Genomic DNA, 72089 nt, shown 5'->3' on the forward strand with positions numbered 1-72089 from the left:
CTCTCATGTTCCAGAACCTGTAAGCCCATGCACATGGGTATCCAAGCCTGATGCGATGTAAGTGTACTTCTGTTGCTCTACTGCTCCCTTTCCTCAAACTAAGTGGTTCGTAGTTGGTTGAATTCTTGTACCAACCAACCCGCATATCCTGATGTTGCAACTGCTGTGTTGTGGTCACTGTACATCTTTTGCATTGCTCTGTTTCTAATTACTTTCTTAATCTGTGATAGACTCTGTGGTTTGTAAATGTCTACATTTCTTCTCTTAGTTGCAAGTTTTGCAGCTTCGTCTGCAATGTCATTTCCTATTATTCCTACATGACTTGGCACCCAGTTGATAAGTACCCGTCGGCCTTGTCGATTGAGTGTTTGCATTAATGATATGACATTTGTGATCAGACGTATGTTATCACATATGTGTTCTTGTTGCAAGGTTTCAATGGCGGTTCTCGATTCTATATGCATGATAACATAGTGTCGGTGTTCAGCAAGAGCATGTTCCAAAGCCTTTTGAATGGCTAGCATCTCTGTTTGTAAAGTCGAACACCCATTTGAGAGTCTCCAGCTATTTACAGAGTTTCCTGCTTTAACTGCAGCTCCGGTTTCTTGTCCCTGTTGGTCTACTGATCCATCTGTGAAGTAAGTGAAGCTGTCGGATGCCATGTTTGCTTCTATATGCATCTGTGCAATGTTACGTAGCAGATGAGGATTTGCCTGGTTCTTTTTTCCTTCAATAATCATAATCTTAAAGTCTGCTGGCGGAGATTCCCAAGGGGCTTGCATAAGAAAGTCTGCATGTATTTCGTCGACACCCTTCTCAGTGACTGTGTTTGTTATATCGAATGTATTGATGGTGTTTATCGCACAATAGGTCCACCTGTTGCTATTGGAGGCTCTTCTGTCCAGAGTTAGTGCTCCAGTGATTATATCTTTAAGTGAACTGATTCTAGGTCTAGTCAATATCTTGGTCAGCATGCACACAGCAATCCCTTTTATCCTTATTTCAATCGACGTTAGCTTGGTTTTTAGTCTTAGGTTCAGTATTTTATTCCATCTGGGAGCTCCAGTTATGATTCGCAATGCATCGTTTTGAATAACCTCAACGTTTGCCCACTGACCAGGAGAAAGAGTGAGTAAGGTAGGCGCTGCATAATCAACCAGGGAACGAACGGCGAGTATGTAAAACATTCTTAACACTTTGTGTCCCGCTCCTAGATAGGGCCCTGTGATTGCTCTCATTATATTTAGTCGTTATTTAGCTTTCTCATTTAGTACAACTGCCTCCACACGTCACCTCTGTGAACATAAAACGTCAACAGTTAAATGAACGGTACACTGGGGAAATCATGAGGTAAACCCTCATATACCTGGGAGTTGACATTATGCTCTGTAGCACAATCTAGGTGGAGCTGGTCTTGATACGCCCACCACCAGAGGTCGTCCACAACGACCTCTCTGTCTGACTACGACATCAAAGCAGAGCCATTTGCCAATGTCATGCCACCACCTATAGATGGAGTTGTCCATGTAGCGTCCAATATCAGGGGAATTTGAGTGCAGACTCATAGATGGCGCTGGAATTGCCACTCTACACTCCGACGAGGGTGACGAGACCGTAACACCAACCCACCAAAAATAATTTGGTTTGGATTCTAAAAAGAAAATAAACTAAATTAGTATGTTGAAATACAACCAATCAGACTTACGGTTAGGCAATGGACCAATGTTGACAGGAAATCCTGCTTGAAGAACTGCATTAACAAAGAGGCCTTGACCAGAATGTACTCTTGAACATGGAAAACCTTGGACAATGATTCCGATTGATGTGTCTGTCAGAATCCGTCACCTTACGAGTCTTGATTCTTGTCAGCATCGAGGTTCTGCGGAGAATTGAAAAGCTGGGGCGAACAGACAACATCACCCTGAACCGTGGTACCGCTGGTGGCTGCATACAAAAGACATTTCTTGTTCTGATCTGGTGGTCCCTCAGGGAGATAGGAATCTGGAATTCAGGAGACTGATGATTTTGGGCAACAGATACAGTCTGGAAATACGTACTTACGGCGTGACTGATGGCAAGGTCTGCGCATATTCCCACAGTGACTGCCTGTACACCAATGAGGAGTGCGTTAGCTCTTACAACGTCAGGTCGACCAACGTTCCGCATAATGTTGGATCTATGCCCACCAGTTACACGAGGGGTGTCAACCTGCCGAGAACGGTCACTCATTAAAACATTTTGTATACTATCAAAATCTTCAGTCACCTCTCTGTCCCTTCTTCCATCCACAACACTCATGGGGCGAATATCCTGCCCCAGATGTCGCTCCACGATGCTCGCTGGAGATATCATCTGCTGGACGTTGGTCACTTTGCCTAGAGCAAACACGAGAGCAATACAAAATACCGTTTAGACACATTTGGCCAAATGAGGAACAACTTTCACGAGCCTTCAATATCTATAACTGGTTGTTTCCATTAGCCTGGTTTGGAACATGGAGGGCACGAGAACCTGTGCACTTACCTCACATACCTCTACACATACCGTTGGGGGAGTTCTGGGCCGGTTCCATGAACACAGTTCCTTGCCATATTGCAAGTACTGGGTGTCGGCCGTCGCTCCAGACTTTGGAGTGTCTGTGGGTACTTGCACTCGAAGTTCCTCCTCTGGTTAGTTATCTCAGTCACTGTAACCCAATGCCTCTGTTCGGGAGTGGAGTCAGGAGAATCTGTTGGAGTGCTTACAACAGTCTGTTGGGTAGAGGGAAGATTAAACAAACCATGCGGTTCCAACTCTGTCTGTATCTGGGATCGAGTGTGTTCTGCTACTACTACTGGTGTTACTACTGCATCAGCCGGATCGTCCACAATCTTTGGATGGTTGCTGTCTAAACCTACTGCCAGGTCGTTGGCCAGTATGACCTCTACCCCTTCTATAAGTAGATGATCAACTACTGCCAATGTACACATACCACTGAAATACTGTGATTCCAAGTGTACCTCTGCTAAAGGGGGCAACATACCGCGACGAGAGAAATCCAAATAAAATGACCCCTTTGTTTCCCATCAGTACACACTCCAACGGGTAACGAGTTTCTCACGATCAGGGACTGGGCTGCTCCACTATCTCTGAGCACTACAACAAATCTACCAGTCTGATCACTCGCTATATACCCTCTTGAAGTGAAAGGGCAAACAATCCTGGTCTCTCTCTACTCCTCACTAGAGATTGGGTTCCTACTGGTGGTGTCACACACCCCACCAGCATTACTTCCCTATGCGGGTCGTTACCTGCCCTTCTTCGACACTTAGCAGCAATGTGCCCTCTCTGCCCGCAGGTCCAACACGCTAGGTTCCTCCTAGGGCTCATTCGTTTTGGACTATTAGGACTAGTCCGTCGTGAACTACCTGGGGGCGTCTTGAAGGCACTATGTGGGACGGTTCTTTCTTCTTCCGGTTGAGGCTTGCCAAATAATCTTGGGTAGCTTTTCTGACAGAAGGCCGATGCGTCAGAATATATTCCTCAGCCATGGTGGGTGCCACACTCAGGGTTTCTACCTGCTGCTTCTCTAGGTATGTCTTTAGATCTCCAGACAGACATTCCTTGAAATCTTCCAATAGGTTGAGCTGTTCAAGCTGCTCCTTTGTCTCTACTTTCCGAGAAGCGCACCATTCATGGAACAGCCATTTCTTGAAAGCATACTACCGACTTGGGGTCGGATAAACTAAACGAGGTTACTCCATCAAGAACCCTGTTACTGGTCCATAGTGACCGTAACATAATTGGCTCTATATAGACATTCAACACCCTGTTTGAAACTCATATTGTATGCATGTATTTATTATATTAATTTATTATAATTGTTAGAATTAGGACCTGCCCAAAATGCTCTGCGTGTTAGCGGTTTTACAAGAATGTAAAAACATCAATGCTATGTACTCTCATAAACCTAATGTACCTTCTTGTATATATAAAAATAAATAAATAAATAAATAAATCATTGTTGATGTGTTGATTTAGGGGCGACGACGATCGTGGGATCGGATGCGCCACGGCTGCCCGATACCGGGAAATAACGAAGGGATGGGGTCCCTATAGTCTCTTCAGGCCATAGACCTTACAATCTTCTCAGGCCACATATTTTACAGTCTCTTCAGGCCACGGACATGACGGATGAAGCGGAAAGTATGGTGAAGGATGTCATGATGGACGTTTTTATCTCTCGCACCTGCCCCATCAAGGAGAACGGGAACTGTGAGGCGGGGAATATTCAGCCTACGAACGGCACTCTGTAGTCTGATACGAGCGCTATGAAATCGAGGGCAGTGAAGAAGAAGGTGTTCCACTGTATCCTCCTGTGTAGGACACCACTGGCAGTATGGGGAATCTACCAGCATATACGATGGAGATGTGCGGCCAGGCAGGTGTGCCCAATCCGGAGACGAGTGATGGCAGTGTCGAGGAGTCGAGAATGATGACGAGTCCATGGACGAGGGGAGGAGCCCTCCCGGAGACCCGCCAGAGAGAAGGACCTGAGTGCTGGCTCCATCATTGCCTCCCCACTCGCGAGGCAAGCCGCCTGGAGTTGCGGGAGAATTTCGGAAAGGTCCAGAAGCACATTTGTAGTCATGGAGAGCATGCACCATCCCTGCTGCTGTGTCGGCCACCTCATTGCCATTAATACCGACATGTGATGGAATTCATTGGAGATAGATCGACCAACCCGGAGTACCAGAGTATGACAGCAGTTCTCCACGGATCTGTGAAACAGATTGACAATGGACTCGTGGACGCCGAGATGATATCAGATGTAGGGCTGTAACTGAGTCCACACAAAAAACGACCACAGAGGGCCCTGAAACTTGTCGAAGTAGCCGTAAGGCTAGTGAGATTGCAAACATTTCCCCGGCCAGGCACAAATGAGCAGGAGAGAGTTTCTATGTCTGACAGAAAGAAAAAGGAGTAAAGTATGCTGCCGCAGATGTGGATGGTGGCTGATCTTTGCGGAACCCATCCGTGTAAACCTCCAAGTTTCCAGAGTATAAGGAGTCTCATAGGTCTGCAAAAATTAAAGGGGCAAGACCCTCTAAATCCCTTTTCCAACGAGGAGGCTTGGAAATGTCCACAGAAACCCGGATGAGCTCTTCTGCCCACGGAGGCACCGGTGAGATGTTCGGCCCAAGGGTGAGTACAGGGACGGGAAGGGAAAACTGTGAATATTCATCCAAGGCCCGGACGACGAAAGGCAACTGACGGCGTCAGGAGTGTCCAGCTTGCACATTCCACCAGTTAGCCTCAAGCTGCAGGCGAGAAAGTGGATGGGTAGTAGGGAGACGCACTATCCGTTGAAGCCACAGACAAAGGCTTTGGAGACGTTCAATATGCAAGGACCATAACCCCGACTCGACATGAAGAGAGAGGACTAGCGAGGAGGGCATATAGCTCCTAGCGCTGAGCGAAGGGCACCATTTTGAATGGGATCCAGCCTTGCCAAGACCGATAATGCTGCTGAGCCATAGACTTCACTCGCATACATGATCTTGTTACGAATGAAGGCTTATAGAGAGCTAGGAGCGACTCCCGTGAAGCCCCACATGCCACACCAGAGAGCCGTTTCATGATGTTCACGCAACGAAGGCATGAGGCCCGAAGGTAATCCACATGATGCCTCCATGTCAGCCGAGGGCCATCTAGAACGATCCCCAGCAATCTGTGTTCCGTAGCGATCGGGAGACGACGGCCCCTGACGGTCACCACTGGCTGTTCTGGCCAGCGGGTTCAGGAGACGCTCATGATGTAACTTTTCCCTGGGTTAATGGTGAGTCCCTTTCCCAGCACAATTGCAGAGAACACAGTCACGGCGTTTTGCAGGGAGCCTTGTGCCTCCAGGAGAGTGGCACCATGCGCCATGATAATAATAAGTGGGAATAATTAGAAAGAAAGAAGCAAAGGGCATAGCAAAAAAAAAAAGTGGAAAGAGTGATCACAAAAAAAAAAAGCTGGAAAAGGTGACACCAAGAAAGAGAATGGTGAAGGCAGCAAGCAGGAGGAAAGCAGAGAGGGATCTTTTAGCTAAAAATATAGAGGAAGGACTGGACGATATATATGATCATCAGTGTGTTGTGTGCAAGGAGGAGTTTATAAACTCGGTTGAGTTGTACAGTCACTTGCGAACTCATGGCATGGCTTTCCTCAAATTGGGACGCAAAGCCAGACCTTTGGGGATGGCAAAATCACCGGATTGATGGGATAATGATTGCCTTTCTCATAGGCCTTTCTTTAGCCTATGCCGGTTACGTCATTGGCATAGGCTAAAACCTGGACCCCCCAGAATACCGAGAGTTCAGACAGAAGAATAGAGAATAACAGCGGGCTGAGTATTGCTACCTGGTGGACACCACGTGAGAGAGGGCGGGACGTGGAGACGACTCCACCAACCACCACTTTGAATGACCGGCCCTGTAGATAGTTTTGGAACCACCTCAGCGCCGTACCCGAGAGACCTAGTCGAGCCAGACTCTGGAGGGCAGCAGAATGAGACGCAGAGTCAAATGCACTCTTGATGTCGAAGAATGCTACAAGGAGCACTCTTCTCCAGAGATAAGAGTCCATTATTCGATGATCCAAGGAGAGGAAACAGTCTAATCGTGCTTCTTCCCGGCCAAAATCCTCTGATACCCTCAGGTAGGAGACCTGAGGTTTCCACCACCCACTGTAGCCGGGTGTGAAAAAAGACGTTCCATCAGTTTCGCGAGACATGGAAGCAGTCTTATGGGCCGATATGAACTCTGGACAGACGGATTCTTCCCTGACTTGGCCAATGGTAGAAGAATGGCGTGTTTCCACGGGTCAGGGAAGACACAAGAGGACCAGAAGGCGTTATAGAATTGAAGGAGGTGGGACTGAAGGATCCTAGGCACCCTCCGAACAAATTCATATAGAACGTTGTCTATCCCTGGCATAGTGCCCAACCTAGAGAGTGACAGTGCGTCCTTCAGTTCAACAGATAAAAATGGACGATCCAGGTCTTGAGCTAGTCCTATACCCTGTCAGGAGCCCCGTCCTATGGAACTCACAGAAAAAAACGGGGAACGGTAAACATCCTCAAAGTGGTCAGCCAAAAGTTCGGCTATTTGTACTTCCCCCAGGCCCCCATTATCACTGGGGTCTCTGAGTAGGATGGAAGGCTGGGAGTACCTACCTGTCATCTTGTGAACAAAGGCCCAGGCTCCTGCAGAGGAGGAGTCAAATCAGAGAGAGGCACAGTAATCAGCCCAGGCCTTGCATTTGGCAAGGAGGACTGTTCGTCTACACCTGGCGTCCGCTCTGCGGAAGGACTGCTATCTGCAATGAAGAAGGGTGGCGCCACCACGAATTCCATGCACGTTGCCAGTTCAGTACTGCCTGCCGACATTCAGGGGTCCACCACGGTGCCCCACGGTGGGAAGGATGGTGATCTGGCCACTAGTCTTTCTGACATGCCGCGAGCCTACACTGAAGAGGGACTTGGAGAGAGCATCCGCTGACCCATGCAGATCTGCAGTAACTGGGGAAAGGGTCGACAAGTCATCCACCTCATAGCCAAGCCACCCCCCTCCTCTGAGAAGATCCACTTGGGTCTTCGGGTGGTCAGAGCAGGAAGAACAGTGCCCCCGAAGGAGATGACGATGGGCAGGTGATCACTACCCAGGTACGGCCCGGTCCATATCTGCGCCATCGTGAAGGGGTCTCTTCTAATACAAAGATCGAGCGTTGAAGTATGGCCATTGAGGGGGTCTGTCTGCATTCCCAAACCTGGGGGCGTCAGTATAGAGAGGTCTGGGGAGTCAAGGAGAAACTGAAACAGGGCTTGGCCAGCCGTGTTGTGGTGGCGACCCGATAGCATAGGTTGCCATGATGAGTGCCGAGTGTTAAAGTTACCCATGCCGAGGCAGGAGTCTGTGATCTGACCAAATTAGTGTTCTAGCTCCTTCTTCGTAACTGATAGACAGGGGTTATACAGTACTTCAAAGGTGCCCCACCCATGGAAGAGGGCCACCTTCACTGCCATGAACTCTAAATGCCCACCTGGGTAGGAGTGAATCCGGAGCAAGGAGCTCGAAACTGAGTCCCTGACCAAGAGGGCAAGTCCCCCTCCACCCCATACTGGCCGATCTTGTCTATAGACCGAATACCCCGGCACCATGAAGGAAAGGTCGTCAGAAAGCCAAATCTCACAGAGTCCAACGATCAACGATAGTGTGCTGGCGATAAAATTCCGTAGAATTTGCGTCTTCTTAAAAAGGGAGCGGGCATTCCAAAACACCACAGTATTCTCAGGATGGGGTACCATTATCCCTGAAATACAACAGCTAATTTTTTGACCACCTGTGCACAGACATCTCCAAAAGAGGAACCACTAGAAAAAGCCATAAAACCCTCATACAAAGTAAGTAAAATGTGTGGTATCAATGTCAGCCAGTCCAAGGGCTGTTGAGCTTGAAACTGCTTCTCTCTGCCTGACGGAAGCGGTGATCGACTCGCGAACTCTGTTGACGGGGTCTGCGACTGGTGGGTGCTTCGCTCTGGGCCTCATGTTTCACCGGTGCCACAATCCCCTGGGAAAGCACCTGGGGGACCAGAGGATCATCAGGGCTATCTGTTGCTACCTCCTGAACGATGGGTGTGTCGACGACGCCGATGTTGGCTTCTTTGAGGAGAGGCTGGAGGGTGACAAGTGCTAGGCTCTGGCCGAGACTGAACGTCCATGTCTGTATCCGTGGATGAGTTTCCGTCCATGTCAAGGCTACCCAGGAGGGAAAATCGATTAGCAACCTGGGCGTATGAGGCATGTGACTGGGACAGGCAAGAGCGTCTGCTAGTACCTACTTGTGAAGAGGCCCGACCAGAGGACACCTGGAGGCGAGAAGAAGCAATAGGCTGATTGAGAGCACCCAACCTCTGGAACAGATCATTTCGAGGAGTCCCCACTGTTTTATGATCAATGTCCAACTGGAGGGCCTCAAGATATACCGGGCAACTCTTGGACATAACCTTGTGATGGCCATGGCATAAAAGGCAGCGAGGTCCGTCTGTCTGGGTTGAGGGAGGGGGAAAGACCTATCGTGCGCGCTCCATTAAAATCGTGACATTTACCGGGATTTCTTACGACTGCAGCTATGGATTACTGATTACAGACATCACAAAGTGCATAGTGACCCGTTGGAAAGTTGAATACAGTCATTAAAAATGGAACTTTGTGTTAAACAGAGAATAAACGGGAGACCACGTGGAAGCAGTGCCACGAGGCTCTGTGTACATGCGTGTAGGCGATATAAGGAAAAAATAGTGAACAATGATTCATGGAACAGTGAAGTGGAACGGGTATCACAACACACATATAAGTTGGAAGTGTAGGAGAAACGTGCATAGAATATTATAAATATAGAACAACACACATATAAGTTGGAAGTGCAGGATTAACGTGCATAGAATATTATAAATATAGAATAGTGGCAAGAGACAGCATCAGATAGGCTGTGTTTACACAAGCCACGAGGCCTACCCCAGGACATGTCCCTCAGTAATAATATACAGACAATATATAGTGTAATATGGAAATGTGGACTAGGAATTAGTAATAAAGTGAGTGAATACCATTGCAAGCCGGGAATTAGGCAGAAAATTCCTTGTAATAATACAAGCAATAATAAAGCAGAGTTATAAATCGAGTAATAGGAAACTGGTGGCATCATCCTGGGACAACAGGGGGGTCAACTGTACTACTCCGGGAACCATCGTCGCTATCCTACGCTGAGTACCTGCCATAAAGTTTGAACAAAATAACATACATAATTTTACAAATATACGGTATACATATAATATTATAAATATATACATATTTTTTGAGATATATACAAGAGTTGTTACATTCTTGTACAGCCACTAGTACGCGTAGCGTTTCGGGCAGGTCCCTAGAATATAATATTATAATATATAATATTATAAAGAGTAAAATTACAGAAATCAACAAGTGATCCATATAGTGAAGCACTGCATATACAATACAATACATCAGACAATGGAGATGTGTGGCGAGTGTTCAGAAGTATTGGGAAGGCATACTGTAGGCATCAAGTGTTGCATCTGTAACATAAGATTTCACCTGGTCTGTGCAGAATTATCTTCAGGATGCACAAACAGACAAGGAATTTACTGTGTTTGCAAAGATGACAGGTTAATGTGGGAGAACATAACTAAACTGATGAAAAACATTCCCAAGTCACAGAGTCATTCCATTCACAGAAAAGCTTCCAGTAATGTATGCGGACTGGGAAAAGAAAACACTGGATAACGACCAATACTCAAGAACAGGTAGTTTAGAGAACCACAGCAGTAGTGTGGAGGAAGAGGGCATTGTGGCACAAAACAACAGCAATATTGCAGAGCCAGGTAATATAAACAATGAAAGCAACAGTGAGGGAGTGCATAAATGAAGGAATTGGGACGAAAGACGGAGATGGCTCCAATAAAGAGGTAGACAAGACAGGCACAGGTATAAATACCCTGAAAAACGTAAAAACTGAAAATATTTGCAAATTCTACGCTCAAGGAATGTGCAAATATGGAAAATTAGGAGCAAAATGCAATTTTCTGCATCCTCGAAGATGCAAGAACATGTTGGCGAGGGGTACATGCCGTTCTGGAACAGGGGGTAGATACTTCCACCCTAAATTGTGTCAATTTTCAATTAGGGACAAAAAATGCTACAATCTTCAGTGTCCGGAATTCCATGTGAGAGGTACACAGCGTTATGGACGGGAAGATCAATATGACACTGCTGGAAATTTTTTAGAGGAAGGCAGAAACAGAGTAGTAAATATAAGAGAGAGGAACAGTCAGATGGAACCACTACAGGATTACAGAGGGGAACGGAGATACCCACAAGACTAGAATACAAATTATCAACAAGCACACAGCTACTACACCACACAACACCCGTCCTACTACCAAAACTGGACGAACCACTTCCAAAACAACACACCCTGGACCTGGGTAGAGTGGGGGGGGGGGAAGACCTACCAACGCCCACCAGAAGTGACACGCAATGTGGGAAATCATTCATATTTACAAACATACAAGGCTTGAAATCAAAATCAAGAAATAACGTTAAGTTCATAAATGGCCACCTAATAGAATCGAACTCAATATTTGGTGCATTTACAGAAACCCACACAAAAGATCACATGGATAGTGAAATTTGGAATCCGAATTATAATCTATATAGATGTGACAGTAATTAGGTCAAGTGGAGGAGTAGGTCTGTATATTAAAGAGGAGCTGGCATGCACAAAGCTCCTGAACTCGTCCAATGAGGTGGTAGAGGTACTTGGAATCAAGGTACAAAATATTAATCTACTTATTATTTTAATATACAAACCGCCAGATGCAACAGTTGAGGAATTCACTGAACAGATCCACAAAATAGAGAACATCCTTGATAACCTAGCAAACCCAGTACCAGATATTATCTTCCTTGGAGACTTCAATCTACCCAGTTTAAAATGGAGAATAGTAAACAGTAACTTTATAGCAGGAAATCAACCTGGAAATAACCAACCACAGGCCAGAGAACTACTGAGATTCTGTGACAAATTCTCGCTCAGTCAACAGATTACAGAACCAACTAGGAACGAAAACACGCTGGACTTCATATTCACGAACACTGATGAGCTAATCAGAGATATTACTGTCTCAGACACTACGTACTCGGACTACAAGCTCATTGAAGTGCAAACTAACATTAATAACGGTAGTAGGCCCAAGAGAAACAACAAGCGAGAAGGATTATTCAATAAATTCAATTTTAATAATAAAAGGATAGACTGGAAGAAAATAAACAGGGAACTTACAAACATTCAATGGGAAAATGTTCTAAGAAATAAAAATATTACACAAGGAATAGAAAAACTGACTTCTGAAGCATGTTCCTTTGAGGAAAGCCAGAAAGAGGTCAACTGTAGAAAGAGAACGCAGACGACATTACAAAAGAACGGAAATGCTTAAGCAGACATGACTCTCTATACAAAGAAGAAATAATTTAAACAGAGAGATTGAAGAAATCGAACAGAGACTGAAGCATTCCTATCAGACTGAAGAAAGGCAACTAGAACAGAAAGCAATTCAAGAAATAAAGAAAACCCCAAAATATTTCTTCACATATGCTAAATCAAAGCAAAAACAACTGCCAGTATTGGACCTATTCGTATTAGTGAAGGTTCATACACTGAGGATGGCAAAGAAATTAATAAAATCCTAAAAAAGCAGTATTAGGATATGTTTAGTACTCCGATACACAGCATGAAAGTGGAAGATTCGGACAATTTCTTTATGATTGATATCCAAACACCTGTAAATATAACTGATATCAACACGAGCGTAGCAAATTTTGAAAAAGAAATTGACAATATGCCCATGCACTCAGTCCCAGGTCAAGACTCAGGCAATTCAATATTTATAAAGAAATGCAAAGTACCAGTAGCACAGGCACTCAGTATAGTGTGGAGGAAGAGCTTGGACACGGGGGAGATACCAGATGCGCTGAAAGCAGCAGACATAGCCCCTCTACACAAGGGAGGTAGCAAAGCATTGTCAAAGAATTATAGACCAGTTGCACAAACGTCCCACATAATAAAAGTAATTGAGAAAGTGATCAGGAATCAGGTCACTAGATTCATGGAAACCAATGACCTCCACAATGCATTCCAACATTGATTTAGAGCAGGAAGATCATGCCTCTCACAGCTACTTGACCATTATGACAAAATCACTGAGGCATTAGAAGAAAAACAGAATGCAGATGTTGTATACACAGACTTTGCAAAGGCATTCGACAAATGTGACCATGGAGTGATTGCACACAAAATAATGTCAATGGGTATAACTGGTAAAGTAGGACGCTGGATACTCAATTTTCTATCGAACAGAACACAAAGAGTAACAGTCAATCAAGTAAAATCGAGTGCGAGCGCAGTTAAAAGCTCTGTACCTCAAGGTACAGTCCTTGCACCACTGCTGTTCCTTATTCTCATATCAGATATAGACAAAAACACAAGTCACAACTTCGTGTCATCCTTTGCAGATGATACAAAAATCAGCATGAAAATTACCTCTGCTGAAGACATTGAAAAACTACAAACAGACATTAACAAAGTTTTCGATTGGGCAGCAGAAAATAACATGATGTTTAACGGTGATAAATTAAAGGTACTCAGATACGGCAAAAATGAGGCTCTGAAACAAAATACAAGGTTCATGTGAGATTTTTCTCTACGCCTACCTCCCTTAGGAGGTGGACTACAAGTTTAAAGTCTGCACACGGCAGTTAAGCATGAGTCCAGTAGAAAAAGGAAAAGCGGGAGCAAACCGCCAGGCCTCCAACACCAGGGGTGAAAACCTGTCCACAATAGGCCGCTGGCTCCTCCTAGTTAAACAGGACGTTAAACTAATAAAGGGTAACCGACGGGTTCTCACAATCAAATATTTATATTTGATGTGGCGCTATGAATTGGAATTCGAATTCCCAAGAACAGCCGCCTTATCAAGATCACATCAACATTTAATAATATGCAGAAATATGATGGAATAATATGGTTGAAGGGTTGACATCAAAGACCGTTTTCTATAACATAACAATTTATTAATAACAAGAGACTAACTACTACATTACCGAGTTTACGTTACGTTAATGTCCATCCAGTGGCACGATAACAAACAGCTAAATAGCAACCCTTGCTGTGAGGCTGCATACTGAACTAACCTGAACACAGGTGTGCCCACTGATGACGCAATATTGCAAATCAAAGAAAAATATCACAGACTAAGTTACACCACAGCGAATGGTTACGTTATTGTACATCAAGTGGCATTTGCAACACAGCTATTCAACAGCCCCTCGAGAAGTGACAGCAGGCTCCATCTTGCTGACACTTCGGGCTGACAACATGAACTAACTGAACAAATGAAGGATATCCACTGAAGACAAAGACACAAGCAGGCAATCAATAGTGTCACGGTTTCCCTGACAGCTACTATAATCACAAACTTAGGGGTCCTCCCGCCCCCCAGGAGAGACCCACGTAACTAGGCGGGTAGTCCAACAGTGACCCCCCCTATCACAACCCAGTGTGAATAATCTTTGCAACTCCCTACAAGAAGTTGCCCTGTTGTAAACAGTAACAAAGACAGGCAAGGCGGGATTCTGGGACACAGCTCCACAGATCCCTAGATGACTCTACTCTCATCACCAGACGACAACCAAAAGAAATTGCCTTAAGTGATTAATTACGTTAATTGACTGATCGCAGCAGTCAGCAACAAAGTACTACGGTAATCACAAACAATTGTCTCACACTAGGCAACAACATGATGATACTCTACGTTAATCTTTAACACTTGTCTCTCTTGTTAACAATAACTCAAACTTATATTACATCACACTTGACTCCTTGCAAGTATTCAGTGAGTAATCCTCAATTAAGGTCAAACGGACCACTAATTACATCCCCATTGAGTTACGTTAACTAAGCCTACCCTAACTTGGTAGCTTCTCCACAGTCTGTGTCAAAAAATTACTAGTGAGTGTTAATTACCCTAATTAATTCCCTAATTAATACTGAGCGATTAATTAACTGTCACCAGGACCGATAATTAATCATCCATAAATAAGTCTCACTCCGCACTGCCTAAGCAGGTCTCATCAAACACTGTGAATTCACGGGAAAGGAGTTAATTACCCTAATTAACAAGATGTGCCACTAATCCACTGTCCTCAGACAGGATATGATTAATACAACGATTTATGCTAGCTCCATGACCTCGCTTTACCGAGTCATCGGAGATCTCCAATGTTAATTACTCCACTAATTAACCTGAGCCACTAATTGCTATACCCCAGAAAGGTAATTAGTCTCGAGCATATTACGTTAACACAAATACTGACAGACTCTGACAGATCCTCTCCCACTACGTGAATTCATGATGAGAAGGCTAATTACATAATTAGCTAGAGTGGTCAATTAGTTGTCACACGGACAATTAATTGCTCCCGAGACGTATCTCACTCAAGCTCAACACTGTTTTCTCTCAACAGCCCTCACTCACTCCACAATACTAAGTGTGCACCCCTTATCCAGTTAATTACCCCTTACTTAATTAACTCACTGAATCCTTAAGTCCTCAACACAACTTAAAGAAACAAAGTAACCCTAGCGTTACATAGGTCACACTACAATGGCATGCAACATCATAAAAGCACTGCCCACATATGGTTGCGGCTACTGCAACTCGCTAATTACTGTGCCCACACAATAATGACACACGGTTGTGCAACACACAAAAGTATACTAATATTACTGCCCCCCCCCTCTTTTTTGCACCCGATTGCAAAGGACTACTGTGAACACACACTTACCTCAGCAAGGCAATTAACCCATCAATTGCCTGCTCTCATTAAGTACTGAGAATTCCCCTGAATAATCCTAGAGGTCCCTTAAACCCTCAACACAGTTCCTGGGGCAATAATATCGTATAAACTGATAACAACACTGCACAAACCTGCAACATAATGATGCCGTCAGCATACCCCACATGCTAATGACATCATTAGGCAATCAGTCAGCAATCACATCTACTGACTCACCACACAACACAGTACATAAACATGCAAATGAACACATAGAAATGGCATTCACATAATCAATGAAAATTATATCACCAAGTAATTGTACTTAACTACCTCTAATGATTATAATTTTACGGTACTCTATGGCATTAATCCAGTCTGAACGATTATATAGAATCGACAGGCTGGATCACTTATATGGTAAATCTCTACACTGACCGGTTACATACTCTAGTCAGTCTACTACAGTGTGGTCCCGTGTATAATATCCATCTCCAGGTACCGCCCTATCAATCACCTGGCCCTACTGACAGCTGTCACTCAGCTGCTTCTCTAGCCTTGCGAGGCTCTGAGTCAACTCTTTCCGTGAATTTCCACCGGTATGCATCACACTGTAATAGTACTCATTTCTACTGCCCTCTTTCCCTTAATTTTTTCCTCATTTCCCAAGTCACTACCACACTAGCTGACAACACTTAGCTTGCTTGCTCCTCATGCGTCGACAAGATGTGGCCCTAGGCTGTCCCGGGAAAGTGGCCAAGGCATGTGGCCACCGCGTGGCCCACAGCGCCCCTCCCGAGCTGAGAGGGGGGGGGGGATGGTAGTGGTAGCCGTCGCGCGGGCACGCGGGCCATGTGGCCGGACCATGCGGCGGGTGGCCTGGGGGTGGCCACGGGTAGCGCATGACGTCATAGCACCCCACCGGCTGAGCTGGCGGGCAGGGTGGGGTGGGGTTTGGCCACACGGGTGGCCTGGGTGGGCGCGCACATGGGTGCCTCAGGCTGGCAGGCTGCCGCCCACAGGAGTACCCACGCGGCTGGGGGTGACAATGGCCGGCGGCATCCCCACACTGACGCAGCCTGGCGGAATGCAAAGTCCAACATAGGCCTGTAATATCACACTCACTTACACACTTACACTGCCCAACACCAATTGTCCATTGCCACTAGACAGGATACTCGACCCACCTGTTACACCATGAGGCTCTGCCTGCTGCCTCATGCGTAAACACAGTCAACTGTCTCTTAAGCTTTTTACTGTTCCTTCCGTAAATCCTTGGCCCCAATTCACTTAATTGGGCCTTGACACAACCCCTGATGGCAGGAGTGCCATATTCAATGAGTAATTTGGACGACAGAAGCGATTAACGGGGGTGGAGGGGGAAAACTCCCCCCCTCCACCCAGACACGTCCTAGTCCACCTGCTACCCTGCTCAGACTGACGATTTCCCGCGCTAGGGAAACTCAAAATGCCCATACCTTCTCCCTACCTTGTCTTGACCAATCAGCTTGGAGCCGGCACGGCTCCTCGTGCCGCATCCAACCATAGCTCTTCGCGCCAAAACTAGGCTTGGAGCACACATGCCTAACCCAATCATATGCCTCCGTCACCCTCGGGCGTCCTGTGACGTCACAAGGAGGGGGAGGCCTAAACAGAGTGGCGTGATGTCTCCCATGTGGGGGGGGAAAGGCAACGTTCACTCCACTCTCCCCCCCACCTCTAACGGTTTTTTAGTCAAGTACCTCACATCCTATTTCACAGAAACATAAAAATTTCTGTAATTCTCTCTACAGAGCAATCACAGACTTCTGACTACTCACAAATGATAGTCCATAACATAAGCTTTCATTCAACACCCCACAAGTATATGTTATTTTGAAAGCTTCAGTTTCTAGAGTGACTAGCCTAATCTAGAAACTAGGAAAACTAGCTGAGGGATCTAGATCCCTCACAGTTCAAAACACAATCGAATCTGCCCATAGTAGGAAAACAACATGTTAAGGATTTGGGAATAATGATGTCCGATGATCTAACGTTTAGGGAGCATAACCAAGCAAGTATTGCGTCAGCCAGAAAAATGATAGGATGGATTACGAGAACCTTCCATTCCAGAGATCCCATCACAATGGTTGTACTCTTCAAATCACTTGTGTTGTTCCGTCTTGAGTACTGTTCAGTACTCACTTTCCCCTTCAGAGCAGGAGAGATTGCTAAAATAGAGGGAATACAGAGAACATATACGGCACACATAGACGAGATAAAGCACCTAAATTGCTGGGATCGTCTCAAAGCTCTCCAAATGTACTCACTAGAAAGGAGACGAGAGAGATACCAAATAATATACACATGGAGAATGCTGGGGGGGGGGGTGGACAGGTCCCAAATCTGCACAGTAAAATAACAAAGTATTGAAGTGAACGATATGGAAGAAAATGCAGAATAGAACCAGTGAAGAGCAGAAGTGCCATAGGCACAATCAGAGAACCCTGTATAAACATCAGAGATCCGTGGTTGTTCAACGTCCTACCAGCGAGCATCAGAAATATTGCCGGAACAACCGTGGACATCTTCAAGAGAAAACTAGATTGTTTTCTTAAAGGAGTGCCAGACCAACTTGGCTGTAATGGGTATGCGGGCCTGTGGGCCGCTCCAAGCAACGGCCTGGTGGACCAAACTCTCACAAGTCAAGCCTGGCCTCGGGCCGGGCTTGGGGAGTAAAAGAACTCCCAGAACCCCATCAAGCAGGTATCAAGCAGGAGGTGCATCAGAGCACCCACCGTTATCTCTGTCAGTATGGCCTGTTTTGCCGCAGTTTGCACAACGTGCTGCATTACGGCAGGTGAGGCGACTGTGGCCCAATAGATGACAAGCGTAACATTGTAACACAGGGAAGTTATAGGGCTGGACCTAATACGAGGTCCTGTGTAGTGCCACCCGGTCAAGGAGGGAGAACTTTACACGGATCATGGATGTCGGCCCTGCTGCTCCGCGAATCCTGGTAACTTCCAATAATCCCGCTGATGCACTCCCTAACACCTGCAGAGCGGCCTGGATGTCATCCACATCAACACTGTAGTCAATTGGGCCAATCTTCCCATACCGGGCCCGAGACTCCACCTCCTGCGACAATACCTGTCAGCACCTGACAGGCCAATCCCCAACTTAATAATGTCGGATACAAGGATGTGTGAATCTGAGAGCAGCAGTACATCGAGAACTTCAACAAGATCTTGTAGATCTGAGGCAAAGTGAAATTGACACCAGTAGTTCCATCTATCATCATACTATCATGCAAGAGGAGCCAAACATCTATGGTTCATCCAATAAAATCAGCAGACTTCTAGATGTTACTACTGCTCGGCTTAGACTCGGTTACAAGTATCTCTGGGAATTCTCATTATCTGCCGATGTCGACCTGATCATATGTAAACTGTGTCAACAAAAGTATTCGCACACCCTCCGTCACTATGTGATGGAGTGCGAAAAGATACGTGAATTTAGAGACAATTCTATAACCAATGGTCCAACGATGTGTAAATATTTAATTTAAAATGATCTGCTACCAGAAATTTTAGCCAAATATCTCCCCAGTTTGCTAACTGTAGGTAGTAACTAAGCGATTGTAACCTATCCACCGCTGCCCTCTGGATGGGGGGCGGTGTGCAGGACAAACATATCAATTGTGACACTAGCTCTCCACATATGTCAGTTGCTTAATTTAGAAACTGTACGTATGGTCGATCTCGAACACATTGTTGATGTGACGACTTATACTGAATTTTGTAACTAGCTCATCAACATTGTAACTTGCTTAGCTAAATGAATTGTAGGGTTCAGTCCCTGAGCCCATTATGTACCTCTATAACCCTTTCCACTACCGCTCACAAGATGGGTATGGGGTGCATAGTAAATGACCTAAACTAAACTGATAGATCCTTCTTTCTGATGTGTAGCTTCAGTGCTGCACCCCTACCCAGGGTACGCATGGTCTCGGGCAGGCAATGTGACCACAATACCGAAGCCTCAATTGCTGCACGTAAGGTACGAGCATTTGCAAACACGCACTGTCCTGATTCTGACTGGATTAGGACAACCACAAACGAGGAATGAGGTACCATCAGAGGAAGGTCTTCTGAGGGGGAAGACATCCTCTTAGCATCTCGCTCTGGGGTAGCATCAGCCAACTCATTTTCCAGCAGACGTTTCCCTCTCTGGAACTTGCTGTCAACATCCATGGCGCCCCCCGCTCGGGGAGGCGTCCATTAGGGAGGCTCCGGCCTCCCCCGGTGCTGTGAGCCCCTCGGTAGCTGCAGTGAGCACACACTGGCCCAAAGAAGCCAACTGAATTCAAAGACGAGCTCAAGGTAAGGTGTGGAAAGAAAGTCCAGCCAGGAGTGTTCAATCCGCGCGCCAAGATCTTCGGCCGGGAATCTACCAGGTAAGTTTCTAGCAACTCTTTAAGACATAACTGTAACATGCTCGTGTCCGAAGCTAGACACAAATACAACAAAATTATTAAGGATGGTAACAGAGTCCATTTCATGTGATCTCCATCTCATGTTGGCCTCCGAATGCATGATAAAGCTAATAAGTTAGCCAAAGAATCTGCCTTTAAAGGAGCTGTTGAGTGTAACCTTGGATTGTCAATGAGCAATCTGAGAGCAGCAGTACACCGAGAACTTCAACAAGATCTTGTAGATCTGAGGCAAAGTGAAATCGACACCAGTAATTCCATGTATCATCATACTATCATGCAAGAGGAGCCACACATCTATGGTTCATCCAATAAAATCAGCAGACTTCTAGATGTTACTACTGCTCGGCTTAGACTCAGTTACAAGTATCTCTGGGAATTCTCATTATCTGCCGATGTAGACCTGACCATATGTAAACTGTGTCAACAAAATTATTTGCACACCCTCCGTCACTATGTGATGGGGTTTGAAAAAATACGTGAATTTAGAGACAATTCTATAACCAATGTTCCAACGATGTGTAAATATTTAATTCAAAATGATCTGCTACCAGAAATTTTAGCCAAATATCCCGTTTGCTAAATGTAGGTAGTAACTAAGCGATTGTAACCTATCCACCGCTGCCCTCTGGATGGGGGGCGGTGTGCAGGACAAACATATCAATTGTGACACTAGCTCTCCACATATGTCAGTTGCTTAATTTAGAAACTGTACGTATGGTCGATCTCGAACACATTGTTGATGTGACGACTTATACTGAATTTTGTAACTAGCTCATCAACATTGTAACTTGCTTAGCTAAATGAATTGTAGGGTTCAGTCCCTGAGCCCATTATGTACCTCTATAACCCTTTCCACTACCGCTCACAAGATGGGTATGGGGTGCATAGTAAATGACCTAAACTAAACTGATAGATCCTTCTTTCTGATGTGTAGCTTCAGTGCTGCACCCCTACCCAGGGTACGCATGGTCTCGGGCAGGCAATGTGACCTCAATACCGAAGCCTCAATTGCTGCACGTAAGGTACGAGCATTTGCAAACACGCACTGTCCTGATTCTGACTGGATTAGGACAACCACAAACGAGGAATGAGGTACCATCAGAGGAAGGTCTTCTGAGGGGGAAGACATCCTCTTAGCATCTCGCTCTGGGGTAGCATCAGCCAACTCATTTTCCAGCAGACGTTTCCCTCTCTGGAACTTGCTGTCAACATCCATGGCGCCCCCCGCTCGGGGAGGCGTCCATTAGGGAGGCTCCGGCCTCCCCCGGTGCTGTGAGCCCCTCGGTAGCTGCAGTGAGCACACACTGGCCCAAAGAAGCCAACTGAATTCAAAGACGAGCTCAAGGTAAGGTGTGGAAAGAAAGTCCAGCCAGGAGTGTTCAATCCGCGCGCCAAGATCTTCGGCCGGGAATCTACCAGGTAAGTTTCTAGCAACTCTTTAAGACATAACTGTAACATGCTCGTGTCCGAAGCTAGACACAAATACAACAAAATTATTAAGGATGGTAACAGAGTCCATTTCATGTGATCTCCATCTCATGTTGGCCTCCGAATGCATGATAAAGCTAATAAGTTAGCCAAAGAATCTGCCTTTAAAGGAGCTGTTGAGTGTAACCTTGGATTGTCAATGAGCAATCTGAGAGCAGCAGTACACCGAGAACTTCAACAAGATCTTGTAGATCTGAGGCAAAGTGAAATCGACACCAGTAATTCCATGTATCATCATACTATCATGCAAGAGGAGCCACACATCTATGGTTCATCCAATAAAATCAGCAGACTTCTAGATGTTACTACTGCTCGGCTTAGACTCAGTTACAAGTATCTCTGGGAATTCTCATTATCTGCCGATGTAGACCTGACCATATGTAAACTGTGTCAACAAAATTATTTGCACACCCTCCGTCACTATGTGATGGGGTTTGAAAAAAATACGTGAATTTAGAGACAATTCTATAACCAATGTTCCAACGATGTGTAAATATTTAATTCAAAATGATCTGCTACCAGAAATTTTAGCCAAATATCCCGTTTGCTAACTGTAGGTAGTAACTAAGCGATTGTAACCTATCCACCGCTGCCCTCTGGATGGGGGCGGTGTGCAGGACAAACATATCAATTGTGACACTAGCTCTCCACATATGTCAGTTGCTTAATTTAGAAACTGTACTTGTGGTCGATCTCGAACACATTGTTGATGTGACGACTTATACTGAATTTTGTAACTAGCTCATCAAGATTGTAACTTGCTCAGCTAAATGAATTGTGGGGTTCAGTCCCTGAGCCCATGCAGGATGTGCCTTTGTAACCCTTTCCACTACCGCCTACAAGATGGGTATGGGGTGCATAATAAACGAGCTAAACTAACTAACTCTTCAAATAAATCATTGTTGCCCCCCTAAATCAACAACAACAGCAACACATGGTGCATATTTTAATTTTTAATTTTTGCCCCGAGGGTCGAGTTTATTGGGCTGCGTCACTCATCTTGTGAGTAGACATACCACCATAGCAGCATGTACAACACTCCCCAAAAGGAAGAAAACCCGCTGGATTGTTCATCCTGTCACTTGTACCCAGACACAGCGGGGACTTGCTTAATTGTCTCAATGAACAGCTCCTCAAACAAGAAGATTAACATTTGTCAACCCTTAAAAGCTTGTGTTATCTTCTTTCTTCTGTTAAGCTTCTTTCTCAGACAACCTAAGGAATCTTATTATAAACAACAATCTCAACAAAAACCACATCATTCTGGGAGGAGACTTTAATATTGACCTGGGTCAACAAAATTGCTCTCAAGTTGACTATTTCCTTAACAGCATGAACTCCTGTATGCTAATCCCAACAATCACCAAACCTACCCGAGTCACTCAAACATCAGCCACTACCTTGGACCACATATGGACAAACATAACAGCTCCCCTTGTATCTGGTATAATCTACGACAGAACAACTGACCACTATCCTACCTTTCTCATAGCGAACATGGACATAACACCACCAAAAAGCAAGAAACTTTCATTTAGGCTACACAGTGAATCAGCTTTAGACAATCTTACAGAGGCACTTCACAATATTAACTGGGATTCTGAATTCAATAATACCCATGATATAAATTCATTAGCTAACCTCTTCCTCTCCAAAACTCTAAGCCTCTACAACAATACAATACAATACAATACAATTTTATTTAGGTAAGGTACATACATACAATAAATATTTACAAGGATTGTTTAACTTATAGGTATAGCTAGTACATACAATGCCTAAAGCCACTATTACGCAAAGCGTTTCGGGCATCAACCTTCATTGTCCCCTTCTTACAAAGCAAGTAACTGACAAAAGATTAAACAATCCATGGCTCACAAGTGGCATTCTCAACTCAATCAACAAGAAACATGAATATGAGAAGAAAGTTAGGATTGGCCTAGTTTCAAAGGAAGTAGCTAAAAGGTACTCATCAATGCTTACCAGTATCATAAGAAAGGCAAAACTTGCATATTATGTGAATAGATTCAATGAAGCAAAAGGCAACATGAAAAACACTTGGAAAACTATCTCTAGTATCCTAGGAACTAAGCAACACTCACATAACCAAATAAAACTCTACAAGGATGGGGATATACCGTCAACTGATTTAGAAATGGCAAATGAATTTAATAGTTTCTTTTCATCGGTTGGTGCTAATCTTGCCAGTAAAATCCCACAGACTCAGACACATATTAACACATATCTCTCAGGCAGCTATCCAAACTCTCTTCTCCTTTCACCAATCAGCCCGGCAGATGTTGTGTCCATCATACACTCTCTAAAAACCAAGGCAGGGAACACCAGTGAAATTCCGTCCATTGTGTACAAGAGAGCCTCCCATGCCCTTGCCCCACCCATAGCACTACTGTTCAACAAATCTATAGAGTGTCACACCTTCCCTGATATCCTCAAAAAAGCAAGAGTAACGCCAGTCCATAAAGGAGGCAATCCGGCGGACATAAACAATTATAGACCAATATCAAATCTACCCATTCTATCAAAAATATTTGAAAAAATTATTTACAAACAGCTCTATTCCTACCTCGTAAAATTCGACATACTCAGCCCCTGCCAGTTTGGCTTCCGGTCCCAAAAGAGCACCAACGATGCAATCATTAGTCTCCTTGACGTTATCTACTCAGCCCTTGACAAAAATGAGTTTCCGATTGGACTCTTCATTGACCTAAGAAAAGCCTTTGATACTGTTAATCACAACTACCTCTTACTTAAACTCCAGCATTATGGAATCCGAGGCCTTGCCCTTGACTACATCCGATCCTATCTTAGTGACAGACACCAATATGTAACCATCAATGATACAACTTCGTCCACTCTACCAATTACCGTTGGAGTGCCACAGGGCAGCATCTTAGGACCTCTTCTATTTCTTATATATATAAACGATCTGCCTAATGTCTCTAATATTCTCAAACCTATACTGTTTGCTGACGATACTACTCTTATCTATTCAAACCTCAACCCACATACACTAAATAATGTTGTGAATAATGAATTAAAAAAAGTCCACTTATGGATGTCAACGAACAAACTAACATTAAACATCGAAAAGACTTACTACATCTTATTTGGAAGCAAATCATCAAATGCAATTCAGCTACAGATAGACAACATTAACATCAGTAATAAAGATGATGGCAAGTTTCTTGGCCTATTCCTAGACAAGAGACTCAACTTCAGCACCCACATTCAACACATAACTAAGAAAGTCTCTAAGACAGTTGGTATACTCTCCAAAATCAGATATTATGTTCCTAACTCTGCTCTCCTCTCACTATATTATGCACTAATTTACCCCTATCTTAATTATGGTATCTGTGCATGGGGGTCTACCACTGCAAACCACCTTAAGCCCATCATCACACAGCAAAAATCTGCTATCAGAATGATAACTAACTCAGCTTTCAGACAACACTCAGCTCCCTTGTTTAAATCCCTAAACTTGCTAAATATTAACTCCCTCCACACATTCTCTTGTGTCAACTACATTTACAAAACCCTGTTCTTAAATGCAAACCATGCTCTGAAACTCTCCCTGGACAGATGTAATAGGACCCATTATCACCACACCAGAAATAAATATCTCTTTGATATCCCCAGGGTCAAACTTAATCTGTGTAAACACTCTATGCAAATTAAGGGACCTAGTTTATGGAACTCACTCCCTAGTGAATTGAAAAACTGTAAAACTTTTGCCTTATTTAAAAGCAAAACCAAAAAGTACCTAACTTCATCTTCTTAGTTTCCTACACTGAGCTTTAAATTTGCTCTGTACCTAGTGTTACCCAATCTCCTAATTTTTATGTAATTTCAAACAACCTTATCATTGTGTTCATTGCTGTCTTCTTTTATGTGCTAGCCATATGCTGTATTGTGACTACCAATTTTTGTCAACTACCATTCAAGCTGTCATTGCAACCAATCTTATATTGTTTCTGCTGTATTATGCCTACCAATTTTTTTGTCAACTACCATTCAAGCTGTCATTGCAATCAATCTTAGCTACCTATGTGCTTTAATATACTGTACCTACAATTTTCTCTCATCTTTTTTTTCATTTCATGTAATCTGTTATCATTTTTTGTCTATAATTTTGCAAGTATTTACCTCCTTAAAATTTTCTTAGATTAAGGACCTGCCCGAAACGCTGCGCGTGCTAGTGGCTTTACAAGACTGTAATTACCATATTTGTATCCTCACATTCCTTATGTACATTCTTGTATATGCATAAATAAATAAATAATAAATAAATCTTGCGGGTGCAAATTGGGGGAATCTCTTAAGAACAGTATCAATATTTGACAAATAGTGTTTTCCTAACTCAAACAATGTGGGGTTTATTATTCTACACATTTTTCTAATGTCTCTCAGGTGTTCACATTCACATAGAGAGTGTTCAAGGTGGCGTCCGTCACTCTCATCACAAATTCTGCAACTTCGCTGATCAACAGTCGTTTCCATTCTGTATCTCCATGGATATTTGTAACTCAGACGGATTCTCGGCATTACTGATTCTCTCCCGCGTCCTCCTCCTATTCGTCCATAATGATTGGGATTGCCAGCTGCAACCATGTTGTACCATCGTACAGATTCACTAGTTTGTGTTTCTATCCTCCTTTTCTCAGTTATCTTGTCACGGTGATGTTGCCTGACAATACCTCTAATTTGAAGTAGAGTCTTGGGTATGAAGTATTCAATATGGTCTCCTTCAGCGCCTTCAGCAGCCAGCACATCTGCTCGTTCATTCCCACATATTCCAACATGGGAGGGGGGGGGGATCCACAGAAACTTGATGACTCTTCCCTGATTGGTAAGTATTCTCACAGCTCTCTTAATTTCAGCGACTATTGCAAGATTTTCTGCCCGATTTTTACTTAGGCTTTGCAGTGCTGCTTTTGAATCAGTGCAGATCACTGCACCATTAGTGTTCCGTTCAAAAAAACTTAACGCCATAACAATGGCAGTTAGCTCTGCTTGCGTTGAAGAGGCATAGTTCTCAATACGCGCTTTTTCTTCATTTCTGCGTTGGAAAGTATTATCCTTGATTACCATGTATGCTGCACCAGCCCTTCCATTGACAGGATTGGATGACCCGTCAGTGTAGATTTGATCTAGTTCATCTCCGGCTTCTTTATAAATTTCCTCGAGATACTCTGCCTCATTTCTTGTGGCAACATGTTGGATTTTTTCATTGCCATTTCATTGATGATAATCTTGCATGAGTCACCCTCCTAGGGAGGTAAACTCTCTACAGGGAGGAGTTCACGGGCTTGCTCAAGCAGGTTAAGCTCTTCGAGGTAGCAGACAGATCTGTGATGCCATTTTTTGCTTCTCCTCTTTTCCCCTGAAAGTAGCACAGAGCTCAGTTTTTTCTTAGCAATATCATTGTAATGGGGATCTCTGGCTATCCTAATTGCAAGCTTAGCATACAGCTCCTGAATTCGGCTTCTAACACTGGGGAGGGACAACTCCTCTCGTAGATTAGATGTTTTGGCAGTTCTTGGAACTCCAAGAATGATTGTCATAGCTTCATTTTGAATGCTTTCAAGCCTTTTCATATCGCTTTGGGAGTAGGTGCACAGAACTGGAGTGGCATAGTCTATGACGGAGCGCACATAGGCTGTGTACATCACTTTAAGCACGGCAATAGAGGCTCCATGTCCATTCCAGGTCATAGCTTTCAGTGCCCTGAGTCGACTTTTGGATGTTCCTATGAGTTGATTGAGCTTCTCTTTCTTCCCCGTGTTAGAGCCGACAGTGACGCCAAGGTACCGATAGTGGTCAACCCATTCAAGTGTTACACCATTAATTTGCAGTTCTTCATTTGCTCTCCGCTTGTGATGGGAGTATATCTTGAGGTTATCTTGAGATGATTTCGGGGCTTTTAGTGTCCCCGCGGCACGGTCCTCGACCAGGCCTCCACCCCCAGGAAGCAGCCCGTGACAGCTGACTAACTCCCAGGTACCTATTTTACTGCTAGGTAACAGAGGCTTAGGGTGAAAGAAACTCTGCCCATTGTTTCTCGCCGGCGTCCGGGATCGAACCCGGGACCACAGGATCACAAATCCAGTGTGCTGTCCGCTCAGCCGACCGGCTCTCTTGCCTTCGTCTTGTTTGTGGAGAAAGTGAAACCGAGCTCAATACATTTCCTTCCAAGGAGTTCAATGGACTGTTCAATTTTTCCCAAGGTGGGAGCTTGTATTAGGACACCATCTGCATATCCCACTTGTTGTGTTCCTTCCGGAAAATCAATATTTGCAATGGCGTTCATAAATACATTGAATAGTGTAGGGCTTAAGACTCCGCCTTGGGGGGTCCCGAGTTCCATATTCATTGTTCTGGAGACTGCTCCATTGAAGCAGACCTTGGCTTTTCTCCCTATGATTTGATTTTTTTTTTTACTGTTGCCGCCGAAGGCGGCTAGTTTATTGTGCACCCCATACTCATCCTGTGAGCGGTAGCGCAAAAGCTTTACAGAGGGCACAAAAGGTCTTTATCAGACCTCATCATAGATTACATAAATAAATAAATAATAAATAAATAAATGTTTATTCAGGTAAGGTACATACATACAAGAGATTTTTACAAAAATTGCTAGGTTTATAGATAGAGCTGGGACATACAATGCCTAAAGCCACTATTACGCAAAGGGTTTCGGGCAGGAAAAACATTAAAGACTAAAACTTAATACTAATTGAGTTTAAAGTATAAAATGTGTTGAGAACAAATTAAAATAACAATAAGAAAGGGGGAACATGGCTGAAAAAGCAGCACAAATATAATTAGGTCGACAAACAGCGGTGTTTAAAAAAAAAAACAGACATGGGTTAACAATAGCTAGAGGGGTAAGGTAGGTTACAGGGAATTTATTAGGTAGTGCTTCGGTTTTATCTTAAATTGGTTGAGAGAGGTACAGTCTTTAACATTATTAGGAAGGTCATTCCACATTCTGGGCCCCTTGATTTGTAGAGCATTTCTAGTTTGATTAAGTCGTACTCTTGGAATATCAAAACTGTATTTGTTTCTGGTGTGGTGCTCATGGGTTCTGTTACAACCTTCAATGAAGCTTTTGAGGTTAGAATTGGCATTACAGTTCAGCGTTTTATATATGTATAATACACATGAGAGAATGTGCAGTGACTTAATGTCTAACATATTCAGAAATTTGAGTAGGGGTACCGAGTGATGTCTGGGGTTAGAGTTGGATATTGTCCTAATAGCAGCTTTGTGTTGAGTAGTTAGAGGACGTAAATGATTTTGGGTTATCTTGATATGATTTCGGGGCTTTAGTGTCCCTGCGGCCTGGTCCTTGACCAGGCCTCCACCCCCAGGAAGCAGCCCGTGACAGCTGACTAACACTCAGGTACCTATTTTACTGGTAGGTAACAGGGGCATAGGGTGAAAGAAACTCTGCCCATTGTCTCTCGCCGGCACCTGGGATCGAACCCAGGACCACAGGATCACAAGTCCAGTGTGCTGTCCGCTCGGCCGACCGTCTCCCGGTGCTTGGGGTAGTAGAACCCCAAGCACAAATACCATAGTTGAGATATGGAAAGATGAGGGTGTAATAGAGTGTCACCAGGGCAGGGCGGGGTACAATATCTGATCTTAGAAAGAATGCCAACAGTTTTTGAAACTTTTTTTTATATATTTAGAATGTGTCCCTGGAAAATTCAGCTTGTGGTCAATGAGAACGCCAAGGAATTTGCCATCTATTTTGTTACAAATTTGGGTATTGTTTATTCTGAGATTTATTTTGATTAGAGGATTTATTGCCAAACAGAATATAGAAAGTTTTGTCAATGTTAAGGGTGAGTTTGTTGGCGGTTAGCCAAAGATGGACTTTATTTAGCTCAGTATTTACTGTGGCATTTGGAGCAAGGGGGTCAGGACTGGAGTAAATGAAGGTTGTGTCGTCAGCAAATAGAATTGGTTTGAGGTGTTGGGAGGCATTTGGAAGGTCATTAATGTAGATGAGAAAGAGGAGAGGGCCAAGTACGCTGCCCTGAGGAACACCGATGTTGATGGGTAGGGTGGGAGAAATTGAATTATTCACAGAAACATACTGGAGCCTGTCAGTAAGGTAAGACTAGAGGTATTGCAGGGAGTGTCCTCTGACTCCATAATGATGTAATTTAAGAAGAAGGTTTTGGTGGGTGACAGTGTCAAAAGCCTTACGCAGGTCCACAAATAACCCAACAGGAAACTCATTTTTATCAAGAGCTGCATGAATCAAGTTAATCATACTAATAAGTGCATCGTTAGTGCTTTTTTGGGGGGTTCTGAAGCCATATTGACAAGAGCTAAGTACATTGTGTTTGGCTAGATAAGAGTAAAGCTGCTTGTAGATTAGTTTTTCAAATATTTTTGACAAGTTAGGCAGGATTGATATAGGTCTGTAGTTGTTAACATCTGTGAGCTCACCACATTTGTGGACAGGGGTTACTCTCGCTTTTTTTTAGAATATCTGGAAAGATTTGGAGTTCAAGTCTTGTTGAAGAGCAATGCAATAGCAGGAGCTAAAGATCTGGAGGCTTTTTTGTAAATTAAAGTTTTTATCTCCTCAAGGGCACTAGACTTGGTTTTAAGGGAAAGGATTATCTCATTAACGTCAGTGGAATTTGTAGGCTTTAGGTACAGAGACTGTGGATAGTTACCTGTAAGATAGTCCTTAACATCAGTACTGGAAGATGGAATGTCATTTGCAAGGGATGACCCAATGGAAGAGAAGAACCTATTGAACTCAATAGCAGAATCAGAGGCTGAAAGCTGACCATCGTTATTGGACAGGAGTGTTGGTTTGTTATTTAAAATCTTCTTTGACCCCAATATTTGTGAAATTGTGCTCCAAGTATCTTTAATGTTGCTCTTTATTTGGGTAAATTTATCTTCGTAGTATTTAGTTTGGGCTCGTCTAATTATTTTAGATAGCACTAACGAGTAATTCTTTGAGAATTCTTTCGAGACGGTTCCTAACCTATACTTCTTCTCAAGGTCGTGTTTTTTATTTATGGATTTTAGTATTCCCTTTGTAAGCCAAGGATTGTTAAGCCTTTTGGTTGTGACTTGTTTCGTAAGCATAGGACAGTGGGTGTTATAAAAGCTGAGAGTTTTTTGAAGAAAAGATTGCACTGCTAGGTTGATGTCCCCTATGTTACCTAACTCGGACTCCCAGTTGACATTAGCAGCAGCATTTATAAAATTGTCTATAGCAGTTTCAATGTGCAGCCTAAAGCTGAACTCCCTTGTCTCTAGAGGTGGTTTGTTAATGGTAGTTAAAAGAAATGTGGGGTAATGGTCTGTAGTGCTATCGGTGATTATACCTGAAGTAAGCGGAGAGGTTATGTTGGTCCAGATGTGATCTAGAGTCGTGGCAGTACTATCAGTGATTCTAGTAGGTCTAGTGATTAAGGGTATAAGGAAGCAGGAATTCATACAGTTGAGGAAGCTAACAGCAGTAGGGTGTTCAGGCTCGCAGAGGTCAATATTAAAGTCCCCTGCGAAAATTAGATGGTTTTTGTTCAGTCTGTTATCTAGTATTAGATTTCTAAGGTTTGAGTTGAATTCGGACACATCTGTGTTAGGAATTCTTTAGACTGCACCCACAGACAGGACAGACTCAGCACCCTTGACTCTGAAACTGGCGAAGATATACTCCCCACAGCAGTCTCTAGTTCTAATTACTTTTAAGCATGTTAGTTCTTGGTGGTAGTAAAGAGCAGTACCACCACCTCTCTGAATTTGACGACAGTTGTGAATTGCCGAGTAGTTATGCATGTTAAAGAGTTGAGTAGCGTCCTCTTTTAACCACGTTTCAGTAAGTATAATAAAAGAGAATTTGTAGTCAATAGTTTCAATCGAGGCACTAACATCGAAGTGTTTACCTAGAGATCTAACGTTCAAGTTGATTACAGAGATATTGTGATTATGTGTTAATACATTGTTTACATCATGTGCTGTATAATATCTGCTATTTTGATCATTAAAGTGATGATTGTCATAGATAGTGGATAAGAGGTTTAGTTCTGGGTCTATACTTGTCTGCATAAAAAGGCTGGTTGTTGGAAAACAAGGCAAGAATGGCCCTTACAAAATTGAAATTTGAAATAAAAGGAGCAAAGATAAAAAATATATATAAACAAGACTATACAAAACAAACACAAAATGAACAAAAAAGAAAAAGAAAAATGAGGTAGCTTACAAGGGAAGAGTCCTTACAAGTACTCTCAGGTACACTAAGTATTAATTTGCATTTTGAGACACAGGCAAAGCCAGGGGTACAATGGAGTAAGGGAGTATGGCGAGGCTAAGCAACCTAGGTAGTAAATGAAATCAAAGAAAAAAGTTGATTAATAAACATAGGCAAATTTTAGCTAAAGATTATTACCTATAAATACGTCCACACCAGAAACAAATACCTTTTTGATATTCAAAGAGTACAACTTAATCAAACTAGAAATGCTCTACAAATCAAGTGACCCAGAATGTGGAATGACCTTCCCAATCATGTTAAAGACTGTTGAGGAGAAGAGTTTCCTTCAAAAAGTATGTCAGCTTGTGTTATTATATTTAAAGAAAGGATTACAAGTACATTCATTGATTGCAAAACATAAGGAAAAATATAAGTGTTAAATATAGGAAATCAGTTATGAACAAAAATAAGAAGTAGAAAAAACAAGATGTGGAACCAGAAAAAAATATTGGAACGCTTTGATGAACGTCCGACGCCATTATCTCAAAACATCAGCATAAGTTTGACATGAACATTAGGAGAAAACCTTCACACGACCTGCACCTATCATAAAGAAGAAGAAGCACCACAATTGACCACTAAGTGCTCACATCAATTCTAACTAAGAAACAGCGCTCAAGCCTTGCCCAACCGTCAACATTGACGCTCCACCGTGCACGCTTCTCACAACATCACCAGTTGTGGAGTCATCCGTAGGAGAAAAGTTTCACACAAACTGCACCTATCATAAAGAAGATGAAAACTCATTGTCCAGAGTGTGGGAAGAAATTCCGTCACCCTGGAAGTATGAAGATTCATATGTTAGTGCATTCAGGTGAGCAATCTCATGAGTGTCCAGAATGTGGGAAAAGATTCAGTTATCTTGGAGGTATGAAGAAACACATGTTAGTGCATTCAGGTGAGAAACCTCATGAATGTCTAGAGTGTGGGAAGAAATTCAGTCACCCTGGAAGTGTGAAGATTCATATGTTAGTGCATTCAGGTGATAAACCTCACGAGTGTCCAGAATGTGGGAAGAAATTCAGGCAACTTGAACAAATGAAGAGGCACAGGATAGTGCATACGGATGCAAGACCTTTTGAATGTGCTGAGTGTGGCAGAAAATTTAAACAACGTGCAACCATATTACAGCACATGTTGGTGCATTTGGATTACAAACCTCAAGAGTGCCCAGAATGTGGGAAGAGATTCAGGCAGCTTGGACATATGAACAGGCATAGGATGGCTCATATTGATAAAACACCTTTTGAATGTGCTGAGTGTGGCAGAAAATTTAAAGACCGTGCAACTATAATAAAGCACATTTTTATACATTCTGGTGAGAAACCTCACCAGTGTATAGAGTGTGGAAAAAGATTCAGTCAGCTTGGAAATTTGAATCAACACATGTTAGTGCATTCAGGTGACAAACCTCACGAGTGTCCAGAGTGTGGGAGGAAATTCAGTCAGCATGGGAATTTGAAGCAACACATGTTAGTGCATTCAGGTGAGAAGCCTCACGAATGTCCAGAGTGTGGGAAGAGATTCAATTTTCTTAGAAGTATGCAGAGACACAAGAAAATACATTCAGGTACAGGATAAACATTTTGAGTGTGGGAGATGATAGAGAATATTGCAGGATAATGAGGCACATATTAGTACATTAACTTAACTTTACTCTAATAAATCATTGGAAATTGAGCCTCATCATTAAAATATTGTACTATCAACATGTCAGTTAGATGTCCCACAGAGGTAATTATTACATTTTGTTTGAGAAATATGCTTCACCATGAAAGGTAAAGAGCTAAAGGTATTTTATAATATTGTTCTTTTATGATAGTTAAATGCGCCTCATCGACCAAGCAAGAGCTACAGTAGCTGTCAATGTGGAAGTTAAAAGCTCCTCACACACCAAATATCGAACTAAAGAAGCTGTCAGTGTAGGAAAAACTCAAAAATTATAATAAGTAATGAAATATATATATATTTTTTTACAGAGATAAAACAAAGTTTTAATGTTTTTTCTGCATATTTAAATAATAATGTATATTCTATCTATGTTTACTATTGAAGTGTCTAAAATTAATTATCATCTCTATAGCGAAGTTGTGGACATTTTTGTTGTAAGATTAAATTATTTAACATTGGAGCTGGGTGTTGTTGGGAATGTACTCAGGTTGCAACATGAGACTTTTTCAGGCAGAAGAAATATTTATTAGTTTTACTGAATGAATTACAAGCTCATCAGAGCCCTGTGCAAACTTGTCCATTTCTTATTTTTTGTTTAGGCCTATTTATGAGTTTTTCTATTTGTCAGAAATATAAGTCACTTCAAAAGTTATAGTCGAGTGACTGGCATTTATAAATGATCGGGTCAGAATTTTGTGTTTATCTAGCTTAACTTTAGCAATTACATGTAGTCTATATTAGGTGGCATAGCAATTAATTAGCCTGACTCATCCAGTCATATTAGCCTGACTCAGGCAATTGTACTATCCTGTCTAGCAATTATATTAGCCTGATTAGCAATTATTTGCCTGACTGGCAATTATATTTGCTGCACTTTCAGTTATATTAGCCTGACTGGCAATTATATTTGCTGCACTTTCAGTTATATTAGCCTGACTGGCAATTATATTTGCTGCACTTTCAGTTATATTAGCCTGACTGGCACAAATATTGCCCTGACTCAGACAATTATATTAGGGTAACTCAGGCAATTATATTAGGGGTGACTCAAGCAATTATATTAAGGTGACTCAGCCAATTATATTAGGCTGTCTCAGGCAATTATATTAGGTTGGCTCAGACAATTATATTAGGCTGGGTCAGGTAATTTTATTAGGCTGACTCGAGCAATTATATTATCTTGACTGGCAATTATATTAGCCTGACTGGCAATTATAATAGCCTGACTGACAATTATATTAGCCTGATTCTGACATTTGCATTTTCCTGAATCTGGCATTTGATTACCCAAAACATTGCATTATCAGACTGACTCCAGAATTTTTATTATAATGTGGAGTATTTCATTCAAGGCTTAATTATTACTGGTATTTATTTCATATGTTTAAAAGTACTTGAATCTGACAATTTATTTATATAAAAGGATGTCTGCTTTCAAATTAGTGATTTTAGATTTTTATATAAAGGCCTAAGTTCAATTATTGTTTAATTAGTAGGTGTGATTATTGTAGGCCTGTATTATTAAGTACAGGAATAGTCTATATGGTTTTGATTGGGTGTTTGATTTCTTGTTGTCTTGAATGATGTGTAGCTATTATTTGTTTAGGCATTATCATTAGATTATATTTTTATAGATAGAATAATGTGTAATTCTTGGCTCTTAGTTAAGACCTGTTAATTATTATATAGAACTTATTTGACAATTTCCTCTACATACACAGTCAGCATCTATTCACTGTAACTAGGACTGTTGTTGATATTACTTGACAATTATCTCTACACAAAAGATCAGCATCCACTCACTGTGGATGTTGACCAAGTACTGCCATACTTGAATTGTTTTAACCACATAAATGAGTTTCCTGTAACATTGTATATTTATCCTATGATTATGTTTTGGTAAGTTTTCAGAATTTATAGTCATAGTTCCTATTTATTAAGTGTGAGATTTTTCATAACAATTTTAGTACATCCATTAACTTCAAACTGAAAGTCTAGATGGACCTCCTGAGAAAGGGACTGACTAGTCCCTTCGCTAACACGTTAAGGGTTAGTTAACACGTTAAATGTAGCAAGCAGTTTATTTCCCACTCTAAAGACCAAAGAAGAATTATGAAGGAGCGAGCAAATGCCGAGACCTCAAAAGTTTGAGATTCCTTACACTAGGCCGTCGACCTTCATCATTGGCTGACAGCCAATCTGACGGTAGGTCACGGGTCTCACGAATATTTATTGATGCAATTAATTCTTGGTTGCAGACGCAATCAAGCAATAAGATACTATGTCTATAATTGCAAATTGCAACAACAAGGTAGGTAGCTTAGGAGACATGTTTCTGGTAACCTCCTATCAGTACTTTACGCTTTTGCAGCCCGCCCCTGCAAGGCAGTTGCAATGTAATCAAACTAGCAGCCTTCAATGATATCACAATAACTAGTGGGGTTACTGGCAACTCCAGCAACCCTCCTTAATTAGTTTCTTTCGTTAACACTTCGTCTTTTGGACGATCACCAATCAATGGCTAATTGATTATGTTAATATTGATAGTGATAATCATGTTAATTCACTGCCAACAGCAGTCTGCAACAACTCTTACTTTAACTTAATCTTGTCGGCTGCAGACAAAGTCACTACTGTCACAACAGTCACTCGTAACTGAATTATACAGACACTTGTCGACTCGTCAAGCGTTCAGTGAGTAATCCCCTTAATTACTGTACTATGGACGGCTAATTAATCCTAGCACGAGTTATGTTATCGGATACTATTGCCCACTTGATAGTTTACTACAATTCTATGTCTAAATTGCTATGAGGTTGATAATTTACCCTTAATTGCCCCTGAGCAATTAAATACTGTCTCTTAGATCGATAATTAACTATACACAAATACGTTACCCTCAACACTGGCTGAATAGTTACATCATCAACGAAATGAATTCCCTCTGGGGCACTACTTACTCCAAAAAATTGGATTCCATCCTCTGCCTCTGGGGGGCGTGAACGTCGGGCTCTGGCTGCCAGTAGCTGTTTGTCGCTGACTGGTGGTGGTTGCTCGTTGCTGTGGGGCGCCAGCTGACTGAGGCGGAGGTCAGCAATATGGCGGCGGCTGGTGATGGCCGCATTCACCGTGTGAATACTGCTCGGCTGGAGTTCTCTGCGCCGGTGGATTGGGAACTAGTGGCGGCTGCGCTTTTGGATGTCCTTAAGGTGGATATTAAGGATCTCCTCGGTCTCGAGAAATTTTCTCCCACTCGCGTGGCGGTGACGTTTGCCACGCCACCTGGATACGAGCGGTTTGTGGGGTGTTGGAACGAGCGGACGACTCCCCTTCCTCATTCGGCTGTGTCTGTGACTGTCTCTGATCCGTGGGGTCCACTGACCTTTGTGAGCGTGCACGGGGTACCTGTTACGTTTCCTGAGGTGGAGCTTTCTTCTGTGTTTACGAGGTATGGTACGGTGTTGCGTCATCGGTACAACTTGTTTAGTGCCGGGTGGCTGCGGGGCCTCCGGCTGGGTACTCGCACGCTGCATATGCGCCTCAAGGAGCCCATCCCCTCCAAGGTTATGTGCTGTGGTCATCCGCTCCGAGTTTTCTATCCAGGGCAGGCCCGCACGTGCTTCCGCTGTGGGGAGGCAACCCGTTCTCGCAAATTCGTAAAGTCAATATTGACTTATTAACTACGTGCATAGGTGATATACTAAACACAATAGATACCCTTAAAAAGATTCATAGAAAACACCGACCTTACCTAACCTTGTTAGTATCTTAAGATAAGCATCTTATTGCTTCGTAATTACAATTATTACTTAACCTATACCTATTATAGGTTAGGTAATAATTGTAATTACGAAGCAATAAGATGCTTATCTTAAGATACTAACAAGGTTAGGTAAGGTCGGTGTTTTCTATGAATCTTTTTAAGGGTATCTATTATGTTAAGTATGTCACCTGTGCACATATTTAATAAGTCAATATTGACTTATTAAATTTGCGAGAACGGGTTGGGGGAGGAGGGCCATGACGCTGCCCAGTGTGAGGTTCCTCGAATGGAGACGGCTTCTGTATTCAGTGTGGGGGATTTTCCTCCCCTCCGTGAGGATGGTGCTTCCCTGGCCGGTCCTCGGCATGGGGGTGTGACTGGTGGTGCACCTGCGGCTGCCGTGCCTGGTGGTGCACCTGCGGCTGCCGTGCCTGGTGGTGCACCTGCGGCTGCCGTGCCTGGTGGTGCACCTGCGACTGTTGTGCCTGGTGGTGCGCCTGCGACTGTTGTGCCTGGTGGTGCACCTGCGACTGCCGTGCCTGGTGGTGCGCCTGCGACTGTTGTGCCTGGTGGTGCGCCTGCGACTGTTGTGCCTGGTGGTGCGCCTGCGACTGCCGTGCCTGTTGGTGCGCCTGCGGCTGCCGTGCCTGGTGGTGCACCTGCGGCTGCCGTGCCTGGTGGTGCACCTGCGGCTGCCGTGCCTGGTGGTGCGCCTGCGGCTGCCGTGCCTGGTGGTGCGCCTGCGACTGCCGTGCCTGGTGGTGCGCCTGCGGCTGCCGTGCCTGGTGGTGCGCCTGCGACTGCCGTGCCTGGTGGTGCACCTGCGGCTGCCGTGCCTGGTGGTGCACCTGCGGCTGCCGTGCCTGGTGGTGCACCTGCGGCTGCCGTGCCTGGTGGTGCACCTGAGGCTGCCGTGCCTGGTACGTGGTGCACCTGCGGCTGCCGTGCCTGGTACGTGGTGCACCTGCGGCTGCCGTGCCTGGTACGTGGTGCACCTGCGGCTGCCGTGCCTGGTACGTGGTGCACCTGCGGCTGCCGTGCCTGGTACGTGGTGCACCTGCGGCTGCCGTGCCTGGTACGTGGTGCACCTGCGGCTGCCGTGCCTGGTACGTGGTGCACCTGCGGCTGCCGTGCCTGGTACGTGGTGCACCTGCGGCTGCCGTGCCTGGTACGTGGTGCACCTGCGGCTGCCGTGCCTGGTACGTGGTGCACCTGCGGCTGCCGTGCCTGGTACGTGGTGCACCTGCGGCTGCCGTGCCTGGTACGTGGTGCACCTGCGGCTGCCGTGCCTGGTACGTGGTGCACCTGCGGCTGCCGTGCCTGGTACGTGGTGCACCTGCGGCTGCCGTGCCTGGTACGTGGTGCACCTGCGGCTGCCGTGCCTGGTACGTGGTGCACCTGCGGCTGCCGTGCCTGGTACGTGGTGCACCTGCGGCTGCCGTGCCTGGTACGTGGTGCACCTGCGGCTGCCGTGCCTGGTACGTGGTGCACCTGCGGCTGCCGTGCCTGGTACGTGGTGCACCTGCGGCTGCCGTGCCTGGTACGTGGTGCACCTGCGGCTGCCGTGCCTGGTACGTGGTGCACCTGCGGCTGCCGTGCCTGGTACGTGGTGCACCTGCGGCTGCCGTGCCTGGTACGTGGTGCACCTGCGGCTGCCGTGCCTGGTACGTGGTGCACCTGCGGCTGCCGTGCCTGGTACGTGGTGCACCTGCGGCTGCCGTGCCTGGTACGTGGTGCACCTGCGGCTGCCGTGCCTGGTACGTGGTGCACCTGCGGCTGCCGTGCCTGGTACGTGGTGCACCTGCGGCTGCCGTGCCTGGTACGTGGTGCACCTGCGGCTGCCGTGCCTGGTACGTGGTGCACCTGCGGCTGCCGTGCCTGGTACGTGGTGCACCTGCGGCTGCCGTGCCTGGTACGTGGTGCACCTGCGGCTGCCGTGCCTGGTACGTGGTGCACCTGCGGCTGCCGTGCCTGGTACGTGGTGCACCTGCGGCTGCCGTGCCTGGTACGTGGTGCACCTGCGGCTGCCGTGCCTGGTACGTGGTGCACCTGCGGCTGCCGTGCCTGGTACGTGGTGCACCTGCGGCTGCCGTGCCTGGTACGTGGTGCACCTGCGGCTGCCGTGCCTGGTACGTGGTGCACCTGCGGCTGCCGTGCCTGGTACGTGGTGCACCTGCGGCTGCCGTGCCTGGTACGTGGTGCACCTGCGGCTGCCGTGCCTGGTACGTGGTGCACCTGCGGCTGCCGTGCCTGGTACGTGGTGCACCTGCGGCTGCCGTGCCTGGTACGTGGTGCACCTGCGGCTGCCGTGCCTGGTACGTGGTGCACCTGCGGCTGCCGTGCCTGGTACGTGGTGCACCTGCGGCTGCCGTGCCTGGTACGTGGTGCACCTGCGGCTGCCGTGCCTGGTACGTGGTGCACCTGCGGCTGCCGTGCCTGGTACGTGGTGCACCTGCGGCTGCCGTGCCTGGTGGTGCACCTGCGGCTGCCGTGCCTGGTGGTGCGCCTGCGGCTGCCGTGCCTGGTGGTGCGCCTGCGACTGCCGTGCCTGGTGGTGCGCCTGCGGCTGCCGTGCCTGGTGGTGCGCCTGCGACTGCCGTGCCTGGTGGTGCACCTGCGGCTGCCGTGCCTGGTGGTGCACCTGCGGCTGCCGTGCCTGGTGGTGCACCTGCGGCTGCCGTGCCTGGTGGTGCACCTGAGGCTGCCGTGCCTGGTACGTGGTGCACCTGCGGCTGCCGTGCCTGGTACGTGGTGCACCTGCGGCTGCCGTGCCTGGTACGTGGTGCACCTGCGGCTGCCGTGCCTGGTACGTGGTGCACCTGCGGCTGCCGTGCCTGGTACGTGGTGCACCTGCGGCTGCCGTGCCTGGTACGTGGTGCACCTGCGGCTGCCGTGCCTGGTACGTGGTGCACCTGCGGCTGCCGTGCCTGGTACGTGGTGCACCTGCGGCTGCCGTGCCTGGTACGTGGTGCACCTGCGGCTGCCGTGCCTGGTACGTGGTGCACCTGCGGCTGCCGTGCCTGGTACGTGGTGCACCTGCGGCTGCCGTGCCTGGTACGTGGTGCACCTGCGGCTGCCGTGCCTGGTACGTGGTGCACCTGCGGCTGCCGTGCCTGGTACGTGGTGCACCTGCGGCTGCCGTGCCTGGTACGTGGTGCACCTGCGGCTGCCGTGCCTGGTACGTGGTGCACCTGCGGCTGCCGTGCCTGGTACGTGGTGCACCTGCGGCTGCCGTGCCTGGTACGTGGTGCACCTGCGGCTGCCGTGCCTGGTACGTGGTGCACCTGCGGCTGCCGTGCCTGGTACGTGGTGCACCTGCGGCTGCCGTGCCTGGTACGTGGTGCACCTGCGGCTGCCGTGCCTGGTACGTGGTGCACCTGCGGCTGCCGTGCCTGGTACGTGGTGCACCTGCGGCTGCCGTGCCTGGTACGTGGTGCACCTGCGGCTGCCGTGCCTGGTACGTGGTGCACCTGCGGCTGCCGTGCCTGGTACGTGGTGCACCTGCGGCTGCCGTGCCTGGTACGTGGTGCACCTGCGGCTGCCGTGCCTGGTACGTGGTGCACCTGCGGCTGCCGTGCCTGGTACGTGGTGCACCTGCGGCTGCCGTGCCTGGTACGTGGTGCACCTGCGGCTGCCGTGCCTGGTACGTGGTGCACCTGCGGCTGCCGTGCCTGGTACGTGGTGCACCTGCGGCTGCCGTGCCTGGTACGTGGTGCACCTGCGGCTGCCGTGCCTGGTACGTGGTGCACCTGCGGCTGCCGTGCCTGGTACGTGGTGCACCTGCGGCTGCCGTGCCTGGTACGTGGTGCACCTGCGGCTGCCGTGCCTGGTACGTGGTGCACCTGCGGCTGCCGTGCCTGGTACGTGGTGCACCTGCGGCTGCCGTGCCTGGTACGTGGTGCACCTGCGGCTGCCGTGCCTGGTACGTGGTGCACCTGCGGCTGCCGTGCCTGGTACGTGGTGCACCTGCGGCTGCCGTGCCTGGTACGTGGTGCACCTGCGGCTGCCGTGCCTGGTACGTGGTGCACCTGCGGCTGCCGTGCCTGGTACGTGGTGCACCTGCGGCTGCCGTGCCTGGTACGTGGTGCACCTGCGGCTGCCGTGCCTGGTACGTGGTGCACCTGCGGCTGCCGTGCCTGGTACGTGGTGCACCTGCGGCTGCCGTGCCTGGTACGTGGTGCACCTGCGGCTGCCGTGCCTGGTACGTGGTGCACCTGCGGCTGCCGTGCCTGGTACGTGGTGCACCTGCGGCTGCCGTGCCTGGTACGTGGTGCACCTGCGGCTGCCGTGCCTGGTACGTGGTGCACCTGCGGCTGCCGTGCCTGGTACGTGGTGCACCTGCGGCTGCCGTGCCTGGTACGTGGTGCACCTGCGGCTGCCGTGCCTGGTACGTGGTGCACCTGCGGCTGCCGTGCCTGGTACGTGGTGCACCTGCGGCTGCCGTGCCTGGTACGTGGTGCACCTGCGGCTGCCGTGCCTGGTACGTGGTGCACCTGCGGCTGCCGTGCCTGGTACGTGGTGCACCTGCGGCTGCCGTGCCTGGTACGTGGTGCACCTGCGGCTGCCGTGCCTGGTACGTGGTGCACCTGCGGCTGCCGTGCCTGGTACGTGGTGCACCTGCGGCTGCCGTGCCTGGTACGTGGTGCACCTGCGGCTGCCGTGCCTGGTACGTGGTGCACCTGCGGCTGCCGTGCCTGGTACGTGGTGCACCTGCGGCTGCCGTGCCTGGTACGTGGTGCACCTGCGGCTGCCGTGCCTGGTACGTGGTGCACCTGCGGCTGCCGTGCCTGGTACGTGGTGCACCTGCGGCTGCCGTGCCTGGTACGTGGTGCACCTGCGGCTGCCGTGCCTGGTACGTGGTGCACCTGCGGCTGCCGTGCCTGGTACGTGGTGCACCTGCGGCTGCCGTGCCTGGTACGTGGTGCACCTGCGGCTGCCGTGCCTGGTACGTGGTGCACCTGCGGCTGCCGTGCCTGGTACGTGGTGCACCTGCGGCTGCCGTGCCTGGTACGTGGTGCACCTGCGGCTGCCGTGCCTGGTACGTGGTGCACCTGCGGCTGCCGTGCCTGGTACGTGGTGCACCTGCGGCTGCCGTGCCTGGTACGTGGTGCACCTGCGGCTGCCGTGCCTGGTACGTGGTGCACCTGCGGCTGCCGTGCCTGGTACGTGGTGCACCTGCGGCTGCCGTGCCTGGTACGTGGTGCACCTGCGGCTGCCGTGCCTGGTACGTGGTGCACCTGCGGCTGCCGTGCCTGGTACGTGGTGCACCTGCGGCTGCCGTGCCTGGTACGTGGTGCACCTGCGGCTGCCGTGCCTGGTACGTGGTGCACCTGCGGCTGCCGTGCCTGGTACGTGGTGCACCTGCGGCTGCCGTGCCTGGTACGTGGTGCACCTGCGGCTGCCGTGCCTGGTACGTGGTGCACCTGCGGCTGCCGTGCCTGGTACGTGGTGCACCTGCGGCTGCCGTGCCTGGTACGTGGTGCACCTGCGGCTGCCGTGCCTGGTACGTGGTGCACCTGCGGCTGCCGTGCCTGGTACGTGGTGCACCTGCGGCTGCCGCCGTGCCTGGTACGTGGTGCACCTGCGGCTGCCGTGCCTGGTACGTGGTGCACCTGCGGCTGCCGTGCCTGGTACGTGGTGCACCTGCGGCTGCCGTGCCTGGTACGTGGTGCACCTGCGGCTGCCGTGCCTGGTACGTGGTGCACCTGCGGCTGCCGTGCCTGGTACGTGGTGCACCTGCGGCTGCCGTGCCTGGTACGTGGTGCACCTGCGGCTGCCGTGCCTGGTACGTGGTGCACCTGCGGCTGCCGTGCCTGGTACGTGGTGCACCTGCGGCTGCCGTGCCTGGTACGTGGTGCACCTGCGGCTGCCGTGCCTGGTACGTGGTGCACCTGCGGCTGCCGTGCCTGGTACGTGGTGCACCTGCGGCTGCCGTGCCTGGTACGTGGTGCACCTGCGGCTGCCGTGCCTGGTACGTGGTGCACCTGCGGCTGCCGTGCCTGGTACGTGGTGCACCTGCGGCTGCCGTGCCTGGTACGTGGTGCACCTGCGGCTGCCGTGCCTGGTACGTGGTGCACCTGCGGCTGCCGTGCCTGGTACGTGGTGCACCTGCGGCTGCCGTGCCTGGTACGTGGTGCACCTGCGGCTGCCGTGCCTGGTACGTGGTGCACCTGCGGCTGCCGTGCCTGGTACGTGGTGCACCTGCGGCTGCCGTGCCTGGTAAGTGGTGCACCTGCGGCTGCCGTGTCTCCTGTGCCAGCTGTGGTGGAGGGCGTGGCTGCTCCTGATTCCCGTCTTCTACTTCCGGTGGATGTGGAGGTGCATCCTGTTCCTGGTGCTTCGTTGGTGAATGGGCGTGGTGTTGGGAGTGTCGTCTCGGTGCCTCCCGTTTTGGGCGATGCGTTCGCTGAGGGTGATATAGAAGCGTCGTCGTTGGTGCTGGCGTTCCTGTTGCATGCATTGCGAGTCCGCTTTCTGCTCCCCCTGAGGGTGCGTTCCATGAGGGGGCGTTGACCTCCCTTGCTCCTCGCCGGAAGCGCGTTGCAGGGGCGCGCTCACGCAGTCGAGAGCCCCTGGCAAACGAATTGAGGCTTCGCGGAGTTGTGCCTTGGGTGGTGCCCCCCCCTCCTCCTCCTAATTCTCCTGTGTCTGATATGGATTCCGGAAGTGATGCAGTGCTGGTTGGCAGCAAGATTTCCTCGTTGGTGGTGGACGTTGGTGATACCTGGTCAGTGGCAGCGGGGTCTCGGCGTGCTTCGCTGGGTGATGCCGGCACTGTCCGCCTCCTGCGGGATCAGAGGCCCGGCATTATGGTGGATTCCCCGACGGTGGGGCGGCGGCAGTTTGAGCCTCAGGATGATGACGGCGCCTCTGCAGTGGGTGGCTCTGTGCCCTCTGGTGGTCCTGGAGGGGCTGGGGGTCATTAATGGGTTCGATGGCGCCTGCTATTGTTTGTGCGTCTTTGAACGTTCGTGGTCTGAATGCTTTGGCGGTCCAATTGGGCCTTGTGGATGTGCTTCGGGAGCAGCGGGTGGATGTGGCTCTGATCCAAGAGCACAATGTTCGGGATGTATCTGTGTTGCATGGGTTGTGTGCTGAGTATCATGTTGTGTTGAACCTGCCGAGGACGTCCTTTGGGGGAACGCTGATGTTGTTTTCGCGGAGGGCATCTATTTCCATGCTTCACACGGAAATGGATGAAGAAGGGCGGGTCTTGTTTGTTCGGGCTGAGTATTTGGGGGTTGTGATTCCGTTATTGACGGTGTACGCCCCTTCTGGGGTGGAGCATCGTCAGGACCGGGAGCTGTTTTTTTCTGGAGGGCTTTTGCCATACCTGCGGCATGATACGCGGGATTTGATTTTTGGGGGGGATTTTAATTGTGTTACGTGTGTGAGGGATTGCTCTAGTGCTCACCCTCGGAATGTTTCGGCCGCTTTAATTGAGATTTTGCGTGCGTGCGGGTTTCGCGATGCGGCTGTTTTGTGTGGCGGCTCGTTGGAGTATACCTTCGCTGCGCGTGGGGCGAGTTCTAGGTTGGATAGGTTCTGTGTTTCTGGTGGGGAGTGTTCGGTTTTTGATTTTCGCACGGTCCCAGTGGCTTTCTTGGATCATTGTTTGGTGGTTGTCCGGGTTGGTGTCCGGAGTCAGGTGCGGGTGGGGCCTGGGTGGTGGAAACTTAATTGTCGGTTATTGCGTTGTCTACGTATTTGTGCGCAGTTTCGGGCCTGGTGGGCTGGCATCGTTGCCTGGAAGGCTGATTTCTCCTCTTTGTTCGTTGGTGGGAGTGGTGTAAGGTGGAGTGTCGGAGGTTTTTTGGGATTGTTGCTAAGCGGGAGGCTGCCGGGAGGTTTGGTCTGCTGCGGTTACTTCAGGCGCGTTTGTCTTCTTTATATGTGCAGTTGAATGCTGGGGTTGACTGCTTTAGTGAGATTGCTGAGTGTAATGAGCGTATTTGTGATTTGCGTGCGGTGTTGGCTGACGGTGTTCGCGTGCGTGCTCGTGTAGCTGAGCGGGTGGATGGGGAGAGGGTCTCTCCCTTTCTTTTAGGGAGGGAGAAGGCTGCTAGGGGTTCCGTTCTTCTCAAGGGCCTTCGGCGGCCTGATGGGTCTGTGATTTCTAGCACAGAGGGTGTTCTGCTTACCGCGCGGCAGGAGTTGGAGGCAGTCTATGGGGAGGTGCATGGGGATAGTGTGCTCGCGGGTTCCTTTTTGGACAGGTGCTTTCCCGGTTTGTCGCTCTCGGAGTGTGACCGGTTGGTGCAGGATGTTTCCACGGTGGAGCTCCTGGAGGTGGTTCGGTCGTTTCGTTCTGGGAGAGTGCCGGGTGCGGATGGCCTGCCCATTGAGTTCTACCTTACCTTTTGGGATGTGTTGGGGGAGGTGCTTTTGGAAGTGGTGCAGGCGTGTTTGCGTTTGGGTGCTCTGTCTGATTCCTTTTGTGACGGGATCGTGCGGCTGCTCCCGAAGCCGGGCGATTTGCAGTTGTTTTCCAATTGGAGGCCTATTACGCTCTTAAATGTTGATTATAGAATTCTTTCTAAGGTTTTAGCGCGTCGATGTCGGGGTGTCGTTGCGTCGGTGGTCTCTATGGAGCAATTTTGTGGTGTGCCTGGCCGTGCTCTGATGCATTGCAATGCCTTACTTCGTGACGTGCTTCTCTATGCGTCCGAGTATCGGCTTTCGGCGGCTATGATCAGCTTGGACTGGTCCAAGGCCTTTGATCAGGTGTCTTTAGAGTTTGTTTTTAGTGCTATGGAGAGGCTTGGTTTTCCGGTGGTGTTTGTGGGGTGGGTCCGTTTGTTGTATGTCCGGAGTCGCAGTCGCGTTTGTGTGAATGGGTTTTTTAGCTAATTTTTTCCTATTTGCCGTTCCGTTCATCAGGGGTGTCCCATGTCCATGCTTTTGTATGTGATTTTTCAGGAACCTCTTTTCCGGGCGGTGAAAGCGTGTTCCTTGATTGTGCCTCCTTGTCTGCCGTCCGGTCTCTGGCTACCCGTTTGCGGGTATGCTGACGACACCGTTCTATTTGTAGCTTCGGAGGGTACTGTTGGAGCTGTCCAGGACGTTCTCCTGCGGTTTGAGTCCGCTATGGGGGCCGTTCTTAATCGGGCGAAGTCGGGGTTGATGGGGATCGGTGCGTGGGCCTCCCGCCTTGTGTGGGATAGGTCGTGGTTTCCGGTGGTCTCCTCGATTCGGGTTCTTGGGGTTACTTGGTTTGCCTCCTATGACCACTCCTTGGTGTGTAATTGGGGTGCAGTCTCTCAGTCGGTTGGTGTTGCAGTTGGCCTTTTGTCGCGTCGTCCTTTGATGATTTATCAGAGGGGACTGCTTGTTGCGTGTAAGGTCTTGTCACGTGTCTGGTTTGTGGCACGATGTTTCCCGTTGGATCGTCGGAAGGCCTTGAGTTTGGAGAGTGTGGTGTATAGATATGTATGGTGTGGGCGTTATCAACCGGTGCGCCGTTCGACGTTGGTGTTAGGGGTGAGAGAGGGGGGTGTTGGCATTCCTGACGTCTTCACGAAGGCCAAGGCCCTCTTCTGGGTCTCGTTGCGTCGGGGGCTGGCTCTCGGTGGGGGGTTGAATACGCTGGGTGTTTTTTTCTGCTCGCTTCGCTTCAGTTTTTTGGTTGATTTGGGGGTTTGTCAGGAGGTGGCCTTGTTTACCCCCCCTGTTTATTCTTGGGCCGTGGGGATTCTTCGGGAGCTCTGCCGCCATCCTGGGTTTCTGTCCTTCTCGTGCAAGGCTGTGTATGGGGTGTTGTTGCCCCGGGTGCAGCCTCTGTTGGAAATTTCCAACACTAAATACAACACTGTTGTATTATTATTAATTATTACTAAATCTACTAATCATTGTAGTGATTAAAATTAACCAAACGTAGAGTTCACATGTACTAATAATTACATCTGTACAATAAGGCTAGAATTCTTACGTCACCAGACGCCAGTATTGCATCAGATTCCATTATAATAAACACAACTATATCCAGTGTGTCTGAGAATTGAATTTGATTCTCTATAAAACAACGGTGTTCTGTGTGATAATTAATTGCAGATAAACTGATCCCCAACTAATGCCAAATAAAGCGTTTATAGTTATAACTGTTATCTGATAATAAATTTAACGTCACGCGTGAATGCCCTGGAGAGACTTTAATTCATATCCATTGCTTGTTTACCATCGTAAAACGGGCAAATAATAATATTTAACTCCTCTGAATAATAAACCCGTCCTTATCCAAGCATTTCAATCGCAACTGCGAGAAATGATAATATTCGTAGTATCGAACTTGGGACACGGAGCGGGGCGGGGGACGCGAGTACACGAGGCGACGCGCTCAGAGAGAGACGCCATTACCCCAGCCACCAGGGTAGACGCCACCAAGAGCTCCAGAGGAAAGTCGCCACTGTGAGGTGTGAAGAACCTTTGCAGACAATAACTTAGCTGGTGTCAGTGTCACTTTACACATCGTGTTGAATTGTCAAGAGATTTAATTTGACATTCAACCAGGAACCTGTTAAATTCGGTTCCGTGTAGCCCAACGTGACCGGCCAGTGCAGTGCGTCACATCTAGGCTAGGCTTGAGACCACGTGTTAGTTACAACGACGCCTGAACCTAGGACGCGAACTTCGGCAAGCCTTAACTTACACAGTGCCCTATTAGCTAAGTACCTTCATTCCCATTTGATGCATCATTTAGGGGGCGGGGTTGTAGCTGGGTAGCTTGTCGTTACGCAGAGCGACTATAAAAAACCACAGGTTATTATTTACCTCCATTATTTAATCTAATTTTCTTGAACATAGATGTCTAGTAGCTTAATCTGTTGCTACTGAATATAATTTGATTTACAGCATGTGTGAAGAATTCCCCGAGTTGTCATTTCCCGTGTTAATCATCTCCCAGTGTTCCATGATGAGTCCAGGAGATTACGAGGATGAGTCGTGACCGACTTCTTGGAAATCATCTTCAAGCTAAGACCCTTTCCGTATTCCTTAAATTTCTATTATCTGTAGTATTATTCATGCAGAACACTGTTTCTTTGGACTGACATGTGTTTATTATAATTATTAACTTCTCATGTTATAATCTATGTTCTTATTGGTGACAAACATAATGATTCTATAATTGGTCATAGGATTAGATTATTGCATAATGAACTGGTGCACGAACCACACTAGTTCCTGGACATATATGAAGTTCCAGTAATAACCCCCCAATGTAGGTGTTTGAGGCTTTGATTCAGTTAAATAATTCAGCCCATTAATTATATAAGTGATCATATTCTCTAGTATTTTATCCATAGTTACTGGTTCATCTAGGAATTTTCTAATGATCATTTTTTATTAGTTTCCCTCTTTACTATAAAAGCGGGTGGTCCTTCGTAATAGAATATCTTTACATTAATATTTAAATAAATAGTCAAGCCCCAAATGTCCCACATTATGGTCCTTATTGAACCGGATAAACATAAATTATAATTATAAATACTAATTAGTAATAACTAGTCCTTGTGTGACGTAGTCTAGACTAACCATTGTAATTAATTGTCTACCAACAACGTAAACCATAGGTTAGTCTAAGTCACACAAATTCATTGCTACTTATACCTTATGTATAAGGTAGCACTCGTGGGACGCAGTTTATTGCCCACAACACTTAGGCCTACACTTCATACTGAAGTAAGAATCCATAGGTCACCAGGAGCAACAGCTCATAACTTTATATTAATCACTAACACCAATTATGTGTTAACTATTTGGGCTATACAAATATTTCAATATATGACTGTCAGCAGACTGTCCATTATTGCCTGAATCCATGTTATAATTACTGATTCACTCAAGTCAGTGGATCATTAACATTTTAGGATCCAGTATACTAATATAAATTACTGATCCCATACTAGTTAATCATTACTAACCCTGATAACATTTTATTCCACAGTTAGGAGTACATTCAGGAGTTAAATATTATTTACGGCAGTAAAATACTTGCCAAACACAATTGATTCTTTTGTGTTCATTTAATTTCTTATACACATAATTCTACCAGTGTATATTATATAAACTATATAAAATCCAAAAAAAAACAAAAATACAGCACAATTATTTGCACATTACTGCACCACAATATAATCTTTGCCAACCTTTATTAGGTAGCAATTTAGGCTGTGATTGTGCTGAATTTGGCACAAGCATAGACTTAATAAATTTGTAGTTTTTTAAGTAGAAATTCTCACGAATAGGCTTGAGCTCGTTAGTGGCATATATATTATTCATTTTTGTGCTGACCCTACCAAGGGTGGGATTAACCATTTATTGTGCAATTATATTTTATTGCATATTTCTATGTATATCTTTGAGTGTTACTGTAAGTCCACTACCCATCCGAGGCTGATTTTGAAGAGCTAAGCTGAGGAACACCTGTAGTGAGACAAAGGTACCACTCAAATCTTAGTTGCTTATTATTAGGTAGCTAACCTCTAAATGAGGTAAATTACAACCAGCCTCAAGAAAATACCAGGCTGTCAATAATTATACCTGCTCTACATCAAGGAGCAGACACCATAGCTGTACAAGTAGCTATATAAGCCCTATCAGGCTCAATTTACCACAAGAATGAATCCTCTAGAAAGGAATGCAAGATTCTTGAGAGCTCTTCAAGTTCGCCTAGGAGAACTGCTTATCAGATGTCACCACTGTGTAGAAACTGACCCAGGTGACGTCCACAGACTAGCAAGTTCCATAAGGAACGCTAGCCGAAATTATGACATTATAAAGACTGCAATCGAGTCTCAGGAATTTACTCCAGGTCGGTCATACTGTCTCAGACCACTTACGTCTGACAGAATCTGATCTTGATAACTATGAACGTAGCGTTCAAACCAGGTTAGACCAATATAAGAAGGTGCTTGCGAGACAAGATATTCCCGAGTGGATAGATCAGATCATTAATAGACCTACACCCGAGCCAGCACTCAGCTCAGATGAAATACTTGAGCTACCTCAAGATGAGGAGAATCCTCTAATCAATACTGATCACTACACAGGATCAACAACTGAAGTTCAACCTTCATTTTCTAACCTCTCATCTAATACAACTTCACGTGATGATTTGTTTACAGAGTCTGATCAAATTTCAGACAGCTCTTCTCAATGTTCCCTGGATTCTATAAGTTCAATACATGAGGCTACTGAATTAACTAGCTTATCACAAGAACCCAGAGAAACAAGTGAATCTGAAGATAAAACAAGTGAAGCTGCAATAATCAGTGGATCTGAACCAGAAAATGATAAAGCTAATGCTGCAACAGCAACTGAAGCCGTAATTAAAGCTGAGGCTAAGCAAGAAGTCTTAAGCAACACAAGTAATGGTCACAATTGCTCACAACAGCCTTCTAAAGTAAGTGCTAACAATGAGAAGACTATTATAAACCTTGTACACCAATTATTAAATTTATCTTCACCAGAACAATCAGTTGACTCTTTACAAGCCTTTAGTTTCCAGCTTGAGTCACTGATAAATTCCTTCAGTAAAGAGGTGGATCACCCAACTGCTGAGTGGATGACAAAAATTGTCATCCAAAGAAAATTGTCTGGTGACACACTTAATAAATTATATTTATACCAGAATGGTAATACCCTGTCAATGCAGGATATATTTACAGGTCTGCGCAATATGAGTAATCATACAGCAGACCAGGCACTTAATGCTAAATCTGAATGCACCAAAACTGTACCCACCTCAGTTTCCTTACCTGAAACTCCTAAAGTGACACTGTCACTAGGTAACAAAGGTGCTAATAATCAATGTAATAACAATCAGTCAAACACTGATTCATCAGTAAGGCCTAAGAGCCCCACAGGTGCTCCTAAGAGACCTAATAGTCCAAAGAGCACTCCCAAGAGCCTAGTAATGGCTCCCCAGAGTACACCAAGTACTCACAGGAGAATAAATAACAAGCAAATGCAAGCAGCAAAACCATCACAACCTGCAAGTACTGTTTTACCTAAACTGGTAACCCCTAAACGAGCTGTAGGATGGGGAATGTGCTTGTTTTGCAATCAAAAACATTCTCTGTACAAATGTACTAATTACCCTAATAGAGACACAAGAGTCAGACGACTCAAACAGTTACACAAATGTACTAGGTGTCTCAAATCACATAATGTTAATAGCTGTGAAACCCCACTGAACACCTGCAATAGGTGTAGAAGGGGCAAGCATCATGCTGCACTGTGCAAATTAGTTAGGACAAATTATGTCAATCCTAGAATAGGAGGTAGAGAATCTACACCAGTACAGTGCTGCAAGGTGCGAGATGTGTACAGAGTAACCTCACAAGCATCTCAAGTGGATGCTGCCTTGCCTACTGCCCAACTTCAAGTGAAGAACAGAGGAGCCAAGATCGCCACACGTGGACTATTTGATCAAGGTTCCCAGAGAACTTTCATTACTGAAAGAGCAGCAGAGGCACTTAATTTACAACCAATCAGACAGGTAAAATGAAACTTGTCAGGGTTCATGATAAATCGAGGAACCCATGAATACTCAGTAGTTCAACGCTTGTACGACTAGGTAGTCATGCCAAGGCTGTCCAAGCCATTGTTGTAGATCAAATACCTTTAGACTTAAATATTAAGGGTCTGGGGTACACAGCCCACTTCCTGCAGGAACGTGAAATTAATTTAGCTGACAAGAAGTTAACGTCTGACCGCCTTAACAATGTAGATGTACTAGTAGGAGCCGACTACTATTACCAGTTCATAACTGGACATGTTAAACGATTGGGAATGAATATGCTCCAATCTGCAGGTGGCTACTTACTTACAGGTAAAGTTCTGAATGTGAACAAGCCTAAGCCTGCCAACAATAATAAATTAGTCAGCAGTAAATCAATTCTCCAGCAGCAAGCTAAAGGGAGAAACACAGCTGAGTAATAAACTCAGATTGAATGTAGTGCAATTAGTATTCGCCGAGATGTTTCATAGCTCTCAGTGGAAACCCAATGGTCCGTACTCAAACAAGTACAAGTCACAGTGACCAAGCCATTGAATCCACTGCAGAACTAGAATTATTCTCGACAAGTAATAATTGACCACACTCAATCTTCCTAGGTAAATTATAATGTTGGGCTAGAGAATCTAGTACTCCCTAGGTAATTAATAATGTTAGGCTAGAAAATCTAGCACTCAATGCCACTGGCATTTCCTGAATTTAGTAATACTATGAAGTCCTCAAGCAACTTCTGTAATTATAAATTCACTAGGACCTTAGTTTAGTTCATTTATTATGCACCCCATACCCATCTTGTGGGCGGTAGTGGAAAGGGTTACAGAGGCACATAATGGGCTCAGGGACTGAACCCCACAATTCATTTAGCTAAGCAAGTTACAATCTTGATGAGCTAGTTACAAAATTCAATGTAAGTCATCACATCAACAATGGGTTCGAGATCGACCTCAAGTACAGGTTCTAAATTAAGCAACTGACAAATGTGGAGAGCTAGTGTCAAAATTTATATGTTTGTCCTGCACACCGTCCCCCATCCAGTGGGCAGCGGTGGATAGGTTACAATCACTTAGTTACTACCTACAGTTAGCAAACTGGGGATATTTGGCTAAAATTTCTGGTAGCAGATCATTTTGAATGAAATATTGACACATCGCTGGAACATGGGTTATAGAATTGTCTCTAAATTCACGTATCTTTTCGCACTCCATCACATAGTGACGGAGGGTGTGCGAATAACTTTGTTGACACAGTTTACATTTGGTCAGGTCTACATCAGCAGATAATGAGAATTCCCAGAGATACTTGTAACCGAGTCTACGGGCACTGGTCCACAATACTTGTGCTTGAGGTTTGCCAAGAAAACCTTCTTCATACAATGTTTTCTGCACTAAGAGTTAGTGATAAATACTTGCATCAATTTTGTTTGAGTTGTTTTTCTTTCGTTTCTGCTTAATTAGTGTAGAAACGCAGCGCGAACAAACTTGCAAACATACCAGTACGTAAGTGAATCTACAGAGAACTAATAACCCGTGAAACGTTTAGGTTGGGAGAATGTTACAAATTATCTTGAATAGGATTAGTCGTAGCAGTAATTTAATTTCCAGCAATCTTAGGTTTCCCTTTGTTTAATGCATTATCGTTAAACATCAGCATTGTTAATTAACATGCTTCCTGAGCTCAATATAGCTCACCTTAGAATTAACGTAACAATTGAGTGTTTACTGTTCCCCATGCGAATACGAGCTTAATATTGCTCGCCATGACAATTTGAACGCTTTGATGTTCCCCATGCCACGAGCACTACTCGCCATGATAATTGAACGATGCAATACTCTACCTCGTTAATTCGAGCTCACTGTAGCTGACCCTGTCAACACTGTTGACGAGTTCAATATAACTCACCCTGTTAACTCTGTTAACGAGCTCACTGCAGCTCACCTTGTCAACACTGTTGACGAGTTCAATATAACTCGCCTTGTTAACATGCTTACCGAGCTCAATATAGCTCCCCATGTTAACGAGCTCACTGTAGCTCACCCTGTCAACACTGTTTATGAGCTCAATATAGCTCACCATGTTCACGAGTTCAATATAGCTCGACCTGTTAATGAGCTCAATACAGCTCACAATGTTAATTCGAGTACATTTTGCTCACAATTAGCTTAGTCCCTTACTTAGGTAGGTTAGAAATTTAAACCATTTATTTAGGTAGGTTTAGGGACTTTAGTTAGTGTCAACTGAGTACTAGCCTAATCTGTACTCACCATTAATTACAGTTGACTATACTTATAGAGACTGATTTAATAAACTCAATTTCATGTAAAGGTGATTTCGTATTAACAAGTTTACAGTGTCAAGCCTATGAGCTGCCATTTAATTAGCTCATAGGTCAGAATGACTAGGCTACCAATCTCACTGTCGACTCAGAATCTTCCTTGATTTTAATGAGCAAACCCTTTCAGTTCTCTAAATTTCCACTATCTTAGCTAGTTAGCAAATTAGTTGTACCATCAGTCAGAATGACTACTGCACGGCAGTGCACATTAAATTCAATTTCCTCATTTGATTTTGGGGTGATCATGATGCTGCGTGATGTTATTGTCTCGTAACTCAATAGTTACAAGTCACAGCGACCCTAGACAGTGACCTCACTGTAGTGTCATAGTCTCCTTGATCTTAAATGACCCAATAATACTTTACTGTAAAATAATGTAGAATACAACTTATACAATAGTGTTATCAGTTCTTAGGAACTTTTTCTGAGTTTACCTACGCTTCAGCAGCTACGTAATACACCATTACATGTCACTGCGACCCTAGTTGTTGAGTTTATAGTGAGCTTTAGAGGGTTCCTGATTACCGATAATTTAATCATTTAATGTTTCAATATTTAATACATGTTTCCACTAGAGCAGTTGTTCAACACTGCAAACGGAAACTACAAGCCTATTATAGCTCTAACTAAGAGCAAACACCTTCTCATCCAATTTAAGTAACCATGATGATACACTGGTGGGATGTCAAGTAACAAAACAGTTACAAGTCACTATGACCCAAGACATTCTCATCACAGTAGATTCTCAGTTATTTGAATTGTGTGATTTAAATCTTTAATTGTTGTATAGGCTATAAATAATATTATTTATCTAGAGTATCTGAGAGTTTGCAGACTTAGAGATTTGTAACATACACATTACATGTCATAGCGACACCAGTCTCAGAGTTATTGTAATCTTTCTTAATTATTAGCTTTAGGTAATTCATAACATGTTCCATTTAACATGAAATCAGCAAGACTTAAGTTTCTTGTATGTCCTTGACAAATACGGGACATTCGTTATGTGTGTACTAACATACTAATATACTAATATTAATACTAACTTCGGGATGGGTGTGTCAGTACTCCACATTACACTGCGACTCTAAAATTCTCCCCCCGGAGTTATGTTGGAAATTTCCAACACTAAATACAACACTGTTGTATTATTATTAATTATTACTAAGTCTACTAATCATTGTAGTGATTAAAATTAACCAAACGTAGAGTTCACATGTACTAATAATTACATCTGTACAATAAGGCTAGAATTCTTACGTCACCAGACACCAGTATTGCGTCAGATTCCATTATAATAAACACAACTATATCCAGTGTGTCTGAGAATTGAATTTGATTCTCTATAAAACAACGGTGTTCTGTGTGATAATTAATTGCAGATAAACTGATCCCCAACTAATGCCAAATAAAGCGTTTATAGTTATAACTGTTATCTGATAATAAATTTATCGTCACGCGTGAATGCCCTGGAGAGACTTTAATTCATCTCCATTGCTTGTTTACCATCGTAAAACGGGCAAATAATAATATTTAACTCCTCTCAATAATAAACCCGTCCTTATCCAAGCATTTCAATCGCAACTGCGAGAAATGATAATATTTGTAGTAAATAATTTGTGTATCAAACGCGGGACGCGGAGCGGGGCAGGGGACGCGAGTGCTCAGAGAGAGACGCCATTACCCCAGCCACCAGGGTAGACGTCACCAAGAGCTCCAGAGGAAAGTCGCCACTGTGAGGTGTGAAGAACCTTTGCAGACAATAACTTAGCTGGTGTCAGTGTCACTTTACACATCGTGTTGAATTGTCAAGAGATTTAATTTGACATTCAACCAGGAACCTGTTAAATTCGGTTCCGTGTAGCCCAACGTGACCGGCCAGTGCAGTGCGTCACATCTAGGCTAGGCTGAAGACCACGTGTTAGTTACAACGACGCCTGAACCTAGGACGCGAACTTCAGCAAGCCTTAACTTACACACAGTGCCCTATTAGCTAAGTACCTTCATTCCCATTTGATGCATCATTTAGGGGGCGGGGTTGTAGCTGGGTAGCTTGTCGTTACGCAGAGCGACTATAAAAAACCACAGGTTATTATTTACCTCCATTATTTAATCTAATTTTCTTGAACATAGATGTCTAGTAGCTTAATCTGTTGCTACTGAATATAATTTGATTTACAGCGTGTGTGAAGAATTCCCCGAGTTGTCATTTCCCGTGTTAATCATCTCCCAGTGTTCCATGATGAGTCCAGGAGATTACGAGGATGAGTCGTGACCGACTTCTTGGAAATCGTCTTCAAGCTAAGACCCTTTCCGTTTTCCTTAAATTTCTATTATCTGTAGTATTATTCATGCAGAACACTGTTTCTTTGGACTGACATGTGTTTATTATAATTATTAACTTCTCATGTTATAATCTATGTTCTTATTGGTGACAAACATAATGATTCTATAATTGGTCATAGGATTAGATTATTGCATAATGAACTGGTGCACGAACCACACTAGTTCCTGGACATATATGAAGTTCCAGTAATAACCCCCCAATGTAGGTGTTTGAGGCTTTGATTCAGTTAAAAAATACAGCCCATTAATTATATAAGTGATCATATTCTCTAATATTTTATCCATAGTTACTGGTTCATCTAGGAATTTTCTAATGATCATTTTTTATTAGTTTCCCTCTTTACTATAAAAGCGGGTGGTCCTTCGTAATAGAATATTTTTACATTAATATTTAAATAAATAGTCAAGCCCCAAATGTCCCACAGCCTCGAGTGGAGGGCTTATTTCCGTGTTGGGATTGGGGTGGTATCTGGTCGTGTTTGGGGGCACGGTTCTTGGCGCCTCAGCAGCGTGAATTGCTGTTTCGGGTTCTGCATTTGTTGCTGGCGACAAATGAGCGGTTGTGTATGCTTGGCTTGCGTGATTCTGGGGCGTGTGTTCATTGTGGTTTAAGTGTATCGCAGGTGCATGTATTTTATTTTTGTGTCCGGTTACAGGGGTTGGTGGACTGGTTTCGGGATGTCCTGGAGGTGTTTTGTGGTCCGGGTTATCGGGGTGATGTTTTGCAGTTTTTGTTTTTGTATTTTCCGGCTTGTCCGCTGCGGGTGCGTAATACTTTGTGTTTTGGTTGCTGATTATGTGTTTTGTGTGTGAGTTGGGAGGCGGGAGGATTTTGGGGTTGCCCGAATTTTAGGATTTTTGCCGGGGCGCATGCGGTTTACCTGGTGGTGGTTGCAGCGCGCTTTTCCGGAGGAGTTTGGTCGGTGGTTCACAGATGCCTATGTTCGTGGGGTTGCCTTTGGGTCGGCAGGTGCCTTGGTGGGAAGGTGATGTTCTCGTCTTGGGTGGGGTTAGGGTGTCGATGGGGGTTTAGAGGGGTTGGGGGGTTTCAGGGTTTGCTTTGCTATGCGCTCCCTTTCCGCTTCTTTGGGTGTCCTTGGCGGGGGTTGCGTGTGATTGTGTGTCTCCCCCCTTGAGATGCTGCTGCTCCTGTGTGTGTGTGGTCTGTTTCCGTACCTCCGGGTGCCGGTTGTGTCCGTATGCGTGTGGGTGTGTGGTTTTGAGGGGGGTTTTGGCTCCTGCGTGGGCCTGGGTTTTCTGCTGTACTGTTTTCTACTGTTCTTTTTGTGGCCGTGTTTCGCTTTGGCCTGTGACCCATTATTTTGCGTGCTTGGGTGCTGTGTGGTGTGCCGTGGTGGTGTGGGTGGTTTGAGTGTGTTTGTCTTGTTGTTTAGTGTGTGTGTACATACTTTCTTCTCATTTAGTGTATGTCATTTTCCTGGGTAGCGCGTGTATGGTCCTATGCTGCTTTGTTTTTCTGTGTGTGTGGTAGGTGTGGTTTTGTGCACGTGATTCTATGTCCACGTATGTTTTGTGTTCTTGGTTCCCGGTGTGTTTAAATGTTATTTATGTACTTTATTGTTTTCTTTATTTTTCATGTAATTTTCTTTGCCATGTTCTGTGTTGCTATGTAGATATGAACTGTTTAGCCTATTGTTTCCATGTACTGTTTTAGCACTTAATTCCCTGTACTGTTTAGCCCATTGCTTCAATGCGTTTTTATTTTGTTCAGCGCTTGTGTTTGTTTTGCGGTTACTGTTATTGTTTAGTGTACAGACTGTTTATCCCTGTGTACTGTTCCTTCATTTGTATACTTGATGTGTACAGGTTTGCGTTGTTTTGTGTGTTCTTGTATTTGTGTAATTTATAAAAATAATAAAAAAAAAAATTACTCCAATTAATTGGTCGTTTGCCGCTTTGGTCACCAGGGGGTGTTGGCGTCTTTGCCCTCCCTGCTGTTGCTGCCTGGCTACGTGTTTACGTGGCGAGCTTAAAATGGGAGGCCCTTCTTCCTCCAGTTATGCGTGTGAACTCCGTGGGCATATCGTTCACGGGTCATGCTGGATATCCGGACGTCGAAATGTTTACGTGTGACATGCTCCGTATCCCTGTGATGGCTGTCTACGGTGTTGAGCTTGTAACTGCCCACCGGGTTGTTCTCAAGTTCGTGGGGGAGGCGGAATACCGTGACTTCCTCTGATGTTGAGGGGCGTTCGTTGCTGTTGCCAGGTGGTGCCGGCTCTGTGTCAATTTCGGACCGTAGTGGTACCCTCACTTATATCAGTGTGCATGGGGCGCCCCTGGAGTTTATCGAAGACCTCCGGCGTTACTTCCGGAGGTTTGGAGCTGTCGTCAGTGTGCGGGTAAACTCGCTCTCCTCAGGGAGGTAGGCGGACGAACATTCGTACCCTGGGGATGCGCCTGCGGTCGGATGTGCCATCTTCTGTCCAGCTTATGGGGTCCTACATCCTGGTGTATTATGTCCGGCAGCCCCGTACCTGTTTCCGGTGTGGCCTGTTGGGGCATCAGGCTGCTGGGTGCAATGGGGCTCTGGTTGCTTCTGTCAACTTGTTCCGGGAGGAGGATTTCCTGCCGCTCCCTCTGGAGGAGGACTCCGGGGGTGAGAAAGCGAGTGTCCCGTTAGCTGCTGAGGATCCCCCTGCAGCACCCGTCCTTCCTTCCATTGTTGCGGACCATCCTCTGGGTGTTGCAGTGCCGTCGGATGTTCTTCCTGATCCTGTCGCTGTCCCCGCTGCTCTCGTAGGCCTTCTGGGCGCTCTCCTCTTCCTCGTCTTCTGCTCCTGCGCCTGGCCCTGTGCCCTCACCTTTTGTTCCGACTGTGCTGGATGTTGGGGTGGTGGCACTACCTCCTGCTGTGTGCTACCCGGTTCCCATTGTGGTTGAGGCTGCTGCCATCTTGCATCGTGCATCAGTCCGCCCGGCTTGTGGGGCCCGTGCTTCTGGATCGGCTTCTGGCTCTGATGATGTATGACCGGTGCCCAAGAGTTCCTGTCATCCGTCTTCTGCTTGGGTGGATGTGGGTAATTTCAGTGATGGTGAGGCTTCGAGTGTCGTGTAGGTGGTTCAGGGTGTCATGCACTCTGCGTGGTTGGTGGTGGCGGAGGTCCATGCGCCTGGTGTTGCTGGTGATGTCGGCGCCTGTCTCTCTGAAGGGCCTTTGGTTCTGCCTCTGGTGGACGGTTCTCCACGGTGGGAGGTGGCAGCTCCTCCTGCTGTCGATGCGGTGAATACTGTTGCTGGTCGTGGCATCGTCATGGTGCTGAAGAAGGATGCCCGCCAGGGGGGGTCCCAGCCAGTGCATCATCCCGTGGGTAGTGAGGCGGCCTTTGCGGAGCCCGAGGTAGGTCTCGGTGACCGCATTGGTGCTCAGCCCTGTGCGCCTCCTGGTGTGCCTTTGAGTGTCCTGTCTTGTACTAGACCCCTTGGTGTTAACCTCTTTTCGTATCGTCTTGGCCTCCAGGGATGTGCATACTTTTTCCACTGTGTGCTTTCACACACTTGAGCGCGTGCTCCCGGTTCCGTGGCATCCCACTTACGTTTGGGTTCCGCGAGGACAGTGCCAGGGTGTGCCAGACTTGATGCCTCGGCCGGATGTGGTTTACGGTCCTCAGGTTCCGGAGAACGCCCAGTTGCTTTGGGAGGCGTATTGTTTACGGTTCCCGGCATCTCAGTATCCAGAAAAGTACCAGTAGTCCGTGCTCTGTTTACCTGGTGCCTGCGTGTACGGGGGGGGGGGGGGTGACGTTGTGTGTGTGCATGTGGATGTTTCCTCTTGGCTCCTGTGTGGGCCTGTTTCGATTTGTTTGTACTATTGGTGCACTTGTTTGTGTTTTGCGGAGGCCCTTCGGGCTGCTGCTTTGCTTGTTCCTGTTTTGTTTTTCCTGTATATAGCCTGTGTTTCCTTTATGTATATATTTTCTGTTTTTTGTGTGTATTGTTTTGTATTGCTCTTTATCATATTATCTTGTTACTGGTGCTTCATGTTCCTGTTTTACTGACGGCCCTTCAGGCCGGTGGTTTTGTGCTTTTACTGTGTGGTTTTCTGTGTATTTAATTCATGTTGTGCTTTGTTGTCGGTCCTTCAGGCCGGTGCTTCTATGTTTGGTTTGATTTGTTGATTGTTACTATTTTCTTTTTTGTCATTCTTTGCTTGCATGTTTATATTGTATTCTGTTTTATTGTATTTAATTGCATGCGTGCATGTAAAAAAAAAAACTTACCCAGATTAACTCAAGGTGACTAGTTCACTATATTACCCTTGACTAATTAACCCTCACGCTGAATACTGGACTTCGATGACAACCTAATATACACCCAGTACTCGTCACACTGACGAGTTCAACCAGGATACAGTAACACAACCCTCGGTGATCAAATAACACAATTAGAATCATGGCCCAACAGTTGTGGGAAAATTTGACTCGAATATATTAATCAAATAATGATGAATTCGACAGCTATGAAGGACCACCACTTTTTGTGCAAAAGTGGAAAACTAAAAGAGCAAGTGTATTGAAATTAAATCCATGAACTTATGTCTATGGATTTTAAAAGAATTGATAGTGCAATATGAAATACCAATTAGACTGTATATCATAATTAATTTAAGAGTCAAATTTATTCTCACACAATGCAGGGTATACAGGCGCAAAGAAAATACGATATTAGCGAAATCGTCCGATGCTGGTTCTTCACCAGAGTAAAACATTGATATATAAAAGTTATGCATAAATTATATAGCATAATGATAAAGTGTTTTGATAAAGATCAAATAATGATCTTTTGTTTAAGATTCTAAAGTTAAAGATGCTAAAGTTAAAGATAAAGATTTTGATAAAGAACAAGAATATAACACTAGCTCAGGCTACACAAACTACTACACATTTTTGCCAGAGAACGGTACACCTTATACAATACAGTACTTATCTTGATAACATGGAGAATCAGGAATGGTAAGGAGAGAAGGTAAAGGAGTATAGAACCCATGAGGGGGAATGTGAACCCAGCCACAGCCAGCACCAGAGAGAGCGCAGCAGCCTCCAGTCTCTGAGCTCCCAAGTTGTTGTTATTGTTCCCGGGAAGGTAACCTAACTGATCGTGCAGCTAAAACAATACAAGTCTTCACCGGCCTTCGTTACTCGTTACTTTACTAGTTCTAAGAATAGCTGATAACTAATTGAATGTTTAATAATCAACAACAAGCTCAGAGTCTGAATGCTCTATGAGAAACAAGATTCGTCATACGTCTGGCAAGGAAGATAGGAATAAAAGCGCATCAGCAGTCCTATCCATAAATGTAAAGTAATTAGTTAAAGCTCAATTTGACCTCTGGTTTTCAACTAAGGAACCCAGGGTCATAACACTCCTCCACCCTTTCAAAGAAAAAAAATGTGGCTACTAGAATAGTAGTCATATTTTTTGTAAGAGCATACAGAGAATAAAAAGGAAAATCTATGTAATAAAAGAAAATCAATCAAAAACAAAAATTTCTCTGCAAGAAAAAGCATAAGGAATTCTCTGAAAGAAAAAGCACACACAAAAAAATTAATTTTCTGAAAGAAAAAGCACACTGAAAAAGGAATTTTTTTTTTTTTTTTTTTTTTGAGAAATATACAAGAGTTGTTACATTCTTGTACAGCCACTAGTACGCGTAGCGTTTCGGGCAAGTCCTTAATCCTATGGTCCCTGGAATACGATCCCCTGCCGCGAAGAATCGTTTTTTCATCCAAGTACACATTTTACTGTTGCGTTAAACAGAGGCTACAGTTAAGGAATTGCGCCCAGTAAATCCTCCCCGGCCAGGATACGAACCCATGACATAGCGCTCGCGGAACGCCAGGCGAGTGTCTTACCACTACACCACGGAGACTGCTAAAGACTGAGACTGCTAAATTCTTTGAAAGAAAAAGCACATACAAAAAAAAAGGGGGAAGTAAATAAATTTGACATGGAATATTTAATGTAACAGGAGAACCTAAGAAAAAAAATAACTAAAGCATGACAGTTGGTATATAGCTTCCTGTGGCTTAGATGAATGTTACTCAGAAAACCGAGACAGTGCATCGGCTATCGCATTGAGCCGGCCCGGTAGGTGGATAATTGAAAGATTGAAGTCCTGTAGGTACAATGCCCACCTGAGGATGCATTTATTTTTCTCCTTCATCTGGTTTAAGAACACAAGTGGGTTATGGTCCGTGTACACTTCCACTATATTTCCTGTTAGGTATACTTCAAATTTTTTACATGTTAACACTAGTGCCAACGCTTCCTTTTCTACCACTGAATAATTGCGTTGTGCCTCGTCAAAGTTTACAGAGTAATAGTACACTGGGTGGTCCACATGATCATCCCCCTGCAGTTTGCAACAACACTGCACCAGCACCCGAGTCAGATGCGTCAATGTGAATTTTAAACGGTTGGTCAGACCTTGGACTAGCGAGCACTGGGGCGGAAGCTAAGATCAATTTCAAAATTTTAAATGCCTTGGCACAGTCTGTTGACCACTTAAATTTTACGGCCTTCCGCAACAAGTCTGTGAGAGGCGTGGCGCCACTGGAAAAGTTCTGACTAAAGCGCCAGTAGTACGCACAAATACCGATAAACCTTTGAACGTACTTTTTAGACTGGAGCACTGGATACTCCAGAATGGCACTGATTTTATCTTGTCAATGTAACACTTTTCCTTGGCGCACTTCATAACTGAGATACGTCACTTTGCCTTGGCCAAAATGATACTTTTTTGCATATAAAGTTAGATTTGCACTTTTCAGAACTGTGAACAACTGGCATAACCTAGCTAAGTGGTCAGTCCAAATACTATCAAAAAGCACAGTGTCAAATAAATACGCCTGACAATTTGGCACATTAGCGAGCAGAGAGTTCATTAGCCTCTAGAATTTGGCAGGAGTATTGCGCAAGCCGAAGGGTAACACTTGATACTCGAAGACACCATCGGGTGTTACGAATGCAGTTAGTTGCTTGGCACATTCAGTGAGCGGGATCTGATAATATCCCCTCAATAAATCAAATTTCGAGTCGTATGTGGCGTTTCCGATCTTTAGGGAGCCGGTCGGCCGAGCAGACAGCACGCTGGACTTGTGATCCTGTGGTCCTGGGTTCGATCCCAGGCGCCGGCGAGAAACAATGGGCAGAGTTTCTTTCACCCTATGCCCCTGTTACCTAGCAGTAAAATAGGTACCTGGGTGTTAGTCAGCTGTCACGGGCTGCTTCCTGGGGGTGGAGGCCTCTTCGAGGACCGGGCCATGGGGACACTAAAAAGCCCCGAAATCATCTCAAGATAACCTCGTCAATGCAGTCTTCTAGGAGGGGCAGCGGATAAGCATCCACAATGGTCACCTTGTTGAGCTGCAGATAGTCGGTGCATAATCGTCAGAAGCCATCTGGTTTGGGAACCAAAAGGCAGGGCGAGCACCTAGAGCCCTGGCTCGGCTGGATGAGGCCGTGCTGGAGCAGGAAGTCGACCTCTTTCCTTACGATGGTCTTCTTTTCCGTACTCATCTGATAGGGTTGAAGGCGAATGGGGGTGCATTCTGTCAGCTTGACATCATGGTAGATGGCATCAGTCTGGGTGGGGACCTCCCTGAACAGACTGGAGAATTCATCAAGCAACGACTGCACCTCTTCATGCTGGGCCATTTGCAAATGGGACAGTCCCTCCTCCACAGCATTCACAGAACTAGAATTATTGATAATGAGATTAGTTGGGTCCCCAGAACAATCATCCCCTCCCTCACTGGAATAGGAAACATTGGTTAGTGCGACGGGCCTGGGGCCTTGGAACATCTTCAGACAGTTCAAGTGTACAAGCATCACCTGGTTACGCTTGTCAGATTGCCTTTGTACGTGAGGTCCCCAACCTTTTCTGTCACAATGTAAGGGCCTTCGTACTTGTAAGACATATTGTTCCCTAGTCAAGGTTTTAATACCAGGACAGGGTCACCAGACTGAAATACTCGCAACTTAGCCTTATCATCATGTCGTTCTTTCATATTTCCTTGGGCTTTCCCAAGATACTTTAGTGCAGCCGCCTTGCAGTCCTTGAGTCTCTGGTGGTGTTGCGCAAAGAAAGCCAAACCTTCGCTCAACGTTACATTCCCTAATAGATTCTCCTGTAACATTTGCAAGGGTCCATGAACCTTATGACCAAAGACTAACTCAAAAGGAGAACAACCCAGTGAGGTTTGCACCCCCTCTCGAGCAGCAAACAAAACATAAGGCAGGTTCTCATCCCAGGATTAGTGGGAATTCTCGCACGATGTCTTCAGCATCTGCTTAAGGGTTTGATGGAACCGCTCAATTACCCCCTGACTCTGCGGATGCTATGGGCTAGAAACCTTATGAGTAATTCCATAGTCCTTACAGAATTTCCCAAAAATATCAGACTTAAAATTAGTACCATTGTCAGTTTGCATGACCCGAGGCAGTCCAAAAGTAGAAAAAAATGGCAACATACGAGCAACAACAGTCTTTGCTCGGATGTTCCTTACAGCAAAAGCCTCTGGGTAACGGATAGTGATACACATCATCGTGATTAGGTAAATATTACCAGACTTAGTTCTAGGTAATGGACCAACACAGTCCATTACCACATGAGAAAATGGTTCCTCCGGCACGACAATAGGCCTGAGAGGAGCTTTAGGTGGTGTCTGGTTTGGTTTCCCAACAAGCTGACAAGGAATACATGAGTTACAAAATTTTGTCACATCGCTTTTCAGCTTGGGCTAAAAGAAATACTTGAAGATTTTTTGATAAGTAATATTAATATCTTGATGTCCCCCCATAGGATCATCATGAGCAGCTGCCAAAACTCTCTCCCTATAGCAGGTAGGCAACATAACCTGGTGGACTACCTCCCACTCATTTGACAAGGGAGATCTCTGTGGTCTCCATTTCCTCATTAAAATCTGATAATTGTAATAGTACCCGGTTGCTGCATCTACAACCTCCTCCTTAGAGAGAGCTACATCATGACATTCTGTAAGACTGGGATCAGCTTTCTGTAAATCACTCAAGGCGACTATGCCTTGGTCAGATGCCATTGACCGAGGCTCAACAGTGTTCTCCTCCACTTCCTCACTACTCTCGGTAAGAGGTGATGGTAGGCTCTCCACAATGTCCTCTGCCTGCGTCATCGAGTAGGGCCATGAACGTGTCCGCAAGGTCCACTTGGCTTTCACAACTCGGAAAGTTCCTCGTGTCCTCAGGATTTACCACCTTGGCAACCACAGGGCTGCCCTTACATCATTTAAGTCCCATAGACCTGGTCACCGCACACGCAGGGTACATCACATTATCCTCTGCAGCGGGTAGATCCAGGGAAACCTTAAGGGTAGGCAACATAATAGGCAATCTGGAGTCCCCGACCTTATCCCCTGCTAGATCATTGCCCAATATTATATCAACATTAGGGAAAGGTAGGTAAGAAGTGACTCCGACTGTACAAACACCCTTGTGGAAATCAGATTCCAGGGTAACCTTACGAAGGGGTACAGCTCGACTATCACTAGTGACACCCTCGACTAGTACTACCTCTCCAGTGTCGAGAGTGTTGGCACCTTGCAATGCACTCTAAAATTAAAGTCTGGATGGCACCAGTGTCTCGGAAGATCACCTCGTCCTTCCAGGAAGAACCCTTAGACAATAACAGTCTCCCCTTCGACAAGAATGGGGTAAGCAGGTCCAACCACTGTGGGTTGGAGGTCTTACTCCCTAACCCTTCAGAAGGCCTCAAGCCCAGTGTCACAACAAGAGCATTGGGTCTTTTTTCTGGGTACAGTTGCCAACAACGGCTAGTAATGTGGTTTGGACGTTTACAGTGACCACAGACTCGTCGGGGAGAAGAGACATTACTAACAGGATTTCCCTTTGGTTCACCCTTGGGTGCCATGGGCTTAGACAATTTAACAGGGTTAGTTTTGTCTGAAACAGAAGGTGCATTAGTTAAAGGGTTAGAATGAGCTGGTCTGGACTAGTTGTGGGTATAAGTTTTGTTACTATGTGGGCTATAATTATTTTTATTGGGCCTTTTGCCCACCAACTGGTAGTTTTCTGCGATCTTGGCCAAATCCATAATATTAGTATCTACCTCCATCCTCTCTCTAACGTACCGTGCTACATTCTCTGGCATACTATCTATAAAGGTTTCCGTTAAAACTAAAGTCTTGAGTGCCTTGTATGTTTCGGCTTTAGCCGAGCGAATCCATTTTTCGAACCGTCTGATTTGATCATTTGCAAATTCAGTGAGAGGCTGGTTGTGAGTAGGCCTAAGGTTGCGATAAGCTTGGCGGTGAGCTTCAGGCGTAATTTCATATGCCTTCAAAATTCGTTCCCTGACTTTACTTTACTCAAAACACTCGTAGTCAGGCATGTTTATAAAAATATCTTGGGCTTTCCCTCTAAGTCTTCCATGTAAGATTTTCACTCATTCTTCCTCTGGCCAGTTCATGGACATGGCCATTTCGAGCATTGACTCTTGGACCCCGCCTTTCGAGCATCGGTTATTTATAGTAATGACTCTGGTCGTATTTCCCTATCATACTTAATTTTAAAATTATGAATAGTATTTGCTTCCACAACCTGTTCCTTAAGTGCATTCCATTTTTCCACTACTCTCACGCTAAAAGAAAACTTCCTAACATCTCTGTGACTCATCTGAGTTTCCAGCTTTCACCCATGTCCCATCGTTCTGTTACTATTCCGTGTGAACATTTCGTCTCTGTCCACTCTGTCAATCCCCCTGAGTATTTTATGTTTCTATCATGTCTGTGAGTTTTTTCTACGCCAATCTCCGTTAGGAGGTGAACCTCAAGTATAAAGAACAGCACACTGCAGATATTTCTACTCTAAGCATGAGTCCAATATAAAAGGAAAAGCGGGAGCAAACCACCAGGCATCCACCACAAGGATGAAAACCTGTCCACTTAGGTCGCTGGTTCCTCCTAGTTACACAGGACATTAAAACCAATAAAGGGTAACTGACGGGTTCCAACAAACAAATATTTATATTTGATGTGGTGCTATGAATTGGAATTCGAATTCCCAAGAACAGCCGTCATATAAAAAAACATTGCAACAATCGTATAAAGCAGAACATGGGTGGAAAAGAATGGTTGAAGGGTTGACATCAAAGACCGATCTCTATAACAAAATAATTTATTAACAACAAGAGACTAAACTACTACAACATCGAGTTTGTCACGTTAATGTCCATCCAGTGGCACTATAACAAACAGCTAAATAACAACGACTCCAGTCCATTGCTGTGCGGCTGCATACTGACCTAACCTGAACACAGGTGTGCCCACTGACGATGCAATATTGCAACCAAATAATTCACAAGCCTAGTTTACACCACAGTGAGGGATTCGTTACGTTATTGTCTATCTAGTGGCACTTGCAACACAGCTATTCAACAGCCCCTCGAGAAATGACAGCAGTCTCCATCTTGCTGACACTTCGGGCTAACTAAATGAATTAACTGAACAATGATGCCCACTGATGACACAAGCTTGCAATCAATATTGTCACGGCTACAAGGTGACCAGATACTATAATCACAATCTTATGGGTCCTCCAACCCTACAGGCGAGATACCCACGTAACTACCCAGGAAACAATTTTAGGTTGCCACAATGTATCTGGAAAGTGTTGGCAAGGTTTGTTTTCACGCATTAGATGCGTAATTTTGTGTGGATGTACCCCCTCCCCGCTCAGCTCGTTGTCGCCGTCTGGGGGCTTAGTGGGCGGCTGCCGGAGTGTGATGCTCCTTGGGACAGTCCTCTGTCCTTTTCTAGCCTTGTGCTCCTGCTGCCGTCCTCTCCAATTCTGCTGGGCATCTTTTCCTTTTCCTTCTGTTTCGTTTTTCTCCCCCCTCTTCTCCTATCTGCTTGCCGTTTCCTGCCGACCTTTTGCTCGTTCTGGTTCTTCCCTTGGACTTCTTCTACTTTGACGCCCGGGTGCTTGAGGAGGCATACTCTTGCACCCGTAGAACTGCAGTACCCGACGTCGAGAGCGAGGGGAACCTTTTATTGTCAATCCCCACTTCGTCACTGAACCCGATCTCGACGGACTGTCGGTTTCTTAAGGTGGCGTTTGTGGGGCGTATACTCACGACGCACCCCTAGGAGGCCCCGACAAGATCGGCGATAGCTTCTTGTTGGGTGTCCTGCCTCTAATTGTGGCTCCATGGTGGGTGTGGGGGCACATTCGTGAGTGAATTCGTAATTTCGTCAAGATGATAACCCCTGTTTCGGCTGCTTCTGGCTTACCTTTTCAGGCTCGTGGGGTGGGCGACCAAGCCCCCGAGTCGGTCCGTATTGGAAGACCGGGCTCTGTAGCCTCCGCTGCATTGGGCCCCGACCTTGCTCCTCCTTTGGCCTCTCTGACTCCTTCCCCTGGCTCCCCTCCCTCCTCTGTGGTTGGGTCGAGCCCCAAGCCCCCAGTGGTGACTACCTCGTCCCCTGGCGCGGCTCCTTCTCTAGTTGTTACTACTGCGCCTTTTAACCCCTCTCTCTCTGGGGGTTCTCACCGCCGTTCTCGTCACGGCCGCCCTCGCTCGATTCCTTCCAGTTCTGCTACCTATCAAGCCTTGTTTGGTCCCGCTTCGTGGGCCAAATATTTTGATCTCCTCCCTCTTGATTCTGCGCCTCCTGACGTTTTCTCCCTTCATCGACATCTCATTGATTCCGTGGATGCCTCCATTACTTTTAACCCCACTCGTCTCGGTACGCGTGTCGTTGCTGCTCCTTCTCAGGATGCTGCTTCCCGCTTGGCTGCCTTATCCTGCCTTGGCGAGACCCCCGTTCGGGTCTCGAAGAACGTCCAGTTGAATGCCAGTGTTGGCACTATTTTGCTCCCGCCCCATGTTGCGACCGGTGTTCGGGACCTACGCGACTGCCACGACGATATTCGACATATCCTCGCTGCCCAGGGCCATTCTATTCTCCAGGTGGACACGTTTACTCGTCCCCCTCGTGGTAGTCGCCGTCAACCCCTCCGGGTTGTGAAGATTACCTTTGATGGTAGGACCCTTCCACCCTCTGTCATTCTTGCTGGTGCCAGGTGCTCTGTCCAGGAGCACATTCCTTCTCCTCGGCTCTGCAACAAGTGCTGGAGGTTTGGGCATGGTGCCCTCCGCTGCTCCGGGACTGTCTCTCTCTGTCCTTTGTGTGGTGGCGAAGGTCACTCTAAGTCGGAGTGCGCTTCTCCCCAGGCTCGTTGCCTCAACTGCGGTGAGGCCCATCCTACCTTCTCCCGTGCGTGTGTCCATTACAAGCTTGAGGCAGCCGTCCTCAACTTGAAGCACCGGGAGCGTTTATCTTTTCCTGAGGCGAGGCGCCAGGTTCGCCGGCTCCCGCCTTATGCTAATATCTCTTATGCTCGCGTGTTGCGCTCTTCCTCTCCTCGTCCTTCCCGCCTTCCTCAGACTCACAACCGTTTCCAGGCCTTGGACCCTGATGCGCCCACTGCCCCCTCCTCTGTCCCTTTGGGTTCTCTCCCGAAGGATCCTCCTCCTGGTCCTCTGTCTGGGGTTCCCCTTCCTTCTACCCGGTCTGTCGTGTCTTCTGTGTCTCCTTCCTCGTCCCCCTCCGATCCTCCTTCCCATCCTCTTCCTCCATCTATCGGCTCTCCCCGCCGCCTGTCGGTGCGGGCGGATGTCCATCGCTCTCCTAACGGCCGTCGTGTGTGCTCTCGTTCGGCTTCTCCTGTTGAGACACTGGAGTCCGTTGCCCGGTACGTAGTTGCTGGGACACCGGTCTCTTTAAGTCAGAAGCGTAAGCCTGGCTCCTCTCCTTCCTCTTCCCCGGCGGGTAAGAAGGCTTCGCTTTCTTCCTCAGCTCCTCCTTCTGGCTCTGTTGCTCCTTCCACTCCCGTTTCAGTGCTTGCGCCCCCTGTTCCTGCTATGGAGGTTTCTTTGGCCCCTGCTTCCCTTTCGGTTGCTGCTCTTGCTGGGGTGCGCTCCTCTCTTTCTACTCCCCCTCTTCCTGCTGCTGTCCTTGACTGCTCCTCTCCGTTGTCTCCTCCTCCTCCTCCTCCGGACCCTGCCCGCCCACCTCTGATCTGTTCTCCCGTTTCCTTCCCTCCGTCTTTGCTCAGTTTACCCATGCCCCCTAACCCTGACTTTGCTGACCCTGATCCCGACCCTGATATTCTTTAACGTGCTCTGTTGGTCTTTCGCCTTTGTTTCTTCCTTGTTCTCTGTTTTTGTCCTTTCTCTTCTCGTCGTTGTCCATTCTTCAATGGAACGTTCGAGGTTATTACGCCAATTTCCTCGAACTCCAACTTCTGGTTTCGCGGTTTTCGCCCCTTTGTGTCTGTCTCCAGGAGCCGATGCTTGGTGCTCGTCCTGGTCGTTTTCGTGGCTATTCCTTTCTCTCCCCCCCCCCCCCAGCCATTGCTGGGGCTTCTAATTCTTCTGCTCTCTTGATTCGGGCTGATGTTCCCTTTGTTCCTTTACTTTTTCCTTCGCCTCTCCATTGTTCTGCTGCTCGTATCTTTGTGGGGAAATGGTACACAGTTTGTTCCATTTATCTCCCCCCGAGTGTCCCGCTCTCTCTTCCTGATTTGAAACACCTCCTAGACTCCTTGCCGGAGCCTGTGCTCCTGCTGGGTGACTTCAATTGTCGTCATTCTCTTTGGGGTGACGTTCTGACGAATACCCGGGGTCGCCTCCTTGAGCCGTTTCTCCTCTCTTCTTCCCTGTCTCTTCTGAATTCTGGTGAGCCCACTCATTTGGACTCTCGAACTCGCACCCTTTCTTGTCTTGATCTTTCTCTCTGCTCTTCTTCTCTTTACTTAGATTTCACATGGCAGGTTCTTGATGACCTCCATGGAAGTGATCATTTCCCCATCCTTGTTTCCTTTTTCTCTTTTCGCCCTTCCCTCTCTTTCCCTAGGTGGCAGTTTGCTAAGGCGGACTGGACCCTGTTTTCCCTCAGTGCTACTCTCTCTGACCTCTCCCTTCTGCCCCTCTCTCGCGCTCTCCTCCTTTTTCATGACACTGTCTTCGACGCTGCCCTCCGCTCTATTCCTCGCTCTTCCTCTCGGGGTCCACGGAAGTGCGTTCCCTGGTGGAATGCAGACTGTGCTCGGGCTGTCCGCTGTAAGCGTGCAGCCTGGAAGAAGCACCGCCGTAGGCAGACGACCGATTCTTTTCTTTTCTTTCGGAAAGCGAGTGCGGTGGCCCGTAGGGCCATCCGTACGGCTAAACGTGAATGTTGGGCATCTTATGTCTCGACAATTACGTCCGAAACCCCTCTGGCCCAGATCTGGAAGCGTATCCGCAAGATAGCGGGCAAGTTCGTTCCCGATGTTTCACCGGTCCTTCACCTCCATGATACTCTTGTGGCGGACCCGTTGCAGGTCGCTTCCGAACTGGGTTCCCACTTTTCTTCTGTTAGCTCTGGTCTTCATCTTCCCCAATCTTTCCTTCTTCGTAAACCTGTCCTTGAGTCTCGTCCTTTAGATTTCTGCACTCATCTTCAGCTTCCCTATAATGATCCCTTCTCTCTCTCTGAACTTCGTTCTGCCCTGGCCCTCTGCGGTTCTACGGCGGCGGGCTCCGATGGTATTCATTATGAGATGCTTCGCCATCTCCCTCCGAGCACGTCTCAGTATTTACTGAGTCTGTATAATCGGATCTGGGAGTCGTCGTCAGTCCCTGAGGACTGGCTCGATGCCGTTGTCCTCCCTGTTCGCAAACC

The 72089-nt window shown here is 46.4% G+C and overlaps 2 protein-coding genes across 2 annotated transcripts; one reads left to right on the forward strand and one right to left on the reverse strand.

Annotated features, from left to right (window-relative positions):
- Positions 1-32454: 32454 nt before the first annotated feature.
- LOC138367320 (zinc finger protein 543-like) lies at positions 32455-33300 on the forward strand. The gene has a single exon (XM_069328750.1). The coding sequence runs from the start codon at positions 32455-32457 to the stop codon at positions 33298-33300; it is 846 nt and encodes a 281-aa protein (XP_069184851.1).
- Positions 33301-63756: 30456 nt separating this feature from the next.
- LOC138367321 (uncharacterized) lies at positions 63757-64170 on the reverse strand. The gene has a single exon (XM_069328751.1). The coding sequence runs from the start codon at positions 64168-64170 to the stop codon at positions 63757-63759; it is 414 nt and encodes a 137-aa protein (XP_069184852.1).
- Between the last annotated feature and the right edge of the window lie 7919 nt (positions 64171-72089).

The sequence above is a fragment of the Procambarus clarkii genome, chromosome 21 (genome assembly GCF_040958095.1).
Source record: "Procambarus clarkii isolate CNS0578487 chromosome 21, FALCON_Pclarkii_2.0, whole genome shotgun sequence".
In the NCBI taxonomy this organism is placed as follows: Eukaryota; Metazoa; Arthropoda; class Malacostraca; order Decapoda; family Cambaridae; genus Procambarus; species Procambarus clarkii.

What these genes read in the sequence shown, in the direction of transcription:
- LOC138367320 (XM_069328750.1), top strand. Translation starts at nt 32,455, where the DNA reads ATGAAAACTCATTGTCCAGAGTGTGGGAAGAAATTCCGTCACCCTGGA.
- LOC138367321 (XM_069328751.1), bottom strand. Translation starts at nt 64,170, where the DNA reads ATGTTCCAAGGCCCCAGGCCCGTCGCACTAACCAATGTTTCCTATTCC.